Source organism: Rutilus rutilus (assembly GCF_951802725.1).
Source record: "Rutilus rutilus genome assembly, chromosome: 3".
Classification (NCBI taxonomy): Eukaryota; Metazoa; Chordata; class Actinopteri; order Cypriniformes; family Leuciscidae; genus Rutilus; species Rutilus rutilus.
Genome location: NC_140211.1, coordinates 28,881,720 through 28,952,397, shown reverse-complemented (window position 1 = coordinate 28,952,397; position 70,678 = coordinate 28,881,720). Strand labels below are relative to the sequence as shown.

General features: G+C 37.8%; 1 protein-coding gene across 3 annotated transcripts; it reads left to right on the top strand.

Moving 5' to 3' along the window:
- Positions 1-18,603: 18,603 nt before the first annotated feature.
- Positions 18,604-68,401, top strand: rbm33a (RNA binding motif protein 33a). Of its 3 annotated transcripts, none has more exons than XM_084404636.1 (19): positions 18,604-18,784; positions 20,778-20,859; positions 27,138-27,186; positions 27,472-27,545; positions 29,539-29,806; positions 35,575-35,697; positions 35,782-35,968; positions 36,670-36,965; positions 38,976-39,297; positions 42,086-42,147; positions 44,393-44,519; positions 44,674-45,023; positions 47,654-47,938; positions 50,860-51,141; positions 52,361-52,948; positions 58,380-58,544; positions 63,994-64,161; positions 65,195-65,283; positions 66,090-68,401. In XM_084404636.1, the coding sequence occupies exons 1-19, from the start codon at positions 18,766-18,768 to the stop codon at positions 66,136-66,138; spliced, it is 3,585 nt and encodes a 1,194-aa protein (XP_084260762.1). In that variant the 5' UTR covers positions 18,604-18,765; the 3' UTR covers positions 66,139-68,401. The 3 variants fall into 3 exon arrangements, with proteins under 3 accessions (XP_084260762.1, XP_084260763.1, XP_084260761.1); XM_084404637.1 differs by having other exon boundaries at positions 38,973-39,297; positions 44,674-45,011; XM_084404635.1 differs by having other exon boundaries at positions 38,973-39,297.
- The last annotated feature ends 2,277 nt before the right edge of the window (positions 68,402-70,678 follow it).

Here is a 70,678-nt window from a genome sequence, read left to right as displayed (position 1 = left end):
AGAGAGAGAGAGAGAGAGAGAGAGAGAGAGAGAGAGAGAGAGAGAGAGAGAGAGAGAGAGAGAGAGAGAGAGAGAGAGAGAGAGAGAGAGAGAGAGAGAGAGAGAGAGAGAGAGAGAGAGAGAGAGAGAGAAGAGAGAGAGAGAGAGAGACTGAAAACACTACATCAACAACATGAAAACGGTCATATTATCCATTTGTTAACAGCAGAGTCTCGACAGGTCAAGGTGCATTATGTTTCTTCCCAAATGCCCCATCTCACTATCTCCAGACCCCTCACATGTTTCTCTTTGGAAGGAGGGGTCAGCAGTGGCCAAGTGCAGGCTAATCAGGGCAGAGGGTAGTGTGACCCCCCCAGTGTCTCCACTTGGCTAATCAAAGCCCTCGGTGCTGGGTGTCAGGCCCTGGGCTGCAGAGGGCAACGGGGACAAAGATAATGGGGAGGGGGGAGTTGTGTCCACTCTCCTTTGTCTCCATTCAGAGACAGAGACAAGCTTCACACAGATGACATTAGGGCCGGGTTCTTTTATCAAGGATGATCCTGATTTCGGAACGAACATACAGACAGACAGACAGGCAGACGCACACTTACATATAAACACACACACACACACACACACACACACACACACCCCTACACCATCTGGGGCCTTCATATCCCAAAAGGGCTGAGGAGAGAAACCATGGGTTTAGCACACCTCCTCTTTTCTCCCTCCCTCCCTCCTTCCTTCCATCTTCTCTTCTTCATTACTCGGGGCCTGTTTAAACAGACAGCCAGGACAGACATGGCAAACATACTGAAAAGCTTTTCAAAATCCTCATGCAAATCACAAGCCAATCTGTACAGAGAGACAGAGGCATTTTGGGTTTGGGTGGAAATAATTAACTCTCTTTTCTATGCTATTTCCACCAGACACAGATGAGTCTGCGAGGCCTGTGCTGTGGAGGGTACTGTCCAAGTCTCCTATGCTAAAAATAGTTGTATTAACTTACCATATTGCATGGAGGAAGATTATCATTACCTTGTGGAACAGCAGAGCAGAATTACTCTGATGTTAAACTGAGAGATACAGACATAAGTCAGATACGTTTTTTAAACACCTTAAACTAAATCTATCACGGCTAAATGTTGGCAGAATTTCTCACAATACTTTTTCATGATTAAATTCATATTTTTGCTATGATGACACAAAAATGCAAACAGTCTCTGAACTAATGTACCAAACAAAACAAAAATAAGTTGTTCTGATATAAAAACCTAGAATTATTACAGATGTGGTTAAATTAAATATTGCCATTATGTTCTTGTTCATGTTGTTTCTTTGTAAACATACAGAAAAACAACAACAACGTTGATGCTTTAAAGCAATAATAGTAATTTTAATAAAAATGTCTGTCCGTCTGTGTTCTCCAAACTTGAATTAGTGTAAAATGGGCATTATTGATGCTACAATGTCTATTCTATTGAATAGTGTCCATTTAGGCAAGAGAAATATAAAATACAATAAAACATAACGTAATTAATGCATAAAATGAAACATGCAAAACATGCAGTGTGCACAGCTTAAATATTGTGTTCTTGCTTGTACTATCAAACCATAAAAAAATTAAACACACTGTGTCACAACGAAGAATATGATCATTTGCATGACTTCTTACACTGAAGTTGACAGTGAAGTACAGCTGATGTCAAAAGTCTGTCAAGTCAATTACATTACCTCTTCTGAAGTATAAAAAACATTACAGAGTTTGATGGACATCCACACAGCTGGAAGGCCAAAGACAGCATGTGTTTTCTTACTACATATTTGCCTGAAGCACCCAGTTAATGAAAGTCTGCGGCAGCATCTTTATTAAAACGGCATGAGCGGAGAGGGAAAACGGCTAGAGAACATGAAGAGAAGAAATGCACAAAAAATAGAAACAATTTTTTCTGTGCGCTAACTGACATAAGATTTTAAAAGGAATCTCAGGATGAAGTAGGTAATTGTATTTGACATTAAGTTGCACATTTCAGAGTCTATAAGCACGTCGCAATAAATAAAACAGCCTTTCATTCATTCATGCTAATATGCGTCCATTAAAAAGAAGGATTGTGATTGGCTACAGAGGATTGCATCATTTCAAGGGCCGTGTCAAACCTTCCTCTCTTCCTGAGTTTAAGAAACTTATATCACAACATTATACAATCACTGGAATTACATAAAGCGCAAAAGCCAAAATATAAAGCGTTACATGAGAGATTCATTACGTGTTGTAGCTCACTGGCCTGAAACAATAAAGAAAGGTCGGTCACTATATTACAATTAAAAGCAATCTGTGTCTTCAACAAAAGTAAACAAAACACTGTCACACACATTCTGGACATTTCACATTTGATAAATCACTCAACCCATTATTCACTGTGATGCTTAGTGATAATTTAAGTGTTTGTAAACAAATCAATACATTTTAACCATCAATATTATAGTAATGTAGTACCAACTGACTCCCTTTATAGTTTACAGAAGTAGTTGAGATTTTTTTCCTTGAGAAAATTTGCCATGTACTGTACTCGATCCATATCCCAAATAATCGATCCTGAATCAAATTGAAATTGAACCGCAATCTTTTGAATCAAAATCTATTCAAAGCGTAAAGTGTTTGTCAATACCCAGTCATAGTGATTAACTGGTTGGACAAATGTAGATAAACAAGTGATAAATGGCCACTTTAAATTAAGATACTGCATCATCAGCATTATCTGAAAGTTTTAGCTGTGGTTTTGTTTTATTTTTCATAGAAATTTAAGTTGATTTGTTGCCATGGAATTTCCCCTTGTAGCTTGTAAAGTAATGCCACAGTTAAAAAAAAAATAAAAAAAAATAAAATCCAAATTGGAAAAATGCATTTTATGCATATTTATTAACTCATTGAACAAGCCTGACATTTTCAGTATATCATTAAAAATATATACACACTGATTTTTAAAGTCATCAGATTCACCTAAAAAGTATGTCAGAAATAATGTTGAAGTAAAAGAGATGCAGTTTCCTGAGAGGACATTGATGCGTGCTTGGGACTGCTTGTTAAAGATTTATCAGCAAATGACTGGCTACATGTCGGTGGCATTGTGTGGGAAAAAAAAAAAAAATGGTGCAAATTATTTTGTGAGACATGCTCTCAGCAAAATTACACACCTATGAAACATTGTGTTCCGGTTTGTGAAACCTCATTAAATAAACCGTAACAGTGGCATTGATCATAAATTTACCGTCTTGTTTCTTTTGTAATTTAAGTTAAGAAAAGAGAACATCTTTACAGCCTTACTGATTTAGTCTTCTAATATAATCTTTCTATAATCAGTCAAACCTGTACTCAAACTTTCTCCCCATCATGTAGGATTTTAACGAAGCTCAATTTCAACTCACACTTCCTGTTACAAAATTCAGAGTAATAAAAACAGACTTCCAGCTTGATGCAGAGAACATCTAAACACATTACATTTCATTTTAAAAATACTGGCACGCAGCTAAAATAAATCGCAAGTGTTCTTTTCCTGATGCTGACAATCCATAACTTCATGGAGCTTCAGCTGGAACAGGTTGATCTTCATGAACTTTCTGCAGCAATAGAGACCAATTATGAGCACACAAATGCATTTCTAAAAATAACAGTAAAGAGAAGTAATCTATTTGAACTAAAGTTGAGAGAAATTCAACTGTTACAATAATGAGAATTTGGGGGCAAATTTGCTTATTTTTTATGAAAATGCCAATGCAATCAATGCAAGCCAGTTTTTAATATTTTGCAAATGGTTCATTTAGTTTATGCAAAATGTAATTTATTTTCTTTCTTCTTTTTTATTTTATTTGACCATAAATATGTTTTTGTGAGATTCACCTATGGGTAGTTGACGTCCATGTGCTTGTCAACATCAAATTAGCTGTTAGGTTCAAATTTGTATTGCATGTGTAAGGGAAAATGGACATCTTAAATCTTACACAGTTCACCTTTTCTTTTTCACTTTTTACATTTACATTTATTCATTTAGCTGACGCTTTTATCCAAAGCAACTTACAATTGCTATATATGTCAGAGGTCGCACGCCTCTGGAGCAACTAGGGGTTAAGTGTCTTGCTCAGGGACACATTGGTGTCTCACAGTGGATTCGAACCCGGGTCTCTCACACCAAAGGCATGTGTCTTATCCATTGCGCCACACCACCCCATTTTTCTTAGGTCTGTCACCGGTTTTAAACACCTCTTTGCCTTCACAAGTTCATTTCAAATGGTCCTGCAGTCTGAAAAAGGAATATTTATAAGTATAAATATTGAATTGTAGTCTCTCAATTAATACGAGGTCAAAAGCAGCATATATGATATAACAGAATAGGCAAAATGCTGATTTAAAAACATTTTAAACGGAGTAAATCATTTCACATAGTAGGAAATTTCAACTCATTAAAATTATTTTCTTAACTACCTTAATTCACCAGCACAAAGTAGCAAAGCATCTTAGCTGGAATATCTCATAAAAATTTTTTATAAAAAAGTAATTTTGGTCATCATCTAGGGACATTGTCAAGGGTGAGCCCAGATAGGAGACTTAAATTTGATTGGCCAACCCAGGTGCCACCCCAATATTTTAAATTGTCATTGGCTATCCCCAAATAGAGAGATAGAACCAACAATAAAATCAGATATAACTGGTTTGAATCACAGCAGTTCTATATTGGCAGTTGATTATTTAATGGTTGATAAAAAATATATATATATCCATTTTTTTTATTATACTATAAACTATAAAAACACATTATACCTAAAATGATTATCATTATCATCATCATCATCATCATCATCATTAATATTGCAAGGGTGGTTGGGTTATGCTTCATGCCACCTTGAGAGAGTGTGTCCCTCATGGGCCACCCTAGTTTAAAAAACAACGGGACAGAGAGCAAGATGATATTTCATTAAAATAATATTCCTTTAGGAATGAGGGAATAAACAAACCTTCAAAACATAATGAATCATTCAGACAGCTTAGGAAGCATGCAAATAAAAACATAAATAACCATGTAAATCTTGTAAATCAAGAAAATCTTTGCAGTGAGAAAAGGAAACAAAATGCATCTGAAAAGGTCCACAAAAGCATACAAACAAAATAGCAAAGATTTTCAAATTCACCCAGGGTGGATGTGCAACTACCTCATGTTGCTCTTTTTTTCCTTCTACGACACACAAAGAAAAAGACTGTACAGAATGTAATGGCCTCTATACAAACTGGTAAACGGTAACAACCATGCAGCATCTAAAATATATTACATTTTACATGTGTCTTTCTTCGCACTTTCCACGATTGTTATATTTAAATTAACATTACTTGGGCTTCTTAAAGTTATTGTTATAAAATCGAAGTTTTCCTCAGGAGATACTAACACCAGCACAGGTTCATGAATACAGAGTAAGGTCAGCAGCAGTTTGGTTCCCTGTGTGCCATGATACACTAGCATTAGCCAGACTCAAACTGTTGGCTTTCATTCTGCTGGCCTTGTTATAAGAGAAATGCTGTCAACTGAATGCATTGCTGATTCACTCTCACCTGAACAACGGCAACATAACACAACACAGCATGACTAACCACCGAATATCTAACCCTCCTTCCAAAAGACATCCATGATAACATGTCCACAAAAACATATCAGTCTACATCCCCTATTAAGTGAATATACAAAAATGACAGACAGAGAGGCAGACAGAAAGAGAGAGCGAGATAGAAAGAGGGAGAGGTCATCACTAATGAGGGAAGCAGGTGACCCCTGCAATTCAACAGTGATCCTATCAGCTTCCTCTGTGTTGCAGGGGTTAATCCCCTTTAGGCACTAATTGATAGGAGATAACATGATACTATTGCCAAGGCCCTATTTGGTGTAACCCCTGCACTTTCACACATTGAGTGTCAGTGGGAGATCAGACGTGAAATTGATATTTGGGATGTTTGCGTGCTTAAGCGCAGCTCTTTCTTATCGAACAGTTGCAGTGTTCATTTGGTGTTTACGTCACAGACTCTATGCTAGGATTAACCACTTGGCCTTTAATCACTGTGACCAGTTCATTTGGTTTTCAACCCATCAACACATGCTTTAGCAGACCGGCATCAAAACGAAATGTACCCCTTAACTGTTAATGAGTCTGAACGCTTTGACTGTTTGGCAAGCCTCAGCACCTGACAGAATAAAAAAGGGCTGGGAAGAGGTTAAATCTGACTATCACCTCTTGAGATCGTTCAAAACAACCCGAAAAATATACAACCACAGTCGATGACAGGATGAGAATAAAACAGAACGGCAGTATCAAAAGACCAAATGAAGATAGTCTTTAACAGCACATTGTTTGCATTTGAAGAAATATTTGACCTATCTAGTCACAGCTACGAGGAAGCAGTAAGGTTTGTATTTATCAGTGATTTTATGTCGAAAAGTGGCATTCTGGGACTCATCGCATCGTTGCAAATAATTAAAGGCCATCAAGTGATCAGCAGCTGTGAAAAAGGAAAGGCGAGAGAGAGAGGGAGAGATTTTGTATACTATTCCTTTAGGGATGATGGAATGAACAAACATTCTTTCTACCTCTCCTTCAAAACTTAAATCATTTAGACAGCTTAGAAAACATGCATTTAACAAAAAAAAAAAAAAGAGTGAAACATAAATAACATCATGAAATGAGAACTTGCAATGAGAAAAGGAAGCAAATCTGAAAGTTCCACAAAAGCCTGAACAATGTGATTTAATATTAAGCTTTTGACTCATAGGCTGATCGAAATATCCAAACAAAATAGCAAAGATTTCGAAATTCACTTAGGGCGGACAATGTGTAATATAATTTACTAGTAAATAGCATTAGCAACTTTGAAAAGTCATTAAATAGAAATAAAAGTATACAAGGACACAGCACTTTAAAAAGTCATACAATGTTCACACCTAACATTGAGCTGTGTGTTTGGCCTTACATGCTGTTAAGCGAAAGCTAGCTGAGGCAGGAAAATATAAGGACTCACCAATCACATCATGAACTAAACCCAATAAACTACCTTTAGCGATGATTGGCATTTCATCTGTCATAGCCTTGAATCAGTTATGCTCGCTCTGGCTAGCGATTATTAAATCGAAAGTTTACTATCCAGCTCAAATTATGAATGCTCTATGAAAGTTGATGATGGCATTAAGTTCTTGCGTCAATCCTCAAGACAAATTTTCTGCAAACAAACTGTGACAAAGAATAAGTGACAGACCCTAAATATGAACAGCTTTGTTTTAGAATGCGCAAAACGTAATTTAGTAGATATTTAGTAGATATACAGGAAAATGTCTGAAATTATAAACCCTAAATATTTCTTTATTTATAAAAAGGTAGGCAATTAAAGAAACAGTACATAGTGCTTATATTTTTAGAGCAGACAATTATGCAGATTATATAGAAACTAATAAATAAGTCTGCATGTAAATTACAAACATACATAACATTTTAGCCTCATCACTGATATGTTTGGAACAACATATCTCCTGTCCTCACGCACAGTACCAAAATGGCTGTACTGTATTATATAATCACTGTACATTATTGCATAATGTGTACATTACAACTGTCAGTATTTTTCAAAAGTTTATAAATTAAACTTCCATTATACATTATCAGCACACAATCATTATAGAAATACACCAGGCGAATGTGAATTTAAATGATCCCTTTCTAGAACTTTTATTACAAATTTTATGATCATACTTAAAATTCTCTTTCTATATAAATTTGTAGCCATACCAATAATAACGGAAACACCCCTCATAAGTCTTGTATTTCAAAGCTTTTCCAGTTATGAGCAAGATTTCAGGGTCAATGGGTCACTCAAGAGGCCGAATCTTCCAGAACATTGTGTACTTCAGATACTGAAGGACAAGGCCTCAGACTAAGCCACAAATCCACCCTCCAACACACACACACACACTCAATAGCACCTTTGCGGCTTTTTACACACTCTACACTCTAATCCAGTCTCGCTCAAATCACAATTGTATCACATGAATTGATGAAATATTTGTATCAAGCACAAATAGACACTTTTATCATTTAAAGGACTTTTTTTATTGCAATAACAACAACAAGAATAACAGTGCTTACACAAATAATTCAATCTACAGCGACGAAACAGTTTAATTTAGTTTTTCACGAATACAAGACAACATCGATTTATCAAAGCAATTCAAAATAAATTGATTACATTTATTTAACAGTAATAAAAATACTGTATTTACATGAATCGGCAAAATTATATTTTTAACAGACACTACACTCTTCAAAACGCATTCCTTTTTCCTAGATTTATATGAACGTTTACAACAAAATGTCCACATATTTTTATTTGCGCCATTTACAACAGAAATACTAGTATATAATGAAAATCATCTTTAACGAAAATCATCAATGATAGAGATATGGATAGGGAACATTAAACACAATATTCAACGAGAATGACTAAAGAATTTTCAATTATAAATACACAACGTAACTAAACTTTTAGTTAAAATATTGTTATTCCTGCTAAAGTAATGTGTGATTTAATTTATTTTACCATCAGTCTAATGTGCTACCTAGGGGTTAAAAAAAAATCTAAACATGCCTGTGTAATATACATTGAAATAAGACAAATAACATTTCACAGCGGATTAGAGCACATCATCATTTACCAGTGAAATCCTCAGAGCCTGAAGGCACACTTTTATTTGGATATTTGTAACTAACTAACAACAAATCACTTCCAGAAATGCATTTAAAAAGCGAACAAAAAAATCTTTGTGTGTGGCACAAAAAAAAAAAGAAGATCTTTACGAATGTCATCATAGCTATGCAGAAGGTCAAAAGTAGAGTAATAAAAAGCACATTTGAGACTGGTAAAATTTGCACCCACAGCACCGTTCATAGTGTTCCATCAAATTTACAATCTCATAAAAAAAAAAAAAAAACCTTAATCGCGGCAAATTTCGGGTAAATCTATCACATTCGTTTAACAAACGAACATCGAATGACAAAAAAATGGCTAAATATTGCAGGCGATGCCTCAAGTCTGAACTGATTCACGCTGCAAATTCTGGTACTGTGGAAAGGGTATCCATCTTCCTCTGCAAAACTCCTCCCTAAAATGGAGGCAGCTGTCCTAATACATCCAATGTCTCGCTCCAGCACTTGGGTAAAGCTTTGAGAAGAGTCAGACGTTACACTGCCATCAGCACGAGGACATGAGTAAAAGGAAGAAAGCAAGTAAGCCAGGACAGCCACCAAAAAGAGAGAGGCTCTAGGCTTTGGCTGCCTGCCAGTGATCCCTTTAAAATGCCATTGTGGCTTTGATATTGAATATATGCAAGCAATGCAGGAGAGTGAGATCCTTGTTCTTTCACACACCAAATCCATAAGCTCGCTCCACAAGAGCTACAGAGAGACCCGGGGGGCGCTGTTGGACACTGCAATAAAAATGGCTACCATCTTCATTTTGTGAGATGATATTTCTCACAAAAAAAAAAAAAAAAAGGATTCCTGCAGCTTTTTAACCAGCCACAAAAATTACTATCGTAAAGAGTCTCCCTGTAACCTTCACATGCCAGACTGTCTGTACAGTTTTTACCTGTCCATTAATTAACCTGTCTAATCATTATGTTCAATGAAGAAATCAGTTAGAAATTTGTATGAGACGCGAGTACTGGAAATGATTGGTGTGCCAAGCTGAAAGTGCGATTACTCAGCAACATTTCAAACGTCACATCTGACAAAGAAAAACAGAGACTCGTTTCGGTTAGCATTAGCCTCTCTGATGCACACTCATCAGCCTGCAGGCTTTCATATCGCACCTTTGCACACATCTCTGCATTCCTGCCGTTCCACCTCTCTCTCCATGACATGCCCAAATGTGCTTCACAGAGTACTGGGTGGGAAATGCCCTTTTAAACCTACCGTCAGCACGGCAGCACAAGTCCAGAACACCGGTTTCACCTTTAAGTGCAGCTGAATCCTCCTGCCTATGAAGAAAGCCCAAACACAAAGAATTCAAATTAATAAAAGTTAATATAAATAAGTAAATATCTATCCATCTATAAATATATACATATATTCACTTCAACTGACAGACCTGCCGTTATATTGAGTGTCATAATTACTTTTAGATTTCTTTACAAATATTATAAATTACATAAATTTTTATTCCATATTTAATTTTTATCATGTTCAATAAATATGAAATCATATCAGATGGCTAAAGCAATTTATATCGTTGTGCAAGGATAAAACATCTGATAATACTTAAGATAATAAGAACATAATTCCATCAACAGGTTGTTGATGTGGACAACAATTTTTCATTTTCAAAAACATCAACCAAACGTTTTACGGTCCTGTGAGCTAAACCAACATGCTTACACTTACACACACAGCTTGATCAGTTGAACCATGACATGGAGTACTGAGGTTGGACACAGATAGGCCTGTAAGGTGAACTGATATTCAGAAGTGTGCAGCGGCGCATTTATAATACCATCAAACATTACAATAATGAAAGCCTCAAAATGAACACGTATGTGCTGAGCTGCTCAAATTGGTAGAAAGTATCTGTATATCAGTGTGCGCTGAAGGCAACAAAAAGACTTAACCAACAGACAACAGATTTCTTTAAGCGTCTCATAGCGAGCCACACCTCTTCGAAATTGATTGTGCCTCAAAATTGAATATACTCTATTTAAAAAATACAAAAAAGCATAAACGCGAAAGCTTATTTGTAAAATTACTACGCTTAATTTCATTAGTCTTTTGCCTACATACTGCAAAATACAAAAATCTGTTATGTGTTATTTTAGCAAATTGTATCTAAGATAACAGAAGCTTTCACAGCACAGTATATCTAAAAATGATTCTGTAATTAGCTACTAAGCTTTTGTTTGAATGGAACTCTTGCTTTCTGTTAATCATTATACACAAGACATCGCAAAATAAGATTCTTAAAATTCTAAATATATATTTTCATGTCTCATATAAAGTATTTTTTTATCATTATGTCATACGCAAACAGAACTTATAAAACCTAGATGCCATCTACTACAACAAGAATTACGAAATTTCTCACCATAACCTTGTGTGACCTTCAACGATTAGGTCTAGCCTACTTATTTTATTTTTAACTTGTTATTTCTTTGTGCTTAGATAATATAATTAATTATAATTACATATCACATGCACCAGTGAAGGGAAGACAAGGATTTTTTTTAAGTATACATTTATGTCTATTCAATTATTGCAACTTGTCATAATATTTTAGCTTAGATGGGGTTTTTTTTTTATTGCACAACACCTCTGGGATAGGGCATGATACCATCCAGTGAGTGCAGGGTCCCAATTTCTCTCGCTGAGACACTTTACACGCACTCAAAACATGATATAAAGGAGGGACCACTATAGCTACCAATGTATATCCTTGGGCCTCCTGTGAAGCAGCCATCTTGTTTTGAATATGACTGAAAAGCTGAGACCTATGACTGCTTTTTTTATAACAAAATCAAAGAGAGATGTCTCTGTCTGCTTTAAAACTATGAATGCATGAGCATGCAAAGCCAAGCCACATGGGCAACAGATTCATGGTGCCTTTTCAAATCTGGACCAATATGAACAATCGGTCAAAAACGGTAGAATTAGAACAATTCAAGAAAGAAAGCACACCTATTCTAACACTCAAAAAACTTCAGACCGGTAAATGCAAAGTTAACTTAAGAAACGACTAATCTGCAAGACAGCATGGAAGCCCGTTAGCTTATCTGAAATGTTTTGGTCTGCACACCACAGATGAATCCTGACACATTTTGATTAACATTCATGATTCTAATCATGATAAAGACAATATAATGCCAGAATCAATTGATACCTTTTACATACAGCAAGGAAATATGGTATCACAAAAATATGATCGAAATAGGATTTAAAAAAAAGCCTACTTAAGAAAACGGCTCGTAAACGTAATCATTAAATAGTAAATAAAGGGGAACCTTTTACTCCACTGAATATTTCTCAGTGTTTTCTGCAATCAATAACGTAAGTCTTAGCCATACAACAAGATATAGAATATTTTTACTATTATTTGCCGATGAAAAAAATGCACTTTATTAAACACACCTTGACCTTTTGTGGTAGGGCATGTTGTCACATTACAGTATATGGGGTACATTGCAAAAAACATTAAACAGCCTATTACTGACTGTTCAACAAAATAAACAATTATGAACAGCAAACACGTAACATTAACATGTTAACAAACAAAAATAGCAAACCATTGTTCTGATTAACAAATAGGCTATGGCAATTTCTAAATTGTATAAATTTGTATACATTTTCAAAATGTAACAACATGCCCCAATATAAATGGGGCAACTTGCCCCAACTTAACATTTATGAAACATGATAAAAATTCCTGAGAAAAAAAGTCAACCTTTCATTCAAATAGGCTAATAGCAAATTATATGTTAATTATTTGTCTGAATTTATGCCAGTATTCTGTTCACTTCACCCAACCGCTTATATGATGATACTAGGAATTTAAAATCCACTAAACACCGTTTGAAATCAACATAAAAAAATAAAAAAAAGTTTGTTTCATACAACTCTTGACTTTGCTCCAACTATAGCCTCCCTCTTCCCTGTATTTTTGTCGGGTGGATAAATTCAACGAGTTGTATTTTGTATTTATGTGGGGACTTATGATACATTTTTACTTAAATAGACAAATGTATAGCATTAGTTAACTTTTGTGTAATATATTCGCTATTAGGGAACGAACCATTTTTGGACGATACCATCCAAGCGCGTAAATGTGACACTGACACCGGTTGCGAGCTGTGACCGCCGGAGATATCAAGACTAGAAAACAAGTTAGCGCCATCGTATGATTACAGACACTGAAACGCGTAAAGACCTTTTGGCGGGGTTTTTTATTATTATTATTTTGTAGTAGTTTTGCCAAATATATTTAATGTCTAGCCTACGTACTGTCGCTAGCTAGACTAACCAGTTATTTACCTCAAATAGCCAACATTTTTTTTTGCAAAACAGTCTAAACGCAACTCAGTCCTCCACCGCAAGCGGAAACTTCACACACAAAGACGGGCCTTAAATTGCGGATAAACAGCAGACGACTTTGCGCATAGCTGCATGATCTTTACCGTGCTGTACAGACTCCTGGCACGCTGATATTCACTCTGTTTTGGCATCTCGAGTTCATGGGGTTAATGAGAAACCGTGCTCACGTGAGCACAGGTGCGTCATCTGTCTGAAGAGATGATCGCGATAAACTCTTTCTTCATCCCGCCGAACGACATGCGGTAACATGTAATCACATTAAAATGACCACCCTGCATCCGATCAGCGGTTCACATGCGTCGTCTTGTTTGCTATGATTAAGCAACATCGCACACAGTTAAGTACTAGCTAATATATTCGTGAACAACACAATCACCATAACAACGGCAGACTGCATTAGACAAAAAGATTTGCGCCCCGCCACGATCATCTTACCTGTGAATTAATGAACTGTCTGTCTGGTGAAAAACATGGAATAAAACTTTGAAATGCGCTACAATAGAATCTAGTTGTCAAGCTACGAAATGACTACAGTGTTGGATGATTGTAAAATTCCGCTCTGTCTCCCTTTGTTTTTCTAATGACTATGAGCGAGACTCTGGATAAACTCCATCACCATTTTTATCAGTTTCAGACAGACTCCAGACACTCTCTGGCCACTTACGTGTCGTGCACTGTCTGCGCAGCGCGTTCACGAGCGTCGGCGCGCCACAGACTGACAAGCACCAGACCAATGGCGTCCCGAATTTGAGCATGATATCCAATAACAACAGCCCAAAAAATGATAACCTCTGAATGACTCCCCCGGATGGATGCAGAGAGAAAATAATCTTTAGGAAACGCAGTCAAAGAATGGTGGGGATGAATCAGGTTTATCATGCAGATATTGCTGATATGGATGTAAACTCTTGAATCGGATGTGAAAAGCAAACGGCATTACAGAACTTGTTAGCTACTCTGCACGCGGCAGTATAGCTTTAAATAATTACCTGCATTACATCACAAAAGGATAACATTTTTAATCAAATAGAGTACTGTTTAATATATGCATCCAGTCTAGGTGAATTTTATTTTAAGAAAACCATAAAAGTACAAATATAAATAGTTTATATATAATAACAGTATTGCAGAGCATAATCATTTCATAATAATACAAAATAGAGTATATGATTAATAAAGTGCTTCGGTCCGATTTTTGGTTCTTAAGCCAATTCACAGGAATTGGCCTTAAGCAGATACAAACTTATAAAATTATCTTTGTGTTTTTTAAACACTTTATTCTTTGATATTAATATACTGACTGATGAAAGAACTGCTTAAGATTTAAAACCATTGAAACACTATAATGTCTTTCACAAGCAAACATTTTTGCTATAGTTCCAGTATATAGGTCTATAGTTTTAGTAGGCCTATATTAAAAAGAGAGTTGAGTAAAGGATCAAATGTAACTTTTTCTTTATATTTCTGTTTTTTATAGACTATGAAAGAGTAATGCATATCTTAATACACTCAGTGAGACTCGTCACTCTCAAATTTGTTGGAATAATCTGCACCATTTTTTTCCCCAACCTCCAACTACAGGCTACATTTGAATAATTAATTTAATGAATAGCCTGCCTTAAAAAAAAACAAAAACATTATTGGTAAATATGTCTAATACTCACGTCAGAGTAACTGACAACAAAAACATGACTCTGCCGCTGCCAAGGTTCTTTAGGAAAAAAATCAAATCATTATGAAAAATGAATTCCCACTTTATTTAGTTCATTAAATGCATTGCCAACTATGAAATACACTTACTTGCACTTTCTCATGTTCTATGCAAAATTTCAAAGAGGTTTTTATTTTCTGTTAAATGAAATGAAACGATACAGGTAAAGTGGTCCATTTAAGCTTGAATGTACTGTGCTCAATGGGTTCACTTTGTTCACTTTCAGAGCAAACAATGCATCTTTAATTAAAGGGACACTGGTTATCATTTCTTATAAGGTTGCTCACTGAATGTAAATAAATATTATTGTGACAGTTCTTTTTTGACTGTTACAGTTAACAAGGAATAAAATGCAAAGAAAAGTTTTCTTAAATATTGCCGGCCAACTTTGGCTGAATAAGTTAAATAAAGTGGGCCAGTGTGGATTCAGCATGGGTGATCTTTAACCTTTCATTATACTCAAATTCAGTAAATAAATTGACATTCACTGCTTATTTTATATTTAATCTACTTTTTTAGAAAACAGAAATGAGCGTGCAATCAGGAAATTCAAGTCAGAGATGGAAGAAAGGACAGAGAGAGCAGAAAGGAAGACAGAAAATGGCCCTGTTTACACCTGGTCTTAAGATGTGTTTTGGTCGATCGAATCAAAAGTGGACTACGCTAAGTACAGGTGTAAACGGGGTCTAAAACGTTTTGGGCTTTTCCACTTTCGACCACTTCCAGAGGTAGTCGAAAACGCACACTCACAGCGTTCGCCGTGGTCTTGCAGTGAGTTGGCTTTTTGGGTTTGTTAAATATGCTGTTGAATATGTTTGTTTGATAATACGTGTTAATAAATTATGTGTTTTTAATTGGTATAGCTATACCTTGCAAATAACACATTATGGCCCAGTTTCACAGACAGGGCTTAGAATAAGCCAGGAGTAGGCTTTAGTTAAGGCATTCAAGTAGCTTTAATAAACGTGCCTTAGAAAAAAACATTACTGGTGTGCATCTTGAGACAAAACAATGGCACTGATATATATTAAAGGGGTCCTATTATGCTTTTCCACTTATACAACTTTAGTTAGTGTGCAATGCTGCTGTTTGAGCATAAAACAAGATCTGCAAGGTTACAAAGCTCAAAGTCCACTCCAAAGGGAGATCTTTTTATTTAACAGAATCCATTTTCCAAGAACAACGAACGGCTCGTTTGGACTACAACGTGATTTTTTGGGATCTTATGAAATCACAATGTTACTCATTTAAATAATCTCCGCCCATGGAATACGTAAGAAGGGGACGAGGCCTGGTTGAGCTGCATTAGAGAAGACAGTGTTGTTGCAATAACAAAGATACACTTTTTTACACAACATTTCCAAGACTCATTTGTTTGACCTTCCTAAGGCTGATGAACTTAGAGTTATTAAAATTATTTTAAAAACTGTTCCTGAACATTATAACCCCAACGGTTATCTGTGCGTAGCACATTTTATGTAGAACAGCTTGTTTTCTGTAGTTTTTGTAAGCTCTCACTTTTGTAAGACGGTTCACCGCTCCTTGGGAAAACGAACCATGGTTTTGTGATTGATTACTGTTTGTATTACATTAGTTTTTCAACAAATATCACGATTAAATGATTAGAAAAAAAAAAAAAAAAAAAAAAACATACCACTCTGCAACTTCCTGTGAAATCCTTGCTTGCAAAGTCTGTGCATGAAATCCACTCTGCACGATCCTCTTGTTCGTTAAAGGAACACGTCGACTTTTTGGGACTTTAGCTTATTCACCGTATCCCCCAGAGTTAGATAAGTCCATACACACCCTTTTCATCTCCGTGCGTGCCGTAACTCTGTCTGACGTACCCACCGCTAGCCTAGCTTAGCACAAAGACTGGAGGTAAACGGCTCCAGCTTGCATACTGCTCCCAATAAGTGACAAAATAATGCCAACATTTTCCTATTTACATGTTGTGATTTGTATAGTCACAGTGTGTACAAAAGGCCACATGAGACTCCTGGGAACTATATTCTCAGAAGGCGAAGCACTGCTACTTGGGCGAAGTGATTTACTCCAACTCTGAGCGAACTCTCTGCTCCTCACCACGGGGCTTCTCAGGTGCTGTAAATAGGAAAATGTTGTCACTTATTGGGAGCAGTATGCTAGCTGGAGCCGTTTACTTCCAGTCTTTGTGCTAAGCTAGGCTAGCGGTGGGTGCGTCAGACAGAGTTACGGCACGCACGGAGATGAAAAGGGTATGTATGGACTTATCTAACTCTGGGGGATACGGTGAATAAGCTAAAGTCCCAAAAAGTCGGCATGTTCCTTTAACATTGTCAGGGTCTGAATCAGGCTCGAATTGGCTTGAAATTTACGCCATCCTCAATATTTACACTATAGCAGGTTAGTTTCTTCAGAGGTGTTCAGCGCATGCGTGACCTACTGATAAGGCTCAAGGGCGTGACAAATTGCACACAATATTATATAATTATATCGATATATAAAGCGCTATTAAAATAAAGAAATGTTAATTTTATCATAATATATAGCTATACAATTCTCGTATTCAGACTTTTTTTTTGCAACTGGACGTTTTCTATGCTATAATGTATTTCTATAATAAAAGACATGATATATGATGATATATATATATATATATCTTACCTTTCAAGCAATGTGGAAGCAAAATGACTAAACAAAAAATAAACTTATACAGCCATGTTATCTTTGCAAGCACATAGGCTACTGTATTTAGAATAATAGCCTTTCATTTTATTATATAATTAGCATCAAACAAACTATAGATCTTATTCACAGCGATTAAAGATTATTAAACGAAAAGATTGAAAAATGATTGCGCAACCACCAAATAGGAGGCGATATGCACAAGTATGTAAATCAGCATTTAGCAAAAGAAAAATAAAGAAGTAACGTTAGTATGGCCCGCTTTTTCTTAGCGTCCGTTTCCACGGTGACTCGTCGATTCGACGCTCTGTTGAGATTGAGAATGTCTGGTGTGTTAACCATGATGAACATACTCTAATTTGGATGAACTTACTCCTGGACGCGATTTTGGAACCAACATACCTCAAGTAAGGAAAGTTTGGTTTAATCAACCGACTACCGAGAGTTGACGGTAAGGTAACCCTTGCTGTCTGGAGGGGCGGGACATTTCCAGAACACGCGCTAAGCGCTGCCAATCACAACACACTGTTGTGCTATCCAGCTATCCAATCACAGCGCATTTCGAATTTCGGAAGGAGGGGCTTCATCAAAATCGGAAGGCTTGTTCAACTTGTACCAGAGAGCAATCAACAGACCGACCGGTTTATGATGACATGAAAGTACCGCGAGAGCGATTCAAAAGCATACTGAGCCGTGTGCTCTCGTGGTACTTTGGTGTCATACACCGATCGGTCCGTTGTGTGCAGCGCTGGTTCAAGTAGAACAAGCCTGGAGGAGTGGAGTGTTCGACTTCGAGCCAGACTGAGGAGAGAGGGGTGCTGTAATATAATGTAAAATATGTGAAAAATAATGCGTTTTTTTTAACAATCAAGCATGAAAACACCCCAAAAACACAATCAAGACTTTATAAACAGTTAATGTAAATAGCCCTATACAAATACCATTTAATTGGTTTATGTCGCGACATTTTAAAATACGTTTAACCTTCACTTCCATTGGAAAGTTAAAACTAAATACGTCAGGCTAGTCTGAACCGTTAGCACTTCCCCTCCTTGCAGTGTCATACCCATGATGCAGCGCGGCTCATTCTGGTCGCCATGATTCTTGTGCAGATGTTGTCAGAGCTCAGACTGAGGAGATTTCACGCTAAGCTATCGGCCTGAAGCGCTGCACTTAAACCAGTTTCAATGCACTCATCGACGTTATAGAGATACCAGAGTCTCCAAGATAACACACAGTCTTGGGTTATGGCGACCAATGTCGGGGGTATGATATATATGTCATATTAATTTACACTTAGTTTAGCTCCCAGCTAACGTTAGCGGTAACGAGTTAGCTGCTTTTGTTCCATAATTTGATGAGCTTCTAAGGTCTGCTGTTGGATTTCAGATTGAGCTCAGTTTACTTTTATGCCACGACTAACTGTTATCTGTTAGGTTGTTTTTATTGCTATGGTGTGTCATATTGATGGTCGTGAGTCATGAGCAGACGTGCATTTACACATTTCTATTCATTTGAGGTTGCTAACTAGCTAGCTGAATGGTTAAAATGAATGCGTTTCCTGTGTGTAACTTATTTATGCAAAAATGCAACGGATAACTAATGATTTAGATGTTTATGGTGTTTGAAGAATTGTTCGTGTAAAGTACAATTAGGTTGAGTCTAAATTAACGTTAGTTACGTAAGGATTTCTAGTGCTGTCTCCACAGACAGCGGGACTGTTGTTTTAACCGTGCCGTAAGATACAAATAATGTATTTTGAGAAAATCAAGTATTTAATCACAACTGGACTGTTTTGTCACTCGTATGTGTTTATATTTTAAATATAGTCGTGGTTGTAGATAAAGTGTGTATTGTAGTCATTTATTATAGAAAGATGTTCATGTTGTTTTTCTATCAGTTAGTGAGTAACGTTAGTGATCCCCTCAACTTGTCAAGCATACAATACCACTGCCATCTACACAGATGCAAATATGATTTTAATGCTATTTTCTTGTTCAATCATTTATTTGGGTTATAAACATAGGAAAATGTGCTGCTTTAAAAGTCACCGTGAAATCAACATTTATTCATCTTATTGATTTTTGTATTGCATTACTTATTATAATTGATATAGCTGTGCACATCTAGGTTTTGTTTTTAAATTCATGTGCCCTTTTACTCCTTAATCAAAATGACTTCCCTTATGTGTATACTGGTGTGAGGGCGGGACAACCTGTCACTCACATGAGATCACAGCAATAGCAAACATCTAGATCTAATCAATTCCTGATGGACAAAATCAAGTCCTGCCTTACATTTTTTCTTGTATGAGAAGCTCTGATATATGCAACGTTTCGACCCTCAGGTCTTCATCAGGCTGAGCCTGATGAAGACCTGAGGGTCGAAACGTTGCTAAAATAAACTCTTTTGGAGCAGTAATTTTCAGTGTGCGGACTTCACACTTCTTTATTTTGTCTATATTATTTAGTTGTCCTGCACCTGCGCCCAATCTGGGTGTTTGGGATGTGCACACCATTTTTGTATTTTTTGAAGCTCTGATATATGTCACAATAGGAAATAGAAGACTATTGCAACTTCCATTTCATACAGTAACTCAGTGAACAAATATGCTGTCTGTTAGAACGTAAATATGCTAATAACTGCAATCTTGCAGTGGCTTCTTCCAAATAACATCTGTACTGGTTACGTTTTGAAATTATTTTTTATTTTTTATTTTTTTGGAATAATGAGCTGATTGTCTGATAAAGAGTTGTTACTACTATTTTATTAAAGTGAAAGTTCACCTTAAAATGTCATTTTCTCACCGTCATGTCGTTTCTAACGTGTAGGCTATGGCCTACTTTATTCTGTGGAACCTAAAGGAAGATCTCTTAAGAAATATCTTTGTGTTTAACTATATAATGGTAGTCAATGGTCACCAGAACTGTTTGGTTTGAAACATTCTTATATATGTGTATATATATCATTTGTGTGTGTGTTCTGCAGAAGAAAGTAAGTCATACTGGTTTGGAATGACACAGAATAAAAAAATTCAATTAACTGTCCCTTTAAGATTAGAGTCATTCCTCAAAGACTTCCTTCAACGGACAAACCTAAGATCTCAAGCCCAAAACTTTTTGAGATGTTATTATTATGTGCAAGTTCTGAGCATGTCCTATTATTATTATACAGATTACACATGAAATGTAATGTTTTATATATATATATATGATAATAATAAAAGATGAATGTGCTTCGTTCTCTTGTCTTTATGTAGATGATGACTTTGATGAATACGATAAGCCTGGTGCTGAAAGGTCAAGAAGACGGAGAGGAGAAGATGATGATGACTTGGAGAGGTAAGTCTTAATCACTTTCCCATTGCTGGCTCAGTTTTGCTCTGCACGTTTCATTTATCTATAATGCAGAAAGAAAAAGATGAGTAAAAAAAGAGTCTGTTTCCTAGACACACTTATAGCATTCCAATATTAACATTTCATGTCATTCAAAATGGATCACAAAAGCACATACAGGGGTTGGACAGTGAAACTGAAACACTGGCTAATATAGTGTTGGAGGTTTCATGCCTATATATGCGCTGCGTGGTGGGCAATCTTCACAGATTTTATATTCCATCAGTAAGAGCAGAGTGTGAAGGTTGAATTAGCTGAACAATAGCACAGCTGTACATGAAATGTTGCAATCCACACAACATAATGGGAGTAGGGCTTTGTATCAAAGCAACAATGTCACGATATATATCACTATACAGAGGCCTCGATACGATATATATCACGATACGGGTCTGCACTAAATTTCACCTCAGCAGAATTTAGTATTACAGCTGTTTATTAAACACTGCATTTTATAGGGTCATTGCCCGCAATATAGGCAGAGCAGTCAGTTGCCCTCTGCGTTGTCAAAGTGTGTATTGTGAAGGGCCTCGGTAGCACTGTATAATGGCATACATAGGTTTCATTGGCTACTCCCCAGGTACAATATTCTGATTGTTTTCTTGTTTTTTTTTTAAGCCCATAAATAATAGTGTACTCATTCAAATAAATGTATATTGCAATGTACTCATTCTAATATATAAATAAAAGCATATTTACATTGCTGGTAGGTTATTGCACAAATTAACACTCTCTACGCTAAAAAAAATACTTAATGTTCCAAACTAATGTGCTTTCTTCAGAATCAGAAAGAGCTTTATTGCCAAGTGTGCTTGCACACACAAGGAACTTTTCTTGGTACTGAAGCTTCCAGTGCACAAATACAACAAGAAACATAGTAAAAATTAAAATATTAAAATATAAAAGTATAAGGTCACAGTTGGGTTTAGTCAGAATAAACATTTACAGATTATGAACATATTTACACTATTTTGAATAGTATGAATACATTTAAATATCACCTGAGTTTAGAAGATATTGCACTAAACAATGGGAGTATTGCACTTACAGGCATATGCCTTTGGAGGTATGTTAACTGTTCAGAAGGGAAATGGCCTGTGAGAAGAAACTGTTCCTGTGCCTAGATGTTCTTGTGGCCAGTGATCTGAGTCGCCGTCTTGACGGGAACAGTTCAAACAGGTGGTGTCCAGTGTGAGTGGAGTCTGTGATGATTTTACCTGCTTTCTTCCTCACTCTGGAAGAGTCCAGGTCCTGGAGGGTTGGCAGGGGCGGCACCAATAATCCTCTCCGCAGTCCGGACTGTCCGTTGTAGTCTCCTGATGTCTGATTTGGTAGCTGAACCAAACCAGACAGTGATGGAAGTGCATAAAACAGACTCAATGATGGCTGAGTAGAACTGAATCAGCAGCTCCTGTGGCTGGTTGAACTTCCTCAGCAGCTCTGCTGGGCCTTTTTCACAATGGAGTCAATGTGATTGTCCCACTTCAGGTCCTGAGAGATGGTAGTGCCCAGGAACCTGAATGACTCCACTGCTTCCACAGTGCTGTTCATGATGGTGAGTGGAGGGAGTCCTGAGCTGTTCCTCCTGAAGTCCACTATCACCTCCACTGTTTTGAGCGTGTTCAGCTCAAGGTTGTTATAACTCCACCAGACAGCCAGCTGTTCAGCCTCCAGTCTGTAAGCAGACTCGTCACCGTTTTGGATGAGACCGATGACAGTGGTGTCATCAGCAAATTTCAGGAGCTTGACAGAGGGGTCTTTAGAAGTGCAGTCATTAGTGTACAGGGAGAAGAGCAGTGGGGAGAGAACACACCCTTGGGGGTGGATGTCCTGGATGTGAGTTTCCCCAGTCTCACTAGCTGTTGCCGGTCCATCAGGAATCTGGAGATCCACTGACAGATTGAGGATGGCATGGAGAGCTGGGCCAGTTTGGCTGTGAGAAGATCAGGCATGATGGTATTGAAGGCCGAACTGAAGTCCACAAATAAGATCCTTGCATAAGTCCCAGGTCTGTCAAGATGTTGCAGGATATAATGCAGTCTCATGTTGACTGCATCATCCAAAGACCTGTTTGCACTGTAAGCAAACTGAACGGGATCCAGCAGGGGTCCAATGATGTCCTTCAGGTGGGCCAACACCAGTCTTTCAAACGACTTCATGACCACAGACGTGAGAGCAACAGGTCTGTAGTCATTAAGTCCAGTGATTTGGTTTTTTTTGGGGACCGGAATGATAGTGGAGCGTTTGAAGCAGCAGGGAACTTCTCACTGCTCCAATGATCTGTTGAAGATCTGCGTGAAGACTGGGGCCAGTTGGTCAGCACAGGCTTTTAAGCAAGCAGATGAGATGCCGTCTGGGCCTGAAGCTTTCCTAGTCTTCTGTTTTTTGAAGACTCTGCTCACGTCCTCCACACAGACCTTAAGCTCAGGTTGGATGGCAGGAGGTGATGGTGAATGTGTGAACTGCACGATATATCGTTTTAGCATCGATTTCACAATGTGCGTATCCGCCATAGTCACATCGCAGGATGTACGATGTAAAGTATGGGGATCGTAGTTGATCTGTGGTCCGTACGGTCCAACTTCACCCCGGTTCAGAACGCATACGATTCGTGGATTAATTGCAAAAAAGTTTAACCATTAGAGTGAAAGTTTATCATTTACATGCGCAAGTCCTGTCAGTTTAAACATAAACCGCAAGACTGGAACTTGCGCACTGTTTTCTGAACGCACACTTAGAGCAGCACAGATAGCAGCACAGATAGCAGCACAGATAGCAGCACAGATAGCAGCACAGATAGCACGTGAACACCGAATTCAGTTCTCTTTCTCTTCTTTTTGAGCTTGAAGGGTGCACCCAAAATGTAGTCAAAATGCCAATCTCTGCGAGTATCCTCGTAAACACAGTTGGTTATGTGTTTAAGAGGATTGAGAAAGGAAATGCGTATCATTATAATGGATCCGTCCATTCGTCTTAAAGTGACAGCAGTATAATATACCCGCAGATTTTTGTATCACCAATGTTAATCAAACAACAAAAGACAGAGAAAATCACTTTATTTAACAAAGATAAATAGTATTAATTATATTAGTTATATTTCATATATAGAGTGAAGACTGTAATTTTTCATTTATGGACCTCCTGAATACTGTTAGATGTACCTGATAAAAACATAAAACACTGCTTATTTCATTTGTATCTTTCTTCTATTCTATTTATCTATGTTTTTAATTTGTTTATTATTTTGTGCAGATACACACACCTACAAAATCATCCCAATCATTCTAGAATGATATATATATATTTTTTTTACAAATAGAGCTATTCAAATCAAATGGTGAAATTGTTTTTATATCGCAATATATTTTTCATTTTTCTGCGGTATCGCAATGTGTTTTTTTCGAATATCGTGCAGCCCTAATGTATTATAACACTTTTGCACATGGTTGCCAGAAAAGAAAAATAAGAAAAATAAAAAAAAGAGAAAAATAAGTAGCCTAAAACACTTAGCAGATATTTCCGTATTATGCAATTGTGAAGCTCTGATAAGGGGATTACTAGGGGTGTAACGATTCGTTTTAACAACGATTCGATTCGATTCGCGATTCATGGTTGTCGATACGATTCAAGGACGATATTGGTTCATTTAGAACGATCCGATCCGAAACGATTCAGTGACTTGAAATCGATTCAGTAACTTTTTAGCCAAAAATTCTTGTAAGGGAATCAGGTATCAATTAATTATAGATATAAACAAACAAGTAAACAACAATTAATATAAAATGCATTCACATTTTATTTTAATAAGTAGGACTGAACGATTATGACAAAAATGATAGGCTAATTGTTGATTATTCCCTTGAAATTGTAATTGTGATTATTAATTACGATTATCACAACATAGAATGATGTTTTGGATAGTTTGGCCATGGGACCCACATTTCAGCATGGTCATCAAGCCGCGACCCACCTTTTTAGGAATTATAAGCCTATTATAATACATTTGTTTACACAAAAATTGTTGACACACAAGTTCTGTCCCCCTTTACCTAACAATTTTTTTTTAAGAATATGACAAATACTGATAGACAGTAGGCACTGCGAGGTTAAGCTAATAAATAGCAGTCCCAAACTAGTTTTTGTTAATACAATCTTGGTATGAGCCACCACAGTCATATAAAAATATACAAAACCAGTAAGCGGCATTTTGTTATGGAAACAAACAACAATTAGGCTACCATGGTGATACACAATACTTAGAAGAACTGTTAAAGAAACATGGAAACTGCTCCTGATAAATAGCAACACACATGACGTACCAATAACGTAATTTATTGGTATTTTACTTTTATTTCTTAACTTACTAATTTACGACGTTGCATGCTCGTATTTCTTTTGCGCTTTAGTGAAGTGATACAGCGCGCTCCGGCGCATTTGCGCGTGCAATTGAAGAGTGCGCGCTACTGCAGTATAGCGGCTGAGAGGACAGGACAGTCCGTTTTTCTGAGGTGAGAGACTTTGCGCTGCTTGTTGTCTTTGCGCTGCTGCTGGCGCGTCACGCATGGCGACGACGACACAGATAGGCAGACTGAATCGAGTAACGTTTAACGCCTTTATCATTAAAAGTGCAAAGAAAAAACATCCATATAAAGTCTAACGTGCTTAAATCCAATGCGCTATTTCCTAGTATCGATACAATCGATTCATTACCTTTTAAAACGATATTAGATCGATATATGTCGTCCGGAAGGCCAACTTGCCGAGCACAGATCGATCCAGTTGGATCGTAGGAATATAAATCGATACATCGATGTAGTTGATGAATCGTTACACCCCTAGGGATTACGTCTCTTTATATCAGGCAACCCCAGTTATGTTCCTCTGAGTGTCAGATTAAACCTTGTTTTAGCCTATACATTATATTCTATGAATTAATTTCAACACATTTCCACTCCATTTTAAATACTGTTCTTGTATTCAAATTCAAAAGCATGGTCCACTGTTGTGCACATGCTGTGGAATCGATACAGAAGCAGCTGTATCAATACTCGTATCGACAAGTAGTATGTGACAATACATTGTCATATCGAACACAGCCCTAAATGAGAGACATATCAGAGGTTGTTGGTGCGCATCTCGCTGACACATTTGTGATAAGCAAGTCTTTGTGGTGTATGGAGAGTTATGGTTTTCAGGGTAATTTCGGCAAACCACGTTGGACGAACCATATCCAATAGGAGTAACTGTCAATGTAATAGGGAAGCTGTCTGAAAGAGATGTCCGGGCACTAACTTCGATTGTATCCAAAAAACATAAAACCACAGCTGCCCAACTCAATGCATAATTAAATGTGCACCTCGACTCTCCAGTTTCCACTAAAACTGTCAATATTCATGCTCCGGCTGCTATAGCCAATCCTTTAGTCACTGCCAATGCCAAATGTCGGTTTCATTGGTGCCAGCAGTGCACATCTTGGGCTGAGGACAGTGTGAAACGTTGTTCTCAGATGAGTCCACCTTCACTGTCTTCCCCACATCCATGGGAGTTACGGTGTAGAGAACCCCAGAGAGGCTTAACACCCAGACTGTTGCTGCCAAGAGTGAAGCACAGGGGTGGATCAGTGAGGGTTTGGCTCGCAATCTCATTGCATTCCCTACTGTGCTTGATGGGCGCATCACTGCCAAGGACTATTGAACCATTCTGGAGGACCATGCTTCAAACATTGTACCCTGCCGTGTATCAGCACGGTAACGCACCAATACACAAAGCAAGACTTGTGACAATGCTTTGATGAACATGAAAGTGAAGTTGAACATCTCCCATGGCCTGCACAGTCACCAGATCTGAATATTTTGAGCCACTTTGGGGCATTTTGGAGGACTGTATTTTCCTCCACCAGCATCACATAGTGACCTGGCCACTGTTCTGCTAGAGGAATGGCTTAAAATCTCCTTGGCCACTGTGAAGGACTTTTATCTGCCATTCCAAAGATGAATTGATGCTGAATTGGCCACAAAAGGAGGCCCATACCATACTAATAAATTATTGTGGTCTAAAACCAGGTATATATAGATTCCATTGGTTGCTGTTGGGTGTGGTGTTTGCAAAGCAGATGAAGTTGTTGCTTTAATATCTTACGTTGCTCTACTGAAATCAGGCAATTCAAAGATATTTATTGTGAATAGAGCATATTTTTTGTTTAATAAATTTTTATCAATTCACAGTGATTTGGAGGGAGACTTACTTGAAGAAGATTGGCTGTCATCCAAAAAGGTAAAGTGTTTTTCCATCATTGCCTGTTTCTCTCACCTCTACACTATATCATATAATCCTCTGTTATTAACTTGTTGTTGTTGTTATGGCAGAAAGCATGGACCTTGTTTTTTTTTAGTTGCTGACTTAAGCATTTTTTTTAACTGATAGTAATACAGAAATAATTTCCAGCAGGTGTACGTGTCCAAGACTTAAAAGGCAGTATATGTAACAATTGCACCAAAAAGTCAAGTAGATTGAACAAGGGATTTTTCATAGTTTCTTTTTTTTTTTGTCCATCCTCAGAACCCCTCAGAGCTGTCAGATGAGGAGCTAAATGATGACCTCTTGCAAAGTGATGAAGAGGACCAAAATACGAGGTACTCCAACAATACAATAAAATCGTAGGCACTGCAAAAATCCATCCATTTTTAAATGGCAATGTTTAGCTATTTTTTATTACTTTATTGAGGGCCTTTATATATTTTTTCAAACGCAGATTGGATGGTTTTTATAAGATTCGGAAAAGTCCCTAATACTGCGAGAATTTTTTAGGTGTTGTATACATAATTGGTTTTAACAGATATACTATTTATATTGTTTTTAATGTTTGCAAGACAATGGTCATATGAGAGAGGCTTGGTGTGCCCTGTGCTACGTCTAGATTAAAATGGCTTGTTTTAGAAGACTGGAATGACGCGTCAATGTAAACGATTGCGTAAATTAGTTGTTTTGCGTGGAATGCGTCGATTCGTTGCGCTGTTTATGCTCATCCTAATGATGCTGGCTCCATTCCAAGGAGCTATTCCAAAAATATCGAGCAAATACTCTCTGCAACCGCTTACAAAGTATTTAACGCTGTTGTTAGTATTTTCAAATATCGAATGGATGAACTCCCGCCTCAATTGGACTCATTTATTTAATAACGTGCTGTCAATCGTTGTAAAACTTTATGGTTTTATGGACACCGCCATGTTTGACTCTGTCGCTATGGTTACCGCTATGGTTCGTGCAGTCGTGACTTCAGCTGAATAACATTTAAGCAGCTACTTTAAAGGTGCTCTATGTGATGTTGGGTGACATCACTTCTTGTTGACGTTTAAAGTATTGTCAAACAAAACGGAGGCTAGCTAGACCCTCCCTCATCCTCATCCATGCACTAACACCCCTAACCCCACCCCCAAATCCTTCTTTTCGGTTATTGGCTGGAACAGTTTGTTGTGTTTCGTGGTGCGGGTTAGCCCAGTTTGTTTTTCTTGCCGTTTGTGGAGCCTGGGGTGTCTACAGAGACCGCATTTTTTACAGTAGTATTTTTAGCGGATAGTGAGGAGATGTTTGCTGTATGTGACTAAAAATGTTTTGGCCTAAAAAACACGTGACATCACTTAGTGCACCTTTAATCTCCTGAATGAACAAAAAGTAACTGCTGCTGTAAATCCCAAAAAGTGACTATAAACGCAGCCATAGTAAACACCTTTCCTGTTAGGCCTACACTGCATAAACCTTACCTTTTGTCATAAATAGTATCATTAGGTAAAAGTTAATAGTTACAGTTATTATTTATTGGTAAATTAACCAAAGGATTAATTGACTATTCAGAAAATAAACAATGGATTAACCGGAAAAAATAACTGTTAGATTATTCAATTGAATAATAATAATAATAATAATAGTAATAATTGATAGATTAATCGATTAAAAAATAATCGTTAGTTCCACCTCTACTGTTAGAACTGTCATATACATTGTACATCAGTGTAAACATGTTTTCCAAAATACTATTTATTTCTTTGGGTATAACCTTTTTAATGTTTGTAAATGAAACAGGCCAACGTTAAGCTGTTCTTCTAAACTGGTAAAATGTAGTTTAAGTCATGACAGTTGAAGCCGCCACTTACTAAATCTGTTCTGATGTTGTCGTTTTTTTGATGATGAATGGTGGAATAGTTTGCAGTATAGCCCAAAATTGCCTATATTACAGGTTTTTATTTTTATTATTGTTGTATAGAATAATGTCAGCTCACAATTAATATAGAATGCACCACTACCTAAGCTGTTCACTGTTCAATTTTGGGGTCAGAATGGTCTTCACCCCATAATTTATGCAAAGCTTCAGTGCTCTAAAATCAATAGAGCAGTTCATCCATAACATTATTAGAGATGACATTGAACTAACTTTGACACCTTCTGCTTTAATCAAATGGCTTACTTTTTTAGAATAAAAAATAAGTTGTTTAAAATAACAATCTTAGGTGACACGCTTTAATTCAGTCTCTAATATAGTTCTTATGGTAACAAAAGCAACGTACAAATCTACAAATTCATTACTTTAATGTCCAGTGCTTAACACGTGTCTTTGTGTCTGTGGTCCAGTGGTCAGGGTGAGGCTGTGAGTTTAAATGCAACACTGGGTCTGGGCACCTCTGGTCACCTTCAAGATGAAGACGTAGGATGTACTGAAAATGCCTATGAAGAGACAGAGGGGTGCCGAGCGGGCTTCTCTCAGGGTGGGCAGTATGAGGCAGATGAGTACCAAGCAGAGGATGAAGGGTTGGAATACACAGGAGGCCAGAATTGTGATGAATATCAAGATGAGGTTTTGGACCTACAGATCGACGAGCCACTGGATGACGATTTTCAAGTAAGTTACACTTTTGCTTGCTATCTCTATTGCTTACACTCTCCATAATCCCCCACCACATTTCCTTCACGTCTGCAGCCTGACAACGCATGCTTTGTGACCCTCAGCCCTCAAGGTTTTGTTCAGGGCGAGATACCTTTCACTGTCTTTGTTCAGCAGATGTCCTGCCAATCCATGCTGGCTAATGGGAAAAGCTCTCAGACAAGATCTGATCAAGTTGGCTGTATAGGTGAAAAGATTATTGACCTTCTTTAAAGTGGTCTTTAGCAAGCATGACACAGGGGCATGATTGATGAGTCGTGTCCTTTCTGTACATGTTTATTTATTTGTTTGCTTAGATCTTAAAGAGACAGTTCATTCAAAAATGAGAATTGTCATCATTGACTCACCCGCATGACGTTCCAAAGCCATATGTTCATGAATCATTCAGATCAATTAATTATCTGTACTGTAAAGAACAATTCCTTTATGCATCAGACAAAATTTGTAAGATGAAATAAGAAAAAACATGGCAGTACATATTCTTAATTCAGTCCCAAGTGATAGTGTCTTCAGAAGACTGGACACTGTCTGACCAGATTGGGTAGATCTTTAAACTTTAAACATGGGTCTGAGACAACTATTTACAGGTAAATATTACAGTATACAAACATCACAGACAATGGCAGATAGCGACCAAGGCAGCTCTGGCATAATGTAAAATAACACTTCAATTAATGACTTACAGTTTCTTTACAGTTATTGAGGTAAACATGCCTAAAGTACCGGAAAAACATACCGTTGGGTACCGGCACTGAATTTCATGTACCGGTACTGGTGCCGGTACCAGTTAAAATGTGAACGGTACTCAACCCTAATCTTAAATCAGATGTAGATTTTTTTTAAAGGAATTTTCTACAAATTCTCTATGTTCTACTTAAAGGGATACTCCACTTTTTTTGGAAATAGGCTCATTTTACAACTCCCCCAGAGTTAAAGAGTTGAGTTTTACCGTTTTCGAATCCATTCAGCCGATCTCCGGGTCTGGCAGTACCACTTTTAGCATAGCTTAGCATACATCATTGAATCGGACAAGACCATCTGATCTAAAAAAATCAAGAATATTGAAGAATCAAGAATCTCGTAATAATCAAGAAACTTTGCTGCTGTACCATGAGTGCAGCAGGTGTAATGATATGACGCAGCGCCTGAAAATAGGTCTAATAGGTTAGACAAACTTAGTCCCGGTCACGTTGGAAGTTACCGAGGTGGGGACTATTTTCAGGCGCTGCGTCATATCATTACACCTGCTGCACTCATGGTACAGCAGCAAAGTTTCTTGATTATTACGCAGGAATGAGAGTATAGTTCCTAGCCATATCAGCCTAGAAAATCGCAACTTTTCATTTTCCGTCGGTCTTAGTACACGATGTAACTACAGAAGAGTCCAGTTTTAAATAGGAAAAATATCGAAACTTTTTGGTCATTTTTTTGAGAGAGATGCTAATGGTCTTGTCCGATTCAATAATCTATGCTAAAATATGCTGAAAGTGGTACCGCTAGACCCGGAGTTAGGCTGAATGGATTCGAAAACGGTAAAAACTCAACTGTTTAACTCTGGGGGAGTTGTAAAATGAGCCTATTTCCAAAAAAAGTGGAGTATCCCTTTAAGCTCAATGCCAAGGGGATTCCTTGCACTCACTTGAATGTGTAGTAGAAACTGACTTACTTTTCTAAAGCATAATTGAGGCAACAGATGTGGAAAAGTATTTTGCTGTGAATACAAAGGTGATAAACAACCTTTGACAGCTGTTTGTTGCACTCTTGAAGAATATTGCCATTACTTAAAATTCAGCTTTATATTTTGTTTTCTTAGACCATATGATATCTCTGTTTACAAGGTCGCTTAGCTTCCGGGGCTTAGCATCTTTGTGTTTACTGTTATCCAGAGTTAATGTGTGGAACGGTTTAAAGGATTAAGCATTTTCCCTGTAAGTGGTCAGTTCATGTGCTTTGTGCAGGATTCGTGTCATAGTCATTTTGGTCTGTCTGTCTGACTTTCTGTGCTATGCTTAGTGTACAGTTCTTTAGATTCGCCTTCTGTCACCCAGCAATTCTTTTATTGTCCTCTGTAGAGAACATTCGCTTGTAGTGATTTTCTCTGCGATCATTCCACAGTTTTAAGTCGTAATGAATCTTAAAGACTTTATGGGCTTGTCATAAATACCAGATGATTGGGGTTTAGCCATGACAAAAATCACATTTTGTGATGTCTGAGGTTACAATTTAGAAAATGTAATGAAACAAGAGTAACATTGTATCATGTGTTAGGCTTGCTGCAATAGTCGGTGTTCACGGTGAGCTGAACGAGAGTCGCAGCACAGATCAGCAGCAGGTATCAACACCTGGGTGATGACGGCATAAATGACTGGTCATATTGGAGTATCCGGCACTCACATAGAGCAAAGTTTACAAAGGTTGACTGTTTTGTCCACGGTTTTTCAACCATCGCTGTTGTAACTTATTGGGAAGCCAGAATGTTTCCAGACAGGATATTTATATGATGCAGGCGGCCGCTCTATCAGCGGCTTGTCTCCTTCGCTTGCCATGCTAAAACTGTGGAAAAGGAACTGTGATGTCAGCAACAGATTTACATACACAACAGTTGATTGGACAGCTACTCTTACCTGAAACGCATGTGGAGTGTATCCATCGACAGAAACATACATTAGAGGAACTCTGTCCGTTTTATGCGTTGTTTTTTTTTCCTTCCCCCCACGAGCCATATTATAGATGCATCGTCAGATTAGAGATGAACCGCAATGCAAGTGTGTGCTGAACCATGAACGGAATGCTCCTTTTTTACAGAGAGCCGTTGCACCCCTAGTATGTAAAAATTGTTATTTAGCCAATTTTTCCAATTTCCAAATTTGTATTTCAGTGTTCTGGGACCTTGATAAACAAAATAGAACCAGAACCTAGAAAATGTTTGGTGTACTGTGGTCATGGAGCATCAGGGTTAGTCACTTTACACAAAGACACAGAGACTGATACAATCCTGCAGTCAAGGCTCATCAGACTGCTCCTTTTGTTCTGGCTTTCATTGACCTTTAATGCGGGACAGATGTCGTTGATCATTCTGCCTGTCCAGGTGATCGCTTGATCACTGGTGTCCAGGGTAATGCTGACAGGTGCACAGAGGGCTTGCCCTCACATCGCATTCACACACAGTTTGTCTGGTCAATGCCAGTTTCTTTATATTTCTGTACATTATTCTAGTCTTATTGTTACTGCTGAGATCAGGATTCACTGTAGAAAAATGACCTGGAGAGTTTTGTAACAGAAGCTGTATGCTTCACACGTTTTCTCAAGGATATGAATAAAAAAATACTGTCTCTTCAAATATACGTTTGCTTGAGCACTGGTGACTCTCCATAGCAGTGAAATTTATGTTGTCCAAATATATTATAAAAGGTGCAACAATAATACCTATAGAAATATGTGCTAGTGCTTAAAGGTGAAAAGTTAGTCGCTGTACTCTAATATATGTGCATGGCTATAAGTAAGAAATTCAGCTTTTTGTTATATATATTATGCTACTTGCATGTGAGAGCAGTGAAGAAACAGTTTTGTGAAACTGCAGAGTAGGACATGGCACAAATAAAATAAGATGAAGAACGTATGACATTGTTATGATCACAATATTTTTTTCCATATTGATCGATATTGATATTTATCACAAGATATAATTTGATAACGCTGGAAGAGTCCCTTGACAATGACCAAAGCCTGGAGAAACCAGAGGGTTCATTAATTACATTTTAAAATATAGTTTTAGAAAATATTTTAGTTTTTTCAAAAATAAAATAACACAACGTAAACTTTTAACTGTGCACTGCAAATGTTTTTATTTATTTTTTTCAGTACCAAAGTGAACATTTTGGGACTTTTTTGTTTTTTCATGACAAACATTTTGACTGAGCTTTGTCTCAGTTTAAGGCGAGACACGGCAGGCAAAAACATCGATTTTTCATGCAGTGGGTCAGTTTTGAGATTTTGGCCGAGTTTACTCCTTCAATATGTATTCTTTCAAGCTGCTATAAAGAAAACGCTGAAAATATACATTACGATGTTTATTTTATTACATTTTGTTTACTTGCGGCAGTAAGTTTCTCCCGAATTTACCAGGAAGTTAGTATTCCAACGCGACATGCCGAGCTCCGTCTGTTCACTGAAGTCTGTCATGTCCGGGATCGTTGTAAAGCTCTGAGTCTCCTGCACAACGCTATGTAAACCAAATATGGGCATTTCCTTTCTATCAGTAACCAATCGTGAATGTCCAAAGGGGGATTTAAAGCTAACGACGAAATCTCATTTAGAACTATTAAATCTTTAACTGCCGTTTTCTCAATTAGTTTTTTGCGTTTTTTTGTCATTCTCCAGTAGAAACATCTCAGCCTATGTAGCACCTATGTACACCAAACTTTCCAGTTATACACTTAGCAGTATTCTGAAGATCTGTTCAGAGGGATTTGTTAATAAATCATTCCTGGCCTGATTTATGTGACATTTTAATTTAAAAAAAAATTGTGAAAATCGATATTTTAAGGCTATGGACAGTATATTTTGATTTCCTAGTTAATGAAAGCATATATCCTGAAATCCCTCTGAACATCTTTTTTCATCTTGTGTGTAATCAAAATGAAAAAATAATTTTGCTTCTGGCTTTATCATATTTTCAGATATATCTACTGAAAAAATATGCAAAATTGCACATATTTAATGAGATAATACCTAATTTGCATAATTAAACATAAAAATTTCAAAAACGTGTAAAACATTTTTTTTATGAACTTGTGTAAGTAATCAACTGAGGAAGTTTCATGGTGATATCTATTATTTTAAAATTTTACCCTATTCACCTGTAGTGTCTCGCCTTGAAGAGAAATGTGTACTTGAGCCGAGGGAAATGGGTTAGAGGACCTGTAAGCTATAACAGGTGGACAGAAACAGGATCTGTAGGAATAGCAGGGGATGGAGACAGTACCTGTGGTGGATGATTGAAGCAGAGATGGGCACAAAACCTGTGAGGAGGGAGACAAGACCGGTGGTGTAGGATGTGAGGTTCAGCAAGGTAGTCAGCAGAAGCCGCGTGTGCCCGTCTCTCCGGATGCTTTTGTACATTCTGTGCTCGAGCGTGTGTGAGAATTTGCTCAAAGTCAGATGATGATATTTTCCCTGTCAGTGAGCTATGTGTGTGCTGGAGCTTTCTTTGTGTCTGTTTGTTGTGTGAGTGTGTGCATGTGAGTGAGTGTGTGTAAAGACAACACAGTCAATGATATTTTCACCACCACTGAGCCGTGTGCGTGTTTATCTCCCATTCTCTGTGTATCATGTCAAACATTTACATCTCATTGAATTTCAAATATCAGCAGGAATGGTAATAGGGAATAGTAATGAGACTGGGCTCCCACTGTTATGCTAATTTAGGAAGACTCCCCTTCAGCGCCCCCTCCCCTCCCCAACTTCAGAATGCTGCACTGGGCCTTTCTGGCCTCTCTCTCAGATTTGGCATTAACATTTTCATTCAGAAGTGATTTTGCTTCATTCTAATGTTTCATCTTCATCAGTGTCATTTGTGGCATTGAACAGGTTCTGGTAGTGCCGACCTACGACACGGTCCGGAACAGGTGTTTCAATCCATAATAAACGAGATCTGTTTAGCCCTGATGTTCTAGTCCTGCTTGAATTTCCATTGAATGGAGTAAATATTTGTTTGTTCTTCGCAGGTGGATGAATACCGGACTGAGTATAGTGAAGAGCAGACTAACAGACAGGAAGTGGCTGAGGAGAAGGAGCATGAAGAGGAAACTGAGGAGCAGGACAGCTCTCAGGTCACAGATTTGGAGGAGGTAAAGAATGGCTGCTTCAGACGGTTTGTGCTCTTTCGTGGAGATCGCGTGAGTCTGATGATTTGTGTGTGCTATATGCTTCAGGTGGAGAATGAAAACGATCCAGAAGCTGAGCCAGAGCAGGATGCAGATGTAAAGGAGGAGTCTGATGAGGAAGAGGAAGATGTCGAAGAATCTAGACGTCTGCGATTTAAGACAGAGCGTAAAGATGACACAGTGGTCAGGCTGTCTGATGCTGCCACTAAAAGAAGGAACATCCCAGAAACATTAGGTAAGGAGTTAACATGAAGCACCTTTTTGTACTGTTAAAAATCTCATATGGTCTTGTTTTGAGTAATCTGACTTATTTTAGATTCTATAGTTCAATTACTTATTTTTATGATTTGGCTTCACCGGTGTGAGTGACTAGTTGTACATTTGATTAGGTCATTAAGACCCATCCCTAAACTTAGCTACGTCTTCCTTTAAGTCAGTAAGGCAGACCTACTGGATTAACATGACATAACAATTAATATTCATGAGCAAAGCCTACCTAGTTATACAGTCTTGCCAAAATATTTTTGTTTGTGAGGTGATCAGTGAAGGCTGCTGTTGTTTGGTGTGAGGTGAACAGAAAATATTGCTCAAATATTTTAAATTGACAAATTCATTAATGTCTCTGTACTGTCTTGTAAGTGTTTATAATAATAAAAAAAATCAAAATGTTTTTTTTTTTTTATATATATATATATTGTCACAGTAACTTTCCAGACTTTTTTGGGGGGTTTAACTTGAGGGCCCAAGTGCTTATAAACAAAAATATGATTATATTAAAATTATTTTATCATCATCCTATTTATGAGCAGTATAAAAAAAGGCTAAATTGATCCTCCAAAATAACTTTTGAAAGATGGTTTAGTTGTTTTAAACCATGAATTGTTTCATTTGTCAGAATCAAATAAATCTGGGTCTTTGTTTTGTCTTTCCTTTCAGAACTCTCTGAGGAAGCTAAAGCAGACCTGCAGGAGTTTGAGGAAAAGGAGCGTCAGAGGAAGCAGGGTCGTTTTGGAGGACGAGGAAGAGGTTGGCCACGACCAGATGGAATGAGGGGAGGAATGGCAGGTAGAGGTGGGATCAGGGGAAGAGGAGGAGCAGGAGGACGTGGAGTCGGTGGAAGAGGCGATTTCCCTCTATTTGGAATGGGAGGTTTCCGTGGTGATGGAGTTGGAGGTCAGGGGAGAATAAATGAGCAAAGGCCTCCACTGATGCAAGTGAATTTGGGAATGCAGGTAAGAAACTGACAGGTCTCTGAAATGCCACAAAATATGAATGCTTTTACTGAACCTGTTCATCAAGTCATTGATGACAATGTGAGATAGGACACTCAAGAATCCACTGTCTATTGAACATATTTTGCTGGACTACTTTTACCCCTTTGAGGAACTTGTTTTATTCTGTTGATACTTTTGAAAAGGTTTTTAACCAAGTAAATACAAATCTAGTCTTAAGGGTTTTAGAAAAATTAGTTATTTTTGAATAACTAAACCTAGCTGTCACCATGAACAAAAATGGAAAGAAAAACAAAACTGAACCTGTTCTAATAACATTAATAAAAATGTGTGATATGAGAGATGCTCCATTGAACCCTTTTCACATTACTGGGTCCTAATAATAATATTAGAATGTTTTACGTTTAAGTTATCTTTGAAATTATAATTTAAACGTAAAACCAGTATAACAAAAAGTGTTTGTGGAAAACATTGCCTACATGGCTTTCCTGATTGTTGCACACACGGTTACATACACTACTGTTCAAAAGTTTAGTCAGTAAGATTTCTTTTAGAAGAAATTAATACTTTTGTACATCAGGATGCATTAAATTGTGACAGTAAAGACATTTATAATGATTCAGAAGATTTCTATTTCAAATAAATGCTGATCTCTTGAACTTTCTATTAGCCAAAGAATTCTGAAAACAGATGTATCACTGTTTCCAAAAATATTCAACATAATTCAGCTGATAAGAAGAAATATTTCTTGAGCACCAAATCAAGGATCTTGTGGCATTGAAGACTGAAGTAATGATTTCTGAAAATTCCGTTTCACCCTTGCAGGAATAAATGACATTGTAAAACACAATAAAATAATAGAGATAAAAATATAATATAAAATAGAGAAGAATTATTTTAAATTGTTTTGTTGTTTAAATGTTGTTTTACTGTACTACATTGATTATGTAAATGCAGCATTGGTGAGCATAAGAGACTTTAAAAATCATTCAATCTTACTGACCACACTCTGTAGTGTATAAACAGTAACATTGTTTGCAACAGTTGGACACAGCTTTAGTAGTGACAGCTATTCTGTTTGCAAACACATATTTTAACTTGAATGGTCAGGCAATGGGATTGATCCTTTTGAGGCTATTGAAGATTTTGAATCAGTTTTAGATGATGGTTCTTTGACTTGCCATGTCTCATCCTTGTGGACTGGAGTCAGTTTGCTTTTGAGTAAAAGTCAATTATCACTGTTCTCACTCCTCCTCTTATCCATGTTGATATATGGATTATGGCAAATAACTTGGCGGGAGTCCATTGAGGAAGCATTACACCAAATTAAATTTGTACTTTGCTGAAGGATTTAGCTTCCTGCGCTTATTTTATTATTAAATATCTGTCGAGGATGTAATCCCTTTGCGCTTGAGCTGTTCGTTCGAACGTTCGTGCTGCACCTTTTTCTTTCTTTTTTTAAAGCTGATTTTCTTTTATGGAGAAGGAAAGCCTTTTCAGGCTTTTGACACAACTTGTCATTCCTCGACATTGATATGTTATTTTACGTTATGCTTCAGACAGTGCTATATAGTGCACTGTTGTAATGATTTAATCGAGTCCACTTCTGTCTATGAGTTGTCATATAAAGTACAAGTTAATAAATATAGTGTGCTTACATGTGCAAGGCTTTCTGAAATAGACTGCAATATGTATCTAGTCAGTTGAGGGGGAGTCAGTTGAGGGGGAGACACAGGGGGGTCCGTTTTTCACTCATCATATGAAATATGTTAGGACACAGACACAGTGCATGTTTTGTGAGAGAGTACTTCAGCATTTTGTATTTCTCTTAAACTCCTTATTTAATTTAGATTCAGTCGCAGTCACATGGCTCTTATGATTGATTACTTGATTCAAGGTCACAACACTACAAGATAATGATTTTTTTGGGGTGAAAGAGAGAAGGCTTACGCTATTGATTGATGATCTTTTTGTTTTCACTCTCTCTCTCTCTCTCTTTTTTTAAAGCAGCAGCTCAGAATGACTCCTCCACTCCAGCATCACCACCATCAGTCGCGTCTGCCTGGTGCGAGAGGCGCTGGAGGTCCTGGGCTATTCCCAGATCCAGGCACCCCGATCCCTCAGCAGCCGCTGCAGCTGTTGATGCCACACCTGGCCCACCGTTCCCCGGGGCCCAGAACACAACACGACACGCATGGACTGCGCTTGTTGAACTCACCACCACGGCACTCGCACGCACATCCCAACCAACACCAGCAGCATCAACAGCACCACCCCAAGAACATTCACATTAACCCTCACTTCAGAGGACCTTCATCCTCACCTGTGCAAGGTATGGCCCCAGAGACAAAACCAGCGACCTGATATTCATATATTTGGGTCGATAGAAGCTGTTTGAGCATCTGCTGTAATAGTGTTGTCACGGTACCAAAATTTCAGTATTCGGTACCAATACCAGTGAAAATCCACGGTTTTCAGTACCAATTTCGGTACCAAAGCTTAATTTAGATTAAATTTACATAATTATATTAAAGTGTATATCACAGTTACAAAGATGGAAACTGTAGTATTAAAAACACTTTACAATAAGATTCCATTTGTTAGATAACATTAGATAAAATGACCTAACAATGAACAATAGTTATATACTGTCGCAATTATTCTCCTTGGGGTTAATTTAAAAATACATTTTTAAAATCAAAAGTTAACATTATTTCTGTTAACATTATTTAATGCAAAATGAATGAAGTGAACAAACATGACCAATCAAGTGTTTGTATTATATAACATTCACAAACATTAATTAATGTTGTAAAAATATATTGTTCACTCAATGTGTTATGTTAGATAACGCATCAAGTGATGTTAATGAATGGTATCTCAGTGTTTCCCACAGAATTAGATTCTATTTGCGGTGGTGTGGTGTTTGGGGACCGGGGGGGGGGGGGGGGGGGTGGTGATTAAGTTAAATATATCATATATATATATATATATATATATATATATAATGTTTATATATATATATATATCATATATTTTTATTGACAAGTACACATTCCCATTGCCAACACTTAGTGTCAGATAACTTAAAGACTTTGCCATTGCTACATTTCTATGCTATGACTGCTCCACAGACTTTTTGTTGCAAATTTTGCTCACACACAAACCTGGAACTGGACACACACACACACACACACACACACAAACTTACTGACACACTCAAACACAGGCTCACACACTCAAACACAGGCTCACACACACTCACACATTCAAAAAGACTCACACACACAGATTCAAACACAGACACACACTCACACTCACTCAGACCCAAACACAGACTCAGACACACACAGGCTCACACACACACACCAAACTGGACCTGGAGGTGGACACACACAGACTCAGACACACACACACGCACACCTGGAGATTGAGGTGGACAAAAACCAACACACACCAACCTGAACCTGGAGATAATAATAATATAATGTCTAGTCTGGTGGCTGTGATATGAGCCTACCAACGTCCGTTGCAATGATTTTTGGAATGACTGATCGCGAGAGGAACAAATGACGTTTTAGTCGCATAACATCGGTTAATGGAAACGCCGTCATTTCGCAATAGTTGTAACGTTAATTGATATTTATAAAAAAAAAATCGCAAAAGTTTTGCGCGAATCTGTAATGAAACGCGACCGCGCTTAACATCTAGACAACTTCTCAGAGTTATGTTGAGCAACAGTGTTCATTATACTAACCATTCAACTCCGGATTGATTCTGGAATCTTCGCTGGGGGAATAAGCATTAAGCACCGGCAACAATCCGCCCTCTACATGCTCATGGTTTGATTCAGATCGTGCGGTAAGAGAAGGAGGGGCTAGTCGTGCCTCCATTGTCAGTTTGTGAGAGAGAGGGGGAGCAAGCAGCGCGAATAAAATACAATTTGACCCATATTAAATAGTTAAAAAATCTGAATCAATCCGTGGCGGTCAGGGTTGATATGTGGCGGGCCGCCACAAATTAATGAATGTATGGGAAACCCTGGTATCTTATTGTAGCATTACCAAACTATACAGGAGATAAAACTTGTTTTATTTGACTTGACTGTACTTTTATTTAATCCAAAACTGCATTCATATTTAATTTTAAAAAGGCTTTTTAAACCTGCTAAGAGTTATCCAGCCAAGAATAAGACTAGAACTGCTTTTCTGACGGACTGATATTAATGACGGCTTTTTATTTCCCATCGCCGTAAATATATCTAGTAGTAAAGCTAATTCAAGGGCTAGAAATCAGTTAATTCTTTGCTAATACTTCCTCGTCATGATGGAGAGCGCAGTTCGCACCGCTTTCTCCTTTCCACAAGCGCTTGTTCTCCCGTGGCATCTGTCATTGCTATGCATCCATGAACATAGGCGCGCATGGAAAAACGAGCGCGCCGCTTCTATTATGAGCGCGCTTGCTGTGCGCCATTTGAAATAACGAATCTGCACGCGCAAAAACATCAGCAGCACCGCCGGTCGCCATGTCTCAGCGCTTTTATGAAGAGGACGCAACTGCACGCGCTTCGGGCATGCACGTGCATCAAGTACCGGGTTTGAGAGAACCTGGTACCGTGACGTTTAAAAAAAATGTAGTACCGACTTGGTACCGAAGTACTGGGTCTTTTGACAACACTATGCTGTAAGATGTGTTTGACCTCTTAAAGTGCCTATTCCATGTATATTTTTAGGCTTTTCACTTTTGGCTGATGCTTACTCACATTTTCACTCAGGTCCTTTAAAGAGTCCCCCCCCCCCCCTTTGGTATGGCCTTCACTCTGTAGGCAGTCCATCAGCATTAAACCATCTTTCTGAAATGCACACATCTGCGGAGGTGAAATTACTCCTTTTGAGTGTCAGTTTATCTCATTAGGTGGCCCAGTCTGCGCAAGAGAGAGATGCACAGTTTAATCAGCAGAACAGCCCTCTCTCTGTGACCAGCTGTGACAAACCATGGTTTAGACTTGTGGCAAGAAGAGACTTTTATGGTGTCCGTGTTACGCCGCCCCACTCTCTCGTTCTGCAACCCTTTTTCTGTCTGTCTGACTCATGCTTTTTCTATTTCCATTTTAATCTCAGTTCCCTCAATGCCTCCTGTGCAGAACCAACCGAGGCCTAACATCACGCAACAGAGACTCCCGGTAAGTTACCTCACATTGCTTTGAGTTAGAATTAAGTGGTTTTGCTCTGCATATAACTGCAGTATGTTACGGTCAACATCATGGTATTTTCTGAATTTGACTGGCCCGTAGTCAACGAAACCAACATTTGTCTTGCTGTGTGGAAGGCATGTTTTGAAAAAATGTTCTCATATGTGGGAAAGATCTGCCAGTTGAAATCGAAATGGAGACCGTGAAAACTCAGAACAGATGTAAAAGCCCTTTACTGCCTGTAAGGATGTAGAGGAACCATCAGGCAGCTGCCCATGCTGTGGCTAAAGTGATTACTGCTGAGGAGACCATCTCACACCCCCCCCAAAATCTCCCCAGTTCTCTTCTCTGTCCTCACTGATATAAATACTTTGGTTTTCCCTTTTACTGTTGCTGTCAAAAGGATGCATAATTCAGTGTTTCAGTATGACAAATGGCTGTTACAGGAACCCTGTGCAGTGTTACATGCTAAAGTTTTATCTAAAACTGTTTTAAACGTTTTTCTATTTTTTATATAATTCTTATAAAATGTTTTTTATGACCTCAATTCAGACTACATGGATTATTAAAAAATGTATATTACACCACTGGACCATTTAACTGCAAAAAAGCATATAATGATCAGTCACATCACCTACAATACACCTTCAAATTCATACAAATTTGAACCTAAATTCCTGATGGTGAAAAGGAAAGTTAAAGTTGATGTCCATGTTATTTGTCAACTATTCATGTACTGCAATCCCTAGTTTGGGGACACTGTGGACACTTGAAATGGTTGGTTGTCCCTAATCTTGCTGAATAGGAAAAGTTCCACACACACATTCATGACACATTTCCAGCTGTCTGTCTCCCATTGCCAGTCTGGTACAGACAGGACACCATTTAAAATGCCAATGGCATTTTGCAGGGAGCAGCGTCCATTAGCCCTCTAGGCACTTAATTATCATACATTAGCATACGATCACATCTCATCTTACAATAGGCTGATCCACAATTTCTCTATGAATATTTACTACTGCAGAGTTTTTGAATATTAATCTCCATGCTACATATTTATATTGTATTTTATGTTTGATGCTGTTCATAACAGAAAAATTATAAAACTGTTAATAAGCCCATAGCCTGTCTTAATTTTGCAAGTTAGTACAAGTTTAAAGTTTGATTTTCTTTTGTTAGTAAGATTTATTGTAGTTTAACGGATACATTGCATTTGGATTTGTCAAAATAGTACCAGCTCTATATTTATATATATATATATATATATATATATATATATATATATATATTTAAATATATAAAAACGTTGATAATTTGTCAGATACCTGAACACTGAGCAGCAGAAATGAAGAATGTGCCGGGTGTATTTAAAGACACAAGAGGCTTGTCTCCAAAATGGCAGTAGCCGTGTTTGGCATTTGTCTTTCCCACTCCCTCTCTATCTCACAGGCAGATCATAACTGGTTACATATTGAACAGATCCATGGGTATTTACGAAAGATTAGCCCCCAGAAAGGACATGCTCCTTTTATCAAACGAATGCAAACTTGCAAAGGTATTGTGAATGTACTTAAGCTCCCATTGTGTTACAGGAGCTGACCTTTTGAATAGAGCAATGAAGTCCACAATAACAATGTGATTCTCTCTCGCTCCCTCCTGGCCATTGCTTAGCTAAGCTGCCTGATTGACTTTCTGTTAAGCAACTTGGCTGGCCTTGGTGACACACACTGGCCGACTGAAGATCAGAGCTGGAAACGTGGATTAAAAGTTTGATTGCATCTTAAGTCAATTATAATGAGTAAAGAGGTGCAAAGCATCACAATTTGCTGGAGTGTGGCCCCTTTGAACGAAGACTAATTTCTTAAGAACTAAGGATATTTTCAAAGAATAAAGGAGAGGGGATTCACATTCAACTCCAGGATTAGTAAGGATCGTTATCTTTCTTTCCTCTGGAAAGGTAGAGAGGGGATTTTGAGTTTTATGAGCAATGGGTTAGGTAAGCATTGAGAACGGATAAAGATTTGTAATTCAAGGGTGTATGCAGAACGCTTTCTTTCTACCTAAAAGATTTCTCAGTGGTATAAGCTGATGTTTATGATCTTAATATGAAGAGCTACATTTAAAAAGATAAGGAGCACAAATAAGAAGCTTTTTGGCTTTGAAACTCATGTCAACAGTAATGATATTTGCTGGAATCGTCATGTTTTCATTTTTGCCGTTTTCTGTCCTCCTCCAGGCTCCTCCTGATTTTCAGCAGCATCTCCAAGGGAATTTTGGCCCACCTCAGCGGCCTCTACCCTCCCAGGAGCAATGGAGAGGACCACCACCACATCACCAAGATCAAGAGCACTTCTTCTCTGGTGGTAAGGTCAAATAAAGTTGGTCACACTGGTTGCCTGCATAGACTGTACCTGCATTGTCTTGTATATATCTGTTTTGAAGCGTAACATTAACAATGTCAAAATTGCTGCTGTTGCCGTTCACGTTATTTTTCTTCCTTTCTTTTCTTATTTCTAGAACCACGTTTTTCAGGCCAGCACATGTTTGACCAGCCAGGCCCTGCCCCCCTCATGAATAACAGTGTTCTTCCGATTTCGGGGCAAGGCCCTCCGTCTTTCCCCCCTCAAGGGGGACTCGGAGGTCCTGGATTTGGTCCTCTGGGGCTCGGGCAGAACCAAGGGCCTCAGGGAGAAGGTGCTTTCCAGAGAGAACCCCTTCGGCCGGGTCTGGCCCCGCATCATGCAGGCCCTCCAGGACCCCATGGCCCCCGTGCCTTTGTGGGTCACAGACAGCCCTTCTCGCCCCAGCAGCAGGGACCCCCTTTTAGCCCCCAGCACATGCTGTTTGGTATGCAGGTACGCCAGAGAGTAAGTTGGTTTACCAGAATTCTGCATGGCCTTAGCGTGATGAACATTATACTTCATGTTAATTTACAGCATGGCATGGAACTAGCATGAAAAATATTATTCTTTTTATTTTTTTTTTTTTATTTTTTTTTTTTTTTTATTAGATTTTCAGTTTTTGACAATAAACATGCCAAACAGAAACACAACAAAACAACAACCCATCTACCAATCCCACCCACCCCACCCCGCGGTCACTTTATAATGGGGTACAAAATGGACAGATAAGTCTACAGAAAGACAGTCACAGGAATGATAAAAACATTTATAAAAAAAAATAAAAAAATAATAATAATAACAATAATAATAATAATAAATAAATAAATAAAATAAAATAACGAAATGGGATAAAGTGTTGAAGTGTTCAAACTGAGTCCTAAACATTAATTTGCGCAATATACTCGGAGACCTTATCAGCAGCTGTTGTCCATATTTTTAGTGTCGAGATTTGAGCCAAGTTCACCCGAGCTGTGGATATTTCTAACATTATAATGTCCCGAAGTTGAAACAACCACTTGAAAATATCCAAGGTATGTGGTGGGAGCCAGTGTTGAGCTATGAGTTTTTTTGCAGACGTTAAACCGGCCAGGTAGACAATTTTTTGCAACTTAGAGAAGTCAAACTGAGAGTCATCATTAAGTAATAATACAGAGGGTGTCACCGGGATTGGATATTCAATGATTTTCGATAAGATACCACATACCTCAGATGAAAAATATTATTCTGAGTGTTATTTGTTTTACTTTTTTTATCTGTGTTCACAAATTTTATGATGTGGTAAAGTCTCAGTCCAGAAATATTTCAGCTGTACACTACAATTCAAAAGTTTGAGGTTGTCAAGATTTTTTTTCGTGTTTTAGAAAGAAGTCTCTACATTCACACTGTGAGCCTTAGTACTCAATTCAGATTTATTGCTCAGATCCGATTATTTGGTAAAGCTGTTCACATTGACATAAATGTGGCCAATATCAGACTCCAGTGCGAGCAGATCATGGTCCTGAACTGACCCATATGCGCAAAAGAACGATAAAAATGTCACGCACACCGTCATACGGAAGTAAAAACGGAGAACATTGAAGTGATTTATGCGTTTATTTATAGTATGATTTGCCACCGAACCCAGCGAATTTAAGCACAGGCAATATAATAAAACAAAGAGGAGGATGCAAAAAAGAGCTGAGTTTTTAAACATTTATGATATGTGCCCTCGTGTTTTTCTTGTGTAATATATAGAGCTGTCACTGTAATACTTGTGAGCTCTGACACATCACTGTCCTTCACTGACTACCTTTCGCAACTGTCTTGATAATGTCGACTCGGGTATGTAAAATCTTTGAAATGACTCCCACGAGCACAGAATTGTGACAAATGTTGCTCTAGAGCGAGGTAAAAGTCGCATGAATCCCGATTTTGCCCACCAAGGGTGTATTTATTTGATCTAAAATACAGTAAAACAGTAATATTGTATAATAATATTACAGTTTAAAACAACTGTAAAATATATTTAAATAGAAAAAAGTATGACTTATTCCTGTGATGGCAAAGCTGAAGTTTCAGCATCATTACTTTAGTGTCACATGATCCTTCAGTAATCGTTCTAATATGCTGATTTGATGCTCAAGAAAAAATTCTTCATGTTATCAATTCTATCAACATATGTGCTGCTTAATATTTATAATTATGTATTTATTCTATTTTTTCAGTATTCGTATAATATAAAAATTAAAATAACAGCATTTATTTGAAATTGTAAATATTTTGTTAGATTTTAAATATCTTTAATGTCACATTAATGTAATGCATCCTTACTGAATAAGTATTCATTTCTGTTGAAAAAAATCTTACTGACTCCAAACTTTTGAATGGTGTTGTACATGGCACAGAGTCATACCTAAGGTGTTTTAGTTTGGTTCAAAACAAGTTTCAAATTTATACATAGATGTTAGTTTGAAATGTAGGTGTTGTGAAGTGGTCGGCTGAGCAAGGAGAAGCTGCTGTCTCCAATCCAAGCAGCAGACAAGACTGCCCTCTTGTGTTAGACCTGTTTGTCAGTTCATGGTTATTTAAGGTCACTGGGTTAGTTGTTACACATCAGATGTCTATCTCTCTTTCATGAAAATAGTTTCTCTTGATTCTCATCAAACACAAATTGGTGTTATTTTTCTTTACTTGACATATTAACTGGTTTTACCTGTCAGTTCAACCAATAGTGACAAGGAACACCAAATTATTTGTTTGGTAAACTACTTAAATATTATACTATGCTGAATTCCTGAGTACTCTGTGTATGATGATTGAAATCACGAAATGGCTTTAAACAATTACATAAGAAATTGCAAAATGTTGTTTTCAAATGCATTTATTTCATGCACGGATTGTTTCTGACAGCGTTGCACAAGTTTGCGGCGCCATCTGCGGGACACCCTTGGCATGTTTCAAAGCGCCACATGCGAGTAAAATTCGGCGTTGAAACGGTGTTACTTGCCAGTTGCCCCAGTTCCTTCTATTTTGTCTTTAGCTGATCACATGCCTGTTTTATGCACATTTGATCATAGGTCTCACTTTGGCTGTGTTCTTGTTTTTACGGTATTCAGGGTCTATTGCAGCAGCCCCTTCACCATGATCCTTCACTATCCCATCAGCCTTTGCACCAGCAGCAGCACCAGCAACATAGACAGGACTTGCCCCCACAGGGCCTGCCTCACTCCCAGCCTCCACCCCAACACCAACAGCACCACCAACACCACCCAAGGGATCACCATCCCATGGTGCACCTCTCCCAGCCCCATTTCCGCCAGTCGATTCAAAGTAGCCATAGACAGATGCAGTCCCGACCACAGGGCAACCAGCAACGAAACAATCACGCCAGGCCCAGAATGGTAAGCCTTTCAAATCTGTATTTGTTGCAGTAAGCAAGAGGTCAAGAGCAATATTGATTATAAATTAGGAGTTGAACGACTTCAACGTCGACTAGTCACTGGTGACGTCTTTAATGAACAAATAAGCCTCAACCTCGAGCTGAGACTTGAACGTAAGTTGCCTTGTGCACAGCTGTGGTATATAACGCAGCACTGCCCACAAGGCTATTTCTCCTACATAACAGCTTATTTTTTTCAGTTCTTTTGTCTTTGGGTCGTTATTTTTCACACAGATTTCTGCTTGTTCTAAATCAGATACAGATATACAGGGTTTCCGCGGGGTCTTAAAAAGTCTAAAATTCTGAACTTTAAATTTAAGGCCTTAAAAAGTCTTAAAAATGGCCAGATTTTCATCCTAGATCTTAAATTTCATTTAGTCAGGTCTAAAGTGTTTACCCTCGTTCATTTCCAGAAACGCTGGCCGCAGAAAGTTATTACAAAGTAGCAAAAAAGTATCGAGTCGTAGCCTACAAAGCGGAGCCCTAGAGCAGGGGTCTCCAACACGTCGCTCGCGTGCTACCAATAGCTCGTGGCTTGATATGAGCTAGCTTGCCAGAGGCCGTTCACATATTGCGTCTTTTGCGCGCTCGAGTTTGTTCAAATGTAGGCGCGCGGCAAGCGTGCTCATAATTGAAGCGACGCGCTAATTTTTTTTACCAGGCGCAACGAGATGAAAAAAAAATCTAAACTTTTCAGAATGCCGCAAACGCACCGCAGGTCATGTGACAGGAACCAACCAATCACCCCTTTCCATAACAATATTGAAAGCTCAGTCAACATGAAGGATGGGGGTGCACCCAAACACTACTAATAAATATAAGCTAATGTGTAAATGTCAGTCATTTATCTTTTTTGACTCATTCTTTTTATAAAAAATTATTTAAAGGCTGAAATATGAGGTTTATCTTTGTATAAAACCTTTTTTGTCAATACTTTATTTGAACTTGTACATGTTAGTAGATAACGTTGCAAGACACTCTTTTAAAATCTGGCCATCATTTTTAATGGTATTTTAATGTTTACGTAAACAAAAAGTGCATATTGATGCTAATCAATTTGTTATCTGCTGTTTTTCGACATAAAACTTGTTGAATTGACTTCATTCTGTAGTATTAGTACTTTTTGAACATGATTCTGTGATAACCGTGATAATTTTGGTAACTTTAATCATCTCATCATTTTCTCTCTAGTTATGATCAACTATGATCAACTAAAATCAACAATAATTGTGTTTTTACAGTATAATATGCAAAAACTATCTATCTAACTTGCATAATGCATCGTGTAGGTCTTAAATTTCAATCTTTATGGTCTTAAAATGTCTTAAAAAGGTCTTAAATTTGACTTACTGAAACCTGCAGAAACCCTGGATATAGTAGCAGAGTAATGATTACATTTACAGTACCAGTCAAAAGTTTGGAAACATTACTATTTTTAATGTTTTTGAAAGAAGTCTCTTATGCTCATCAAGCCTGCAGTTAAAAAAAAAAAAAAAAACAGTAATATTATGAAATATTATTACAATTTAAAATAATGGTTCTCTTTTTTAATATATTTTAAAATGTAATTTATTTTTGTGATGCAAAGCTGAATTTTCATATTTTTTTGGAATACTTTTTTCAGGATTCATTGAGTAAAACGTTACCAGCATTTATTCATAAAAACAGCATTTATTCAAAATAAAAACATTTCTAACAATATAAATCTTTACCATCACCTTTTATCAATTTAACACATCCTTGTTGAATTAAAGTACTAATTTCTTAAAAAAAAAAAAAGTTATTGTTCCCAAACTTTTGAACGGTAGTGTATATTGTTACAAAAGATTTCTATTCTAAATAAATACAGTTCTTTTTAACTTTTTATTCATCAAATAATCCTGAAAAAAGTATCTCAGGTTATAAAAAAAAAATATTAAGCAGCACAACTGTTTCCAACATTGATCATAAATCATCATATTAGAATGATTTCTGAAGGATCATAAGACACCAAAGACTGGAGTACTTGCTGATGAAAATTCAGCTTTGATTCACAAAAATAAATTACATTTTAAAGTATATTAAAAAAGAGAACCATTATTTTAAATTGTAATAATATTTCATAATATTACTGTTTTTTTTTTTTTTTTTTTTTTTTTTTTTTTTTTTAAACTGCAGGCTTGATGAGCATAAGAGACCTCTTTCAAAAACATTAAAAATAGTAATGTTTCCAAACTTTTGACTGGTACTGTATATGAATGCATTAGTGAGAGAGAGGTTGCGTGTGCATTAATTCTACCTGGCAGCGTCTCTCTACTAATAGAGAAGCTGTGTTTTAGTTTAAAAAAATGTTCTAGAACTTTTTGGTTTCTAAGCTATTTTATTGATAAATCACAGAAGTGTTGACAAAACATTTCTGCACTACTGAATGTTTTTGTGTGCGCGCGGATCTGCACATGATGTGCGAGATACTGTCTGTGTGTGTGTGTGATTTAAAATGCATCAGCGCATTAACTTACATGTAAAACAATCTGTTTAAACCGTGCGTTCACTCGATCAGTTTTGAGCAAACAGATGGTATAATCAAACTTATTTTGTGGAGCGCTCTCGAAGTATGCATTTATTTCTCATTTTAACTGTTGGAAACAGAGCGTAAAAGTGGACTTCAAGGGTTTCTTACCCTGTTGCACCCTCTATTGGCCATGGTCAGTGACTAGTCAACGTCAAGCTTAAAGCATCATGATAGAGCATTAAAGTCGACTAGTCTGTGCAACCTGTATTATTAATATATATTTTATTTGGTCAAGTCAGGTTTTGATGGAAAACTGATTTTAGTGATTTTCAGTCTTGGCAATACTTCTTATGAATGTCAACACATTTATCTGTCCTCCTCATCTTCTTCAGACGCCGCCTCCTCCACTGCAGCAGATTCCTCCTCAACGCAACAGCAACCTTCGTGAGCTGCCCATCGCATCTAGCAACAATAATAACCGCCCGTCAGTGCCTAGTGGGCAAGCAAAGCCAGTTACACAAAATGTTAGGCAAGGGCAGGCTGCTCGTTCTGGACCAGCAGGGAGGGGAGGACCTGTGGCACTAGGACAGGGCTCTGCCAGAGCACCGCAGCAGCCCAGTGTGCCTGGGATGAAGACAGAGTGTCCAGCTGCACAGTCAAGCACCACTCCAGAGGTAATACTGCATAGCAGGACTATATACATTTGGGAGGGGTTAACATTCAGTATGTTTTCCGCCCATAGACTTTTGCAATGGGAGCTATTTTAAATGCTGGAGATTTTCAATTTGAACAGCATTTTTGTACTGCAGTAACCTCATTAGTTAGTTTATGTGTAGCATAGTCCTATTACTGTTGTAGCTAATCAGCTCTCCTTATCGTGACTTGTTCTTATACTGATACTTTCTTTAAAAGCTTTGTTACTATAATCCAAAATCAGTACAGATTAAATTGTAGTATTTCTTTGTTTTAATAAAATGAATCCTAAACATCTTTAGTAGTTTAGTAGTTTGTAGTTGTTTTTTTTTTATTATTATAACCTGAATTTTGCCGTGGAATTTAGCCAAACTAAAATCATACCAGTCCATTTTTTTAAAGGCAGGCTAATGGATCTAGATAATGCAATTGACCATTTGCAAAGACCCGCCCCCTTTAGTTACTGTTGCTATGTCCGACAAGCCACACCGCTCTCACGCCACACCATGTTCTCACGCAGTGAAAAATACATCTCGGAGCAGAGAGGACACTGACAACGCGCTGACAGGACAGACCAGACCAGGTTACTTTTGTTTTGAAACAGTCACACCTTTCAAATTTGGTCATTTTTTCAAAGAAATTTAAACAATAAATACCGTTTTGTGGCTCTTTAATGTGTCTGACAGATCGCTGTAGAGCCTCAGTTAAAGCTGCTCGTGAACCGATCATCTCTTCCTTCTAGTTAATTTATAGCATCAAATAAACACGAATGAACGTAAGAAGGAATGTTGTTTTAACTGCGGAAAGATTTCAGTACACCGTTTTTCAAGTTCAAATCCTCCAACGTTAATCTACTAACTCTCCTGACTGCTTTGTCGGACAAAAATGGCGGATTCGGCGCATGGTGGATTATGATTGGTCAGATGGCCTGTCAATCAAACTCCCTGTGAAGGGTCAATTGTAGCTAAACTTTGTCCAGCATGTATAGATGTTAATTGGACTGCAATTTGCCTTGGTGTTGTGCATGTTCACCGAAAAAGGTGACATGGAACCTTTATTTAAGCCTTCATATTTTCGATTATGTATTGTGTATACTTTGACAGAGAAATGAAGCTGTAGCTTGAATTTACAATTGAATTTAATCAAACCAAAAGAAAAACTTGTTTTGCTTATCCTGAATTTATATTTGTCTTTGTTTAGGACCCAGATGAAGATGAGGAGACGCGTCAGTACAGACTGAAGATTGAGGAACAGAAGCGTCTGCGAGAAGAGATCCTCAAGCGCAAAGAGCAGCGCAGGCAGATGCAGGCTGGTGAGCGCAAAAGACAACTGATGGAACGAATCAGCGGCCAGAACCCAAACCAGACCCCACAAACGCAGAACCCCACACAGACCCCTGCAGCCCAACCCCCGCAGCCGGTCCCTTCACTGATCTCCAACGGATCCCCCCAGAACCCTTCGTCAGGTCTTAATTCCCCTCGTCCGATTGTGAAGGCTCGTCTGCAGAACACTAAACCTCAGGCACAGGCTTCAGGCTGGTCTGCACCACAGAAGCAACAGAACCCTGGTCCTGATGCCAACCAGCAGGGCCAATGGCAAGCACAGCAGAAGAGGACCATGACCCCACAAAACACTCAAAGACCGGGTGCTGTTCAGACCAGCCCATTAGAAGGGCATGGCCTGGGTCAGCCTCAGCTCGGCGGAAAGAGAACAGTGATGCAAAGAATGAACAGCATAGAATCACCACAGGTTCCACAGAAAGTGCGACTAGTTAAGCTTCTGGGAGAGGTGAGTAAATTTGTGACCCGTTTAAACTCTAGATGTGATCTTTAAAGTTTATATGCCACAGATTTTCTTTCTTTTCTTTTTTTTTTTTATCTTTGCCCTTTGCTGATTTTCTTGAAATAGTAAACCAGAGCTGTTGATAGAATAAATCAAAGAACTCGTCTCAAAGGCAAGGAGGATTTCCAATTATTCCAAAAGTCAAGGTGTCGACTTTTTTGACCACTAAAGTTTTTAGAGCCAAAAACTGTTTAAAGTACAAAGTGAATTTCTCTTTTTGACAGAATCAATACCGAAGGTGGTCTCCGTGCTGTGTTTTGTGACACCACACTTAATTGATAGAACACTTTTACCTTTTAAGCCCATAAATGGCACCATCCTAGCGTCATTAAAGTGAGTCGCTTGGCATTTGCGCCTTTACTTTGAGTGACAACCGATCCAGACATTCAAAAGGTTTGTGTCTTCTTTAAGTCAAGGTGCTATTTTATGGACCAAGTCGAGAAAGACCTAATAGAAGTTTATGTCGAGGTTTCAGCTACCCTTTTACATTAAGACTAGAGTTTGAGGTGGTTATGTACAAATCTGACAGGACATTTAATGCATCTCAACCAAGAAAAGGAGGACCCAAGAATGATTTATGGGCTCTAAGAGATTATTTGCTGTGTTGAATGAAGAGAAAACATCCTTTTCCAGTCTCCTGCCTGAAGCAAAGCTAAATATCTCCTTTGAGTGCTGGATCTCTGTGGATGAAGATAACTGTGTGTCAACTTAGTTAATAGAAAGCTACACATCGCTATCTGAAATGCCGTGACTCTGACTGACAAAGAGGAAAAAGGGGGAGGGGTGTCAGACTGAGAGAAGCTGATCCTCTAGGTGCTTCTCTTCTCCTGCTGTCAACCTCGGCTGCCTGACAATGTTATCTCTCTTTCTTGTTCTCCCTTCTAACTTGTGCTCGCTCGGTGTTACTCTCTTCATCTATCTCGTCTGGCCTCTTGCTTTATCCATCCATCACCTCATCATTGAAGTGTGTTAGAATAGGTGTCAGTCCGGGGACATCTGCAATTAATCTTCCTCGTCTGTGTTGATATCTGTGTAATAATACCTGCGAGAGTCCGGGAGAAAGAGAGATGGCGTTTTGGGCGGATTTGTATTTTTCCCAGCTTAGCCGTACAGATAAGAGCAAATTAAATTTTCATCGGGAAGAATACAAAGCCTGCGCCTTACAAAAGCAGCATGGGGGATGGAGGTGACGGGGTGGGTGGGGGAGGGGGAGGTGCCGTCACCCCGCCCCGGTGCATAGCAGCGGAGCATCTGATAGATGTAATCTGAATATGTGGATTTTGTATTGAGTTAGATTAATCCATTAACTCCCTCAGATGGAGACAGACAGAATAGAGATAATGCACATATTTTAGAAAAAGACAGATGGGAAGAAAAGGATGAGCATAGCATGGGTGGCAATTATGTCTTTGTTGTAGACTGAAGCAATGTGTCTATAGGGAGCATACTAATGTTTTACCAGCCTGAATATAAGCGGTCTTGCTTTCGGATAAGGAATACATGCTGATGTTTATTTCTCTTTGTAGTGGACAGTATTACATTTAGGGACATCACTGGCATTGCTATTGGGTACAGCGCATGTACAGGATGTGAAGAGAGTTTCAACCAGTATAATAAAAAGGGTTTATGAAAAACATTGCCTACCCTATCTTTAAAGGAATAGTTCACTTAAAAATTCTGTCATCATTTACTCACCCTCAGGTTGTTTCAAACATGTATGAATTTTTTTCTTTTGCTGAACACACAGGAAGATATTTTGAAGAATGTTTGTAACCAGTTAATGGACCCCATTGAATTCCATAGTATTTTTTTTTTTTTTTTTTTGGTTAGAATAAATAAATAAAAAACATTTGTTAATTTAGTTGTCATAGTGGAAAATTTAAAATTATTCAAAGAGGCCACTGGGGTAAGATGCCCCCTACCGGGGGCAAGAAGCCCAAACCCAATCAATCCCCCCACCCCCGGTAAACTTTTGCAGATTGTATAAATGGCTTTTGATATTCTTTTTAATATTCACAATTCACATATATTTTAGTGTCATGCATGTAAAATCCTAAATCAACTATTCTATTTAAAACTGTATTTTGAGCATTTCACACTGCACAGACAGATGGGGACCAACTGCAACAGACACTTCATCGGGTTGTATCGGATCAGTGTGTTGCCCCTGTCAGCATCTGTTGGCATCTGTTGGCATTGGTTGGTGTTTGTTTTTGTCAGTTGAACATGTTGAATCAGCGTTTGTCGGGTCGTGGCATGTCTGACAAGTGACGTGCTGTAATCTGGTGATTGTCTCTGGTCAGTGTCTGTCTATGCAGTGTGAATTGGTCTTTAGTCGAACAATTAAATATACGACGACAGACAAAGCACAATCCCAGTAAATAAGGTTCATCTGAAAGGTAAACGTATTCTTATGAAAAGATATTAGTGCTGTCAAAATTAACGAGTTAACTCATGCGATTAATGTTTTCACTTTAAAGGGGCAGTCACGCTACACTTTTTGCTCCGTTGACTTCCGTTCATACGCATGCGAATGCGTCAGACCGCAAACGCAAGCTCATGTGAAAAGTTCCGCATTTCTCTGCATTCCAAAGTTCAAGTTTGGTGAACTCTGAGCTGCGAATTTGCATCAAGTGAAGACGTTTGACCAGTAAAAGATCGATATGTCACAGCGTGACCTCTTGGCAGAATTAAAAGAACGATATTTTTGCAGTAAAGTCGAGTAGATTGTATATTTTTTTTACATTTTGAGTGTATTACTATTTGTTATATGTTGAATTCATGTTTACAAAATAGACGCTGCAAGGGTGCACGTCACGCCTAAAAGTTCACCAAACTTGAACTTTGGAACGCAAAGCGCAGTACTGGTGCTTGTCTGAATTATGCCAAAAAATTATGCCAAAATGCCAGTTTTGTCGAGCATAGTCTTAAATTATTTAAATGAAGTCTTAAATAAACGTAAAGAATTGTGAGAAAATGGGATTATCAGATCCGCGTCCCGCATCAGGGCTTAAAGTGACAGCAGCCTAATAAACCTGCTGCTGTCTGTCATTAAGGATAATCAAAGAAAAGAAAAGAAAAGAGAAAATCAATCTCTGCTCTTGACTGAATAACATTTGTAGCTTCAATAAGGATTAAGAATTAATCTATAGCCTATTTAATTTAGTCCTATAATTTATGCAGTGAAAACTACAAACCTCATAGAGCGAGACAATACAATACAAGCAGTATTGATATCGGTGATACTGGCCTTCTTTCAAAGAAAGATGCCAAACAAAATAATATTTAAAATATAGGCTACTGTCTTTGTTGTTTCTACATTAATTTGGAGATTAAATGTGAAATTATTGCAATATAAAAATAAAAAAAACGTACATTTTAGGTGCGATTAATCACGATTTTTTAGATTAATTCAGGTTTTTATTCGAGTAGTAATACCGTTAAAACAGGGTTTCTCAAACTCGGTCCTGGAGGGCCACTGTCCTGCACAGTTTAGCTCCAACTAGGCTTGGGCGGTATTCGAATTTTGATACCGTCAAACCTCCTCCCTATTTTACCGGGGTATACGGTATTACCGTGACTAATTAAAAATTATGACATAATGGGCTCAGACGGCGTCACCAAACTGTTGGCTTGTGCCTACACCGTTCAGAAACTGAATGCCAGATCGGGCAAAAATAAAAATAAAAAATCAAGCCCAACCCGTGCACGTTGTGTCGGCATTAACTGGTATTATGAGCCTGCGCCCGCATTATTCAACATAATATCTGTGTGCGTGCAACAAGCAAGAAGTGCCTTTGTAATCCGGTGACGCGTGTCCATTGATTTTTATTAATAAAACTTTTATGCAAAGATGGAAGTTGACGATCGCCATCTCTGTAGTGAACGCGCCTATAGAGAGAAATGCACATCATTAAACAATCAGAGAGTGGCCTTTTTCTTTTCGTTTTGAATTGTTTTGTTTAAAGAAATTGACGATCGGCATCTCCGTAGTGAACGTTATAGAGAGAAATGCACATCATGGATTACAGAGAGTAGGCTACGTTAGGCTAGTCTATTTATTTTCGTTTTGAACGGTTTCGTTTAATGAAATTGATGATCGCATCTCCGTATGAACGCGCCTAGAGAGAAATGCACATCATGGATTACTTAGCCTAATCAGTGAGTAGCCTATTTCTTTCGTTTTTAATTGTTTCGTTTAAATAAATTTCAAGCTTTATTTATATATAGTTGTCATGTCTGTGAGGCATAGCCTACACTGAGTTTCGGTTAATTTATGAGATTTCAATGCAAGTGACCGCGGCATGCCCATCATGTCATGATTATCCAGGCAATTGGTTAATGAAAAATTTATTACAATTAAGAAACAATATATACAAAACAAAATTCGTTTTAAAGAGGCCTTTTACAAAACGAAATTTATTGAAGTGGATCGTCTGACTCCCTATGCATCCCATCTTATTTGTGCCGTTAACTTTTCATAATCAACAAAGATGGAAAAAATAACATTATAATATTTTAACAAATACGAAACTTAATGCGCTTATTTAATGAACTCGAGAACAAAATGCATCCTGGCAGCAGTGAGTGGGCGGTTGTTTCGGAGATGCGACATTAGGTTATAGGTGTTTACATCTCTTGTATTTACCGCCTCTCCCTTCTCATTTGGTTGGAACCAGAAATATTGCCAAACTGCAACCACACATAAGCATTTTTTAGGCAATAAATAAATTATATATATTATAGGCTATATAAGTGCCGGTAATGACGGTATTGAAACTGATACCGGTGCTATTTTAAGATCCCGTGGTATCCGATATTACCGTAATACCGCCCAACCCTAGCTCCAACCCTGATCAAACACACCTGAGCAAGCTAATCAATGTCTTCAGGATCACTAGAAACTCACAGCTAGGTGTGTTTGATCAGGGTTGGAGCTAAACTGTGCAGGACAGTGGCCCTCCAGGACCGAGTTTGAGAAACCCTGTGTTAAAACCTTAACGATACCCATCCTCATCCATGGCATTAATGCTCAGAGATGCAGTCATCACTGTTGTGGAAGATGTTTTATAAATTCAGCTTCACCTTATCCTCTGAAACTGATCACAGTATCATCCCAAAACCAGAAAGCATCACACCATGGAACAGTTTTGTCGCTTATAATGTTGTTTGCTTATTCAGTTATTCTTCTGCCACATTGTGTACACTTTGTAAACTCTAAGGCTTGGCATTGTATTAAATGATTGGTTTTGATATAAGCAGTTTGAACATTTGTGATAGTCAGACTTCAGCATGATGGACTGTCATGTTAATTTTGTGTGCCTTTGGGGATTTTCTTTGTATGGGTTATAAAATGTATCTGCTCTGTATTCTGTAGGCAGATGCCGATCCCAACACTGGTCCGCCACAGCAACAGCAACAACCAATTGTTCGGCCTGCCCAACAACAGAGACTTGGTCCCATCAGGAAAGTTACCATGGCAACTGGTGGTGTACAAAATCAACAACAGGCAGGCCGTGGCGTGGCAAACCAAACGAACCGGGTATGACATTGAATCTGGATTACTCTCATAAGCCCTTAATTGGACAGGTGCACAATGCCATTTTGCACAGCTTACACTAAGCCCTGATACTAATGGTGCTTTCAAGTCATGTTGGACTCGGAATGAATGTATTTACGACTTCTTTAAGCCACGGATCTGTGAGTTGGGGACTTCTGAATTAAAGCATTATGGCGGTAGCTAATTGCTGTTGGTCATAATAAGCTGTAATTTTGGATTGTTTGAATGCACTTTGTATAGTGTTGATAAAAACGATCAGACTTGCCAGAAAGTTACGCATGTACATTGCCCTCATCCAATATTGGCACCCTTGGTAAATATGAGCAAAGGTGGCTGTGAAAATAAATCTGCATTGTTTATCCTTTTGATCTTTCATTAAAAACATTCACAAAATTCAAACCTTTTATGGAATTAAAACAATTGAAAGTGGATGAAAACTCGCATTATGAAATAAATGTTTTACTCCAATGCATGTTGGCCAAAATTATTGGCACCCCTAGAAATTCTTATGAGTAAAATATCTCTGAAGTATATTCCCATTCATATTTACTTTTTTTAGCACACCAGAGTGACTAGGAGCATGAAATTGTCCAGCCATGACTTCCTGTTCCACAGGAGTATAAATATACAAAGGCCAAATTCCCTTTATCATTCGTCACAATAGGGCTTTTCACACTCCGCTTAACCCCGGGTTAAAGTAGCATTTCACACTTGTAATTTAGATGCGGGGTTAGCACCGCTTTTTACCTGGGGTTATGAAACCCTGCTCCAGCTCTTAACTCTTGCAGTGCCAAACCGTTACAGTGTGAAACGATGTGGTGTTAGAATGCTACAACTAGATGCTTAGCAACCGACAACCAATCGCGCTCCTTATATTCACGCGCTTTGGGCAGTCACGGAAACAGCGCGACGTATATAAACGGTTGCTTCTGCGTATGATAGGAAAAATGTCAAACGGTGATGGAAAATGCAACAATTGGAGTGAAGAGGAGACAGTTTCATTCTTACCTTGTATAGCTTGAAAAGTTTTTTCTCAGAAAAAAAACTTGATATTACAGTCAGCAATGTGTAATATGAGGACTCACGCATAGCTGAAACTGTCTGTTATCTTCTTGGTCTGGAGTGAGGTTTACGTGAGGTAACTTGAAAATAAGCGGAATGCTAGAGCCTTTATGTAAACAGGTCCTGTGCTGCGTTTGTCCCGTCAGTAACACTGACACAGAAAATATGCAAATATGGACTTTAACCCGGTTTAGGGTTTATGAATACCTAGGATTAACTGCTAACCCCGGGTATAGTATGAGGAGTGTGAAATGTGAAGCAAGATAACCCAGGTTTCCGTTTACCCTGGCTTTAGAATGACCCAGGATGAACTATTTCAAGTGTGAAAAGCCCTAATAAGTAAAACCAAAGAATTTGATGTGCAGCAAGAGATGACTGAGCTTCACTAAATAGAAAGTGGCTGTAAGAAAATAGCTAAAGCATTGAAAATCCCTTTTCCACCATCAGGGCAATAATTAAAAAATCTAAAAGGACGTGCACGGTGAGGAGGAAAGATTGAGTGGCCAAAGACTCTCCAAGGATCACAGATGGAGAATTGCAGAGATTAGTTGAGTTTTGGGGTCAGAAAGACAAAAAAATAATAATAATCAGACAGCACCTGCATCACAACATGTTGTTTGGGAGTGTTTAAAGAAAAATACTCCTCGATCATCCAAAAACAAACTCCAGCATATTCAGTTGTCAGACACAACTGGAACTTCAAAAGGGACCGGATTCACCGGTCAAATGAAAGTAAAAAAATTTGCTATTTGGCAGCATACTCACCAGATGGTTTTTTTTTTTTTTTTTTGGCAAACAGGGATAAAAAGTACCCCATGCCCACGGTTAAATATACTGCTGGATCTTTAATGTTGTGGGCTTATTTTTTTGCTGGAGGTCCTGGACATCTTGTTCAGATACATGGCATCATGGATTCTAGCAAATACCAACAGATCAAAATCAAAACCTGACGGCCTCTGCTAGAAATCTTATAATGAGCCGTGGTTGGATCTTCCATCAGGACAATGATCTAAAACAAACTTAAAAATCAACACAAAAATGTGTTACTGAGCACAAAACCAAACTTCTGCCATGACCGTCCCAGTCCCTGACCTGAACCCTATAGAAAATGAGTGGAGTGAACTGAAGAGAAGAAGCACCAACATGGATCTGGGAATCTGAAGGATCTGGAGAGATTCTGAATGAAGGAATGGTTTCTGATCTCTTGTCAGGTGTTCTCCAAACTCATCAAGCATTATAGGAGGAGACTCAGAGCTGTTATCTTGGGAAAAGGACGTTACAATAATTAGGTGCCAGTAATTGTGGCTAACGTGAACTACAGAAAAGCATTTATTTCATAATGAAACCCCCCCCCCCCCCACTTCCAATTGTTTTACTTCAATGAAAGGTTATAATTTTGTGAATTTTTGGAATGAAAGATCAAAAGGATAAACAATGCAGATTTATTTTCACATCCACCTTTGCTCATATTTCCCAAGGGTGCCAATATTAGTGGAGGGCACTGTGACTAGTTTGAGTAGTCAGATCAAATTCCCTGTATCCCATCATCCTTTGTGGCAACACAAGAATGATAAAATACACTACACTTCCCGAGCATGCGCTAAGCACTGCCAATCGCAACACACTGGGCCAGCTAACCAATCACATCACAGCGCATTTCGAATTTCGAAACGAGGGGCTTCATCGAAATCGGCATTTTCGAGCCAGGCTGGGGAGAGAGGTGCTGTAATAATGTAAAATATGTGAAAAAATAATGCATTTTTTGAATAATCAAGCTTGAAGACATATTTTAGTACAACCCAAAAACAAAATCAAGACTTCGTAAAAGGGCATAATAGGACAAAAATAGAAAACGGCTATTTGAAGTTGTAATATTATTTTTCATCAAATAATGCAGCCTTGGTGAGCTTTCTATTAGAACTAAAAAAGCTTTCTGTCTTTGTCAGGAAGTGAAAAAGAGAAAAGGATGAAATTATCCAGTGCGTCCATTTTATTCTGACCAAAATCGCTTGAATGCACACGTCGTAATTCTATTTATATTTGCTTTTCTTCATGGGCTTGTGTAGTGCTGTCCAGAATATACAACCACATCTGCTCTCTTTGTGAGAGTTTTCCCTGTCATGAAGAGCTGCTCTAAGTGGTTCTCTCCCTCACGCTTCAGCACTAGTAAAGACGGCAGATTTGGTTTCCTGCTATGGCTCAGCTGTGTCACTGCTTCTCCCAGGGGACTGGTAGCTGTTTTGGAAGAGAGCAGGAGCAGTAATGATATGGAACAGAGTGCCAGGTGTGATGATATTGACAGGCTGAAGCAGGAGAGATGAAGATCCCTTGGCCTTTTCCGCACGCTGCCGTCTCTGTACAGTAGTCCGTTCTCAGGGGACAAATACAGTGCTAACGTGTGTCAGTCAGTCACAGCAGAGTGCCTTCCTGCACAGCCTCTCGCGCCGTCTCAGTCAGACTGTCTTGCTGCATCTGCCCGAGCTCTCATGTTGAGTCAGATATTCTAAACACTTGCTGCTGTTTACTGATATAACCGTGGCCTTGTAAATCACTCACTCATATTGTACCTGGTGTCTCGCTGGGAGCAAAAGTGTATTTTATACTGAGTAAGTGGTGAGAGAGTGGGATTTTTCTGCATGGCAGCTGCGCTTAGTTGAGTCCAGAGCCAACCTGGGCCTTTTGATGCACTTTTATTTGAAAACATGGATGAAATGCCTTTGTATTGTACTGGAATATTTTATCTGAACCAAATTCGAACCGATTTACATTTTTATGTTTAAATATACATTCAGCAACACAAAATATATATATATATATATATATACATATTTGTTCATATTTACTTGTGCTTTTGTGCAGATATAAGTTATAATATTGTTTATTTTGTATAAATATGATTAATCTCATATAGATTTTGTAGTTAATTAACCCGCTAACAAAGCGCTTCAGTTTCCCAGTGCAGCTCAAACAGCAATGCTGTTATTTGAAACAGTAATATTCATTTTAGATTAGTTTCTTTTCAAAATCAGTGATGCATTATTAATAATAACTAGCACTTATTTTTCTTGTATCATTTTCATCAACAATATGGTTTAATTAAAATAATTTCATTTCATTATTGTCCGTGCACAGGCGGTTACATTTTATTTATCCATGGCACATGCATTTTTATTCTTTATATGCAAGTTGGTTTTATTATTTAGGCATTGTTTTATTTATCGGTATTGGAAATAGATTTTTTTATTTTTTATTAAGAAAGTTGGCCATAGCTATGTAAAATTAATTTTAAAACTTACACTGGTTCAAACAAGTCTTCTGTACTGTATATGCTTGATTTATGTTGAAGTGCTTGGGACATAATAGTGAGACTTTTGTTTTAGAAATCAAGCTATGAAAAGTTATATACAAATTTGGATTTAGATTTATCGGCCAATATATCGGTTATTGGCTTTCAAATATTAAGAATTATTGGTTAACAGTATCGCCCAAAATTTTCATATTGGTGCATCCCTAAAATGCAACTTCTTTCAAAAACATTACCAAAATCTTTCTGACCCCAAACTTTTTACCAGTCGTGTAAATCCCCAGAGTTTCAGTCAAATTAGCTTTTAAATGATTTGTGTAGTGTTTTTGTTTAGCATCCAGAGCACTTTTACAAAAAATAGTGCCATAAAACACACAAGAGTCTTTATTAGCTTACAAAATTAAAGGCGTATATTATACTGACATAAAGTTTGTGCTTAACTGTGACTTTGGCCTTATCTTTCTTTAGTCTGCGCCCAGCATAGAGCTTTGCTTTCAAGGCCAAAGAGCTCAGCTTCAGTCTCAACAGGCCACAACATTTTCATTCACCAGGTTTTGTCACATGGCCTCTAGCAAACTCCAGGCGTGACTTAATGATGGCCTTTTTCAGAAGTCTTTTTCCCTCTAGCCACTTCACGCTTAATCAATAAAGTGCTGAAGAGATTGGTGCATTGTCTCTCCTATTTCAAGTTTAACTATATTATCTAATATTTTCTGTAGCTACAGAATTTTTTATATAGTTTAACTTGCTTTTTGAAACCGTTTCTTCATTATATGTTTGAACCATGGAAGTCTAACAATGCCTCTGAAAATATAAACATTGTGTATGAATTATAATGTGTCAGTTTTTTTTTTTTTAAGAGCAATTACAAGTACAGGCAGAGAGAGTAAAAATAGCTAACGGATATAACTATGAATTAAACAACAAAGATTCCAGTTTCAGCATCGCATTAAAGCACTGGTTTCTTCTGTGATGGTCTCGTCTTACTTTTTTATTAATATCATAGTGGTTGTTAGCTGGTAAAATGTACTATTAATTTAATATTCCCCTTACTTATGTCCACAGTTAGTGGTTCGGGGCCGAGGCCGTGGCCGTGGTGGGGGGCGTATGATGATGCAGCAGAGCCCAAGAGCTGAGGATTGTCAGCCCAGCACTGTCTGCATTGAGGGTTTATCCACCACCACAACCAACAAACAGCTCATGAACCTTCTCAACTCCATTGGCCCTGTTGAGGTTAGGCCACACTGACTTTGTTTTGCACATTTCCAAAATGTATATCTATCTTTTGTTTTATTATGGGTCAAGTAAAGGTGTGTACACTGTGTGTTACTTGCTATATCGTTATTACAATGCCCTGAGCAAACACCAAATTGGTGACAGCACCACCTGCTGGCCAAAGAGCATAAGACACTGTATACTTTTAGAATACAGAATCTTGGTCTAAAGTGATGCTTCTTTGCACCATATTTTTCAGAGGGGCTTCTTTTGGCAGGTTTTTTTTTTTTTTACCCCAAGCATATTTATTATGTATTTAAGTTTCAACTTCATCTCAGTTAACTGTTTTGAAGACCATAATATCTTAAGAACAATAAAGTAATAAATGGTATTAAAAGTAGCACATAGGTGGCTAAACAGCATTATGTTGATGAGATCCTGGGTTTACTGTTGTTTGAATGTTTAAATCAATCCATGAGGAGTCATTTAGTAATTCTAGTAATTTACAACATGGTCTGTCTGAATAGTCAATTCTGATTGGCTGGAAGGTGTGCATTTAATCTGTTTAATGCACAGTTAGTTTAATCACAGTGTGCTGTCTTCGACAGTCACTCACACATAGAGAGAAATTCAGGAGCATTGAAACTTGTCAGTCTAGTCAAATTTTGCACTATGATGTAGATTCTGGCAGTGCCCTGCTAAAAGTGGAGATGGTTCTTTGCCTCCACATTGTGCATTAAAATCCTTTGTAAAAATTCAATTATCCCCCACATACACTTGCACATAAAACAAATCACGTTTGCAAATTACCTCGACTTCCTGACTGGCCCAAAGAAGAATCTGTTTTCTGAGTAGAGTGGTCTCTTAAAAATATTACAATAGTGCCATCTAGCTGTGTGCAGTCAGTGATGCACTCCTGTATGACTTTCCCCCTGCTCTTGAGGTGCATCACCCACTGTTATTGTGTAAAGAAACATCTCTCATAGAAAATGTAGATGAATGCTTATATACCAAAACCTACTGCTAAAACATTTGTGTGATTCTTTAATAGATGTTTACAATGTTGCCTGAGCAGCGGAAAGCCATTGCCAAGTTTGTGAACCCAGAACATGCAGTGAGCTTTCAGCACAGCTTTCACAGGTAAGCTTTTGAATTCGTCTTAAACTTAGTTGTGCTTTTGTTAACGCAATTCAATGCATGAACATAATAGATAATTTGATTTTGGGGCTTTCCCCCCCCCCCATGATTTTATAGAACAAGACTTAATATACATTATAAATGTAGTTGCGAATACGATTTTGATTAGATTCCTATGGACCTTTTCATGCCTGGTCCATGTTAATAGCCCTAAAAACTTGACAAAATTGTCTAAATCACGGGTGTCCAGTCCTGCTCCTGGGGGCCAGTGTCCTGCAGAGTTTAGCGCCTCCAACCCCAATTAAACACACCTGAACCAGCTAATCAAGGTCTTACAATGAATACTAGAAACTTCCAGGCATGTGTGTTGTGGCAAGTTGGAGCTAAACTCTGCTGGACAGTGGACTGAGGACTGTGTTTGGACACCCCTGGTCTAAATTCTATTGCTGTTGTAGGACAGTTATCAAATATTGAATCTCAGAAGTTTCTTCACATATGGTGTGAATTGCTGGGAAGCGAGAAAAAAGATTGTGCTACAGCATTAGACCAAAACTTCCGCTAACGTGTTGGTATATTTACGTGTTGTTATTGGCTGAAGCAGATCAGAGTTGTTGTGCCTAATGGTTTGCGTCGCTGAAGGGCGAATGTAATGTGCATTCAGCAAGCATTACTCATCATAACTGTGTAACAAAGAACAAGAGCTCTGCTGTAACTCTACTGACTGTCATGTTTTGATGGAGATGCCCAAGTTTAGCTTGCTTTTAAATGTGTGTGTCTCATTTCAATCACATGTTCCCTTGATTACATAGGCACATGATAGATTTGTCTCACATCGATGTTTCCGTTATTGATGGCTGAGGAACATTCAGTTCAACAGAAGAGAAGACAAGAGAAGTGAGCAAGAAGAGCACTTCTCTTTCTGAAAGACGGGCAAACAATCGGACGCACAATCAGGATGCTAAAGCTTCGGATGCTGTGTGGAAAGTACTGTCAACAAACTCAATCCACGTGCATGAAAGAGTAAAAAAACAAAGAGCCAAACACTAGCTGTGTCCTGCTGGATATGGCGCAGCATTAGAACTCATGTTGTGAATGACTTTGGCATGAAGTCTCGCTCTTGTTTCTGTACATTCATTTATATATGGAAATCAGTAATGTTCTGAACCAGCAGGTGAAAAGAGACAGAGGGATGAAACCAAGTCATTTTTATGACACTTGATAATAGTTGCTTCCATCCTGTAGCTCTCAAGACAGATCACCAGAACAATTCTTTTCAATAGGAATTCTTGATTTATTTTGGATGTTCCTGTCATTGGACTTGAACAAAGCGTTAAATGGGGGCTTTGGCCTGACTGAATGAATGTTCTGTATGCTGCAGTTGTTTTTGTCACCTGTAGAGGGCAGCAGAACTCTTCTGAATGGAGCTCGTGGCCCAGGGCATGTTGTGGACATCAGAGTGAAAAGCACTGCTTTGTAGAGGTGCTGTTGAGGAACTTCAGGGGCATTTTTGGGTTGAGGTTTTTTCTAGTTGAACATCTTTGGAAGCCACTGTGAGATTGCGAATGTCTCTCTCTCTTTTTTTTTTTGTGCATTTGTTCATGACTATTTATGATCTTAAGTTTATTCATTGTCCCTTTCACCATTATTATTGTATTGCCAGTTGAGTTTTGTTCCGCAGAGCTGGAGTGGTCTTTGTGACAAACTATTTGACAAAATATGGCTTTTATACTTTGATTTTAAGTTGTGGTGCTGGAGTCGCATATTTAGATTCTTTTAATTGTTGTTAGAAACGGCTTCTAGGAAAGTATTAAAGGCTGTCAGAAAATCCCCCCTTTGGTAATGCTCCTTTTAATGTGCTTAGTTTTCTTTCCTCGGAGTTTAGCACATTGTGTGTGGAAGAGGATGACTGAATCGAGGCCCGTGTGATGATTTTATTGTAGCTTTTGATGGTGGTGTGGGTTGTTTAGAGCAGTGGTTCCCAATTCCAGTCCTCGGGACCCCTTGCTCTGCACATTTTGTAGGTCTCTCTTATCTGACACACTCAGTTCAGGTTATGGAGTCTCTCCTAATGAGCTGATGATCTGGTTCAGGTGTGTTAAATAAGGGAGACATACAAAATGTGCAGAGACTGGAATTGGGAACCACTGGTCTAGAGCACAGGTCATTTGTTTGTGAAGGGAGATATTTTGAATCTAATGTTTGTATGGTTATAGCTTGGACTTTGCAGTTGGTCAGACAGGAATTGAGTAGTTAGGGATAGGGATTGGTCAACATCAGCTGTCGGGTACTCTTCATTTTCTACTTTATTTTGTATGTTTTTTTTTATATTTTATTTTTTTAGGTGAATATATTACAATCCCTGGTTTTTCATAGCCTCAATCATGAGTGTTTCACATCCCAAATTGTTGTTGTTATATCATCGTCGTTATTATTTGTATTAATAATGATAATAATAGTTCATCAGTATGGTGTAAGTATAGTGCTTGTAAAGTTTAATTGTACAGCTTAAACTGAACTGTCACGTTATTGCCCCAGAACTGCTCTTTGGTTTAGTGGGTTATATTGTTCATATTTTGATTGATTAATTTAATCCAATCACTTTACATTTTAAGCTACTTATGTTGCAAAAACAGTCTTGTTATAGTATCTAAAATATCTCAGTTTTAGATAATATAACAGTATAACAAAATCCCTGTTATGTTGTAGCCACTTCATTAAAAAAAAATTATCAAATAAATGTTTGTAGTTATTAGCACATCCAGGTCTACAATTTCAAAGGATTTGGGAGCAACTATTATCAGTGGTCACTTTTTTGTATATAATGGGAAAAAAAAAAATGTGTATGAAGCTGTCGACTCTGTTGTTTTCTCATTGAAATCTTTCCATGTTTGAAATGGTTTAAAAATACCTACTTGTATGTGACAGGTGAATTTCTTTTCTCAATTTGTTTTTATATATCAACATAAAAAAAAGTATCCCTTGGTCATTTTACAACAATTTTGTTATTGCAGAACTTAGAGCTTATTATTTGAAGATATTTTAAAGATGAAAAATAAAAGGTGGTCACATATATACCATGTAAATACGGGTATGTGAAGCCAGCTGTCTTTATCACCATTAACTGTTGTCTGATGTTGTTTTGTTGTGTTTGAAGATTCCCTCTTGCATCCTAAAATATGTTTTATTATTCTAAACACAACATGCTCATTTCCCTAATGTTCGTCCATCCTCCCCCGAATGTTTCTGTTGCCAAATGTTGAAATTGATTTTAGGGGAAATGATTTTTTCTAATTAAGGTGCAACAATTTATCTGAAGACTTTTCTCTTGACTGTCCAAGACTTTGGGCCATTGGCTTTCAAGTTCATTTGTTAAGCTGCTACCCTTCAACACCCACTTGCTTTAAGATCCACTTGTGATTTATAATATAGTAGTTGGCCATGATTAATCCCAGTACTCTTTGTCTATATGTTTGTATTAATATTTTGCATTGTGAGTTTCCAGGAATCACAGAAATATATATATAATGGGTAAGATTGTAAATAATGTTATAAAATCAAAACACATGGATCCTTTTGACTAAGATTTTTACGTTTATTTTGTTTTTGTTAACTTTGAGTTTTGTAGACATGCTCTGTTTAAAATTGGTATAGGGCACGGATTTGTTTTTTATTTATTGGTTTGAATGTATTTATATAAAAAGAGTGAATCCTATGGATTTAAAAGGTTTCAGCTAGTCTGAAAAACACTATTTTAATACATTTCTAATTATAAATCTTATAAGACGTAATATTTATAAATGGTCTTATAAGAGAGAAAAACGGGTTCATATTGAACCTTTTGGTAACTTCATTGTAAGTTTAGATTAACTTGGGGAAGCTGTCCCTTTCCTAACTGTAATCACACATGTGACAAGTTTAAGTTTTCAGAGATTGACTTGTTGGTCACTTTTTGGCAGAGATTTTAGATAAGCTATATAGTCCAAAATAGTGTTAAAGGTATTTTACTTTTTGGTGTGTTTTTGTTTTATATTGTTTTGTTTCTTTATTTCTGTCAATCACAAGTGGCTGGCACACTCCCCATGTTTTAATTTTGTATTTTTTTTACATGGATCCTGCTGCAGTTGAACAATTGGCCAGTTTATAGAAATACCAGGATGGCCTATTGCTTCAAGATAGGACTTCTAGGCCTGGTTTCACAGACAGGGCTTAGATTAAGCCAGGATTAGGCATTAGTTCAATTAGGACATTTAAGTAGCTTTTATAAATGTGCCTTAGAAAAGAAAAAAAAAGCGTTACTGGTGTGCAACTTGAGAAAAAAAATCAATGGCACTGATATATTTGAAGATATGTCAGTGCAAGTTACTTTCAGTTAAACCTGCATGAGACATGCATTTTAGTCTTAAGCCTTGTCTGTGAAACCTGGCGTTAGATTACTTCCATTTCTTATAATGGTAGTCAGCTCTAAGACCAGAGATGTGGCATGTTTTTGCTCATTGTTTTATTTGTCAAACACAATACACTGCTTCCCTTTGGCAGCGGTATGATTATTTGTCACTTGAAATTAAACCATTTTTTTTCTCTTTTCCAGGACAGAGCTTCCGGGAGCACAGAAAGGAGGGTTTTTCATAAAACAAATGCTCTGTAGCCCCTTTACAGTCTAAGATGGCATTGGTTTTCAAAAGGAATTATTAGGACGGTTTAAGTTGCAACCCTATAAAAAGATTCTTTGAACATAGCAGATGAGATTGTTTTGAAAATGTCATACATTTTCACACTAGCAAACAATCATTGCAACTATTGCCCCGGACAGGACGATGAAGTATACAGACTAGCAGATTTGTTTTGATTAGTCTTGTTTAGCGCTCTGTTGATCTGATGCTGACTTCATTTTAGGATGGCTGGACTATGAAGTTGATGGGTTCGAAGTAAACTTTTAATTGCTTAGTTTTTGAGCCTTTTATGCTATATTTGAGCCTTGTTTATCATCTTTAGTGCAATGATTGACTGAAGGGAGGAGCGTTCATAGCTGATACCTTCCCATACCCGCATCCCACTGCAGTGCTCCTGAATTCTGGTCTCCAAGACCTGAACTGTTGAATGTTGTGTATTGACTCTGGTGTTTATCTTTCTGGTTTGGTGATAGTTTTGATCGTTATTATAATGAAAATACGGTTGTATCAAATTCCTCCTTAAAATCATTCGAGCGAAGGTCCTTGCACCGTGAAAGGAACATTGCTTTTGAAAACCTCTGCATATCTAAAATCATGCGTAACAAAATAAAATGGAAATATTAAACTAATATGAAAAACCCTCCTTTTGTTTTCAGTTCTAAATAATGTTGTGTCTGTCTACAGTAGAGCTGCGTCCAGATGATGCTAACTTGTGTTATTTTCTCAAC

What these genes read in the sequence shown, in the direction of transcription:
- rbm33a (XM_084404635.1), top strand. An exon ending in TTCATCCTCACCTGTGCAAG is followed by an intron (nt 39,298 to 42,085) that starts GTATGGCCCCAG and finishes TTTTAATCTCAG; the next exon opens with TTCCCTCAATGCCTCCTGTG. An exon ending in TCACGCAACAGAGACTCCCG is followed by an intron (nt 42,148 to 44,392) that starts GTAAGTTACCTC and finishes GTCCTCCTCCAG; the next exon opens with GCTCCTCCTGATTTTCAGCA.